Source organism: Mobula hypostoma, chromosome 8, assembly GCF_963921235.1.
Source record: "Mobula hypostoma chromosome 8, sMobHyp1.1, whole genome shotgun sequence".
In the NCBI taxonomy this organism is placed as follows: Eukaryota; Metazoa; Chordata; class Chondrichthyes; order Myliobatiformes; family Myliobatidae; genus Mobula; species Mobula hypostoma.
In genome coordinates this window covers 2,957,218-3,020,473 of record NC_086104.1, presented here as the reverse complement: position 1 = coordinate 3,020,473, position 63,256 = coordinate 2,957,218, and the positions used below count along the sequence as shown (strand labels likewise).

The 63,256-nt window shown below is 46.2% G+C and overlaps 1 protein-coding gene across 1 annotated transcript; it reads right to left on the bottom strand.

Moving 5' to 3' along the window:
* Nucleotides 1-9,277: 9,277 nt before the first annotated feature.
* On the bottom strand, nucleotides 9,278-60,541 carry LOC134350030 (uncharacterized). Its single transcript, XM_063054937.1, has 6 exons — nucleotides 60,239-60,541; nucleotides 55,339-55,496; nucleotides 37,928-38,000; nucleotides 31,215-31,272; nucleotides 13,949-14,439; nucleotides 9,278-11,114 (listed from the first exon to the last, which is right to left on the bottom strand). The coding sequence occupies exons 2-6, from the start codon at nucleotides 55,473-55,475 to the stop codon at nucleotides 11,094-11,096; spliced, it is 780 nt and encodes a 259-aa protein (XP_062911007.1). The 5' UTR covers nucleotides 55,476-55,496; nucleotides 60,239-60,541; the 3' UTR covers nucleotides 9,278-11,093.
* Between the last annotated feature and the right edge of the window lie 2,715 nt (nucleotides 60,542-63,256).

The window sequence follows — 63,256 nt, the reverse complement described above, 5'->3', positions numbered from 1 at the left end:
ATAGGCACGCGGGGAGTGAGAATGAGAGCGGGAGTGAAGGAGGGATTGGGAAGGGAGTGAATGTAAGGGGGGGACAGGGAATGGGAAGGATCGAGACTGAGGGAGAATTGGGAGTAGGGAGAGCTAGTAGGAGGAGAGAGAGAGAGGGAATGGAAAGGGAGAGCTGGAAGGATGAGAGGGTAGGAGTGCGTGGGAGAGGGTGATTGGGACAGAGATACTATGGCAATGATGTTGGGAAAGGGAGGATGGATTGGGAATGTGGGCGTTGTGGATGGAATGTGACCCGGGACACCGGCGGCGGGGGGTTATTTCGCCATAAACACTGACATGTCGGTACAGTATCGGACCGGAGCACCGCGCCCGGGACGGTTTTAGCTGTGTTGCCGGGGCTCTGTGCTCTGTGTCTAGGTTACAGCGGCCGCTGGCTGCAGCATATGCGGTTCTGGCGGCAAGCAGGCTCCGGGCTCTCTCCCTGTACGTTCCCTGGTACACGATCTCCCCGACGCCGCCCGCGGACGTGACAGAGCTCACATTCCCGAGCAGCCGCCCCGCCTCCTGTGGTCCAGCAGGGGCAGGGGTGTGTGTGTGTGTGTGTGTGTGTGTGTGTGTGTGTGTGTGTGTGTGTGTGTGTGTGTGTGTGTGTGTGTGAGAGAGAGAGAGAGAGAGATTGCGGGGCGAGGAGGGGGTGAGTGAGGAAGTCTGTGAATGTGAGTGTGTGTGTCGGTGGGGAGGGATAGAGAGACAGACAGACAGAATATCTGTGTGTACATGATCGTGTATCTCTGCACCACCTTACCGACTGAACCTGCAGGTTAACCTTTAGGGAGTCTTATAGTGCTGAATTCCCCAAAGGTTAATTTGCGGGTGGAGTCAGTGGTAAGAAAGGCAAATGCAAAGTGAACATTCATGTTGAGAGTATAAACGCCAGGATGTATTGCTGAGGCTTTATAAGACGTTGGTCAGACAGCATTTGGAGTATTGTGAGGAGTTTTATCTAATAAAACTGGCATTGGACGAGTCCAAAGGAGGTTCACGAAAATTATTCCAGGAATGAAAGAGTGACTGTTGGAGGAGCATTTGATGGCTCTGGGTCTGTACTCGCTAGAGTGTAGAAAAATGAGACAGGGTCTCATTGAAGCCCACCCAGTATTGAAAGGCCTAGACTGAGTCCATGTGGGGAGGATGTTCCCTACAGATGGGGAGTCAAGGACCAGAGGGCACAGCCTCAGAATACAAAGATGTCCCTTTAGAATAGAAGAGCATAAGGCATAGGAGCAGAATTCAGCCCAACGAGTCTGCTGCACCAATCCATCATGGCTGATCCCAGATCTCAATCCAACCCCATTCACCTGCCTTCTCACTGTATCCTTTGCCCTGACCAATCAGGAAACTATCAATTTTCGCTTTAAATATACCCACGGTATTGGCCCCCACCGCAGTCTGTGGCAGAGCATTCCACAGATTTACCTCTCTTTGGCTAAAACAATTCCTCCTTACCTCTGTTCTAAAGGGTTTCCCTCAATTTTGAGGCTGTGCCCTCTAGTTCTGGACACCCCCACCATAGGAAACATCCTCTCCACATCCACCTTGTCTAGTCCTTTCAACATTCAGTAGTTCTCGACGAGATCCCCTGCATTCTGCTAAATTCCAGTGAGTACAGGACCAAAGATGCCAAATGCTCCTCATATTTTAACTCCCTCATTCTCAGAATCATCCTCGTGAACCTCCTCTGGACTCTCTCCAACGACAACACATTCTTTCTGAGATATGGGGCCCAAAACTGTTGACAATACTCCAGGTGCCGCCTGACTAATGTCTTATAAAGGCTCAGCATTATCTCCTTGCTTTTATATTCTATCCCCTTGAAATAAATGTCAACATTGCATTTGCCTTCTTTACCACAGACTCAACCTGTAAATTAACCTTCTGTGAGTCTTCACGAGGACTCATAGGTCCCTCTGCACTTCTGGTGTTTGAATTTTCTTCTCATTTAAATAATAGTCTACACTTTTGTTCCTTTTACCAAAATGCATTATCATACATTGCCCAGTACTGTATTCCATCTTCCACCCTTTTGCCCATTCTTCCTATTTGTCTAAGTCCTTCTGCAATCACATTGTTTCCTCAGCACTGCCTACCCCTCCACCTTTCTTCGTATCATCTGCAAATTTTGACACAAAGCCATCAATTCCATTATCCAAATCATTGACAAACAATGTGAAAAGTAAGTGGTCCCAATACTGACCCCTGAGGAACACCACTAGTCACTGGCAGCCAGCCAGAAAAGGCCCCTTTATTCCCACTCGCTGCCTCCTGCCTGTCAGCCAATCTGCTATCCATGCTTTCCTGTAATACCATAGGATTTTATCTTGTTAAACAGCCTCATGTGTGGCACCTTAACAAACGTCTTCTGAAAATCCAAGTAAATGACATCCACTGTCTCTCCTTTGTCCACCCTGCTTGTTATTTCCTCAAAGAGTTCTAACAGATTTTTCAGGCAAGATTTCCCTTGACAGAAACCATGCTGACTTTGGCGTATTTTATCATTAGTCTCCAAGTACCTCAAAACCTCATCATTAATAATAGACTCCAACACTTTCCCAACCACTGAGGTTAGGCTAACTGGCCTATAATTTCCTCTTTTGCCTTCCTCCCTTCTTAAAGAATGGGGTGACAATTGCAAACTTCCAGATCTCTGGAAGCATGCCAGAAGCAAGTGATTCTTGAAAGATCAGATTCAATACATCTGCTAACTATTCAGCAAACTCTTTCAGAACTCTGGGACGTAGTCCATCTGGTCCAGGCGATTTGTCTACCTGAAGACCTTTCAGTTTCCCTAACACTTCTGGCTTTGTAATAACAATGGCACTCACTCCTACTCCCTGATACTCACAGATCTCTGGCACACTGCTTGTGTCTTCCCTGGTGAAGACTGATACAAAGCACCCATTGCATTCATGTGCCATTTCTTTGTCCTCATTAGTACCTGTAACACGCTGTAAGGTTTCACTGCTAATGTAATGGCTTCTCTGTAATGTTCCACTGCTAAGGTAATGGTTTCTCTGTAGCAGCAATGTTTGGGTTATGACTAGAGATAATGGGGCACGTTAGCCAATGAGCAGGATGTTGTTCTTTCTTGCAGGTCTGGGAGCCGGGAAATCGCGGTCCTTTTGCCGGGGGAGATGAGGAGAGAAGACGCGAATGGAGAGAGTTGGTAGGCCTTGGACGGAGTGGACTTGGAGCGAGGGTCCGAAGGTCAGTGACGATCGGAGGTCGATGGTGGACGAACGGTTTATCAGTGAGCTCCAACATTACGCAATAGACTGTTTCATGAGAATGAGCTGTTTTTCTTTTGTGTTTTTTTTTATTAACCATAGAGTCAAATTAAGAATTATAAAGCTCAATTGTTTAATTGCATATTGTGTACTGTTTGTTATCTCGTGGTACTGATTTGTAACAGGGGACACATCACGCAGTGTCCACCCAAACGAGATTTCTTAAGTTTGACTGGGTCAGGGGGCTACCATCCCCTACATTAGGCCGCAAGCCAAAGCAAGAGTTACATACCTCATCAGCATCATTTTCCAGTGGTTCAGTATCAACTCTCACATCCCTTTTGCTCTTTATATAACTGAAAAAAACTTTTAGTATCCTGCTTTATATTATTGTCTAGTTTGCCCTCATAATTCATCTTTTCCCTTCTTATGGCTTTTTAGTTGCCTTTTGCTGGATTTTAAACTTCCCAAGCATCTAACTTCTCACTCACTGTTGCTACTTTATATACCCTTTCCTTAGCTTTTAGACAGTCCTTAACTTCCTTTGTCAGCCACGGTTGCCTATCCCTGCCATTTGAGAATAATTTCTTCTGTGGGACAAATCTAGCCTTGCTGAACTATTCCCAGCAACTTCAGCCACTTCTGCTCTTCTATCATTCCCGGCAGTATCCCCCTCCATTCCACCTGAGCAAGCTCCTCTCTCATGTCTCTGTAATTCCCTTTATTCCTTGGCGATACTAATACATCTGACTTATGCTTCTCCCTCTCAAACTTCAGTATGAATTCAATTATATTATGATCACTGGCTCCTAAGAGTTCCTTTACCTTAAGCTCCCTAATAAACTCTGGATTATTACAGAACACCCAATTTAAGATAGCCTTTCTCCAAGTAGGCTCAAGCACAAGCTGCTCTAAAAAGCCATATCATAGGCATTCAACAAATTCCCTCTCTTGCGATTGGACCCTAACCTGATTTTCCCAATCCCCTTGCATATTGAAGTTCCCCATTGCAATTGTGACATTACCCTTATGACATGCCCTTTCCAGGTCCCTTTGCAATCTCAACCCCACATCTTGGCTACTACAGTGGCATGCAAAAGTTTGGGCACCCCTGGTCAAAATTTCTGTTACTGTGAATAGCTAAGCGAGTAAAAGTTGACCTGATTTCTGAAAGGCATAAAGTTAAAGATGACACATTCCTTTAATATTTTAAGCAAGAAAACGTTTTTACTTCCATCTTGTACAGTTTCAAAATAACAAAGAAAGGAAAAGGGCCCAAAGCAAAAGTCTGGGCACCCTGCATGGTCAGTACTTAGTAACACCCCCTTTGGCAAGTATCACAGCTTGTAAACACTTTCTGTAGCCAGACAAGAGTCTTTCAATTCGTGTTTGGGGGATTTTTGCCCATTCTTCCTTGCAAAAGGCTTCTAGCTCTGTGAGATTCTTGGGCCGTCTTGCATGCACTGCTCTTTTGAGGTCTATTCACAGATTTTCGATGATGTTTAGGTCGGGGGACTGTGAGGGCCATGGCAAAACCTTCAGCTTGCGCCTCTTGAGGTAGTCCATTGTGGATTTTGAGGTGTGTTTAGGATCATTATCCTGTTGTAGAAGCCATCCTTTTTTCATCTTCAGCTTTTTTACAGACGGTGTGATGTTTGCTTCCAGAATTTGCTGGTATTTAATTGAATTCATTCTTCCCTCTACCAGTGAAATGTTCCCCGTGCCACTGGCTGCAACACAAGCTCAAAGCATGATCGATCCACCCCCGTGCTTAACCGTTGGAGAGGTGTTCTTTTCATGAAATTCTGCACCCTTTTTTCTCCAAACATACCTTGCTCATTGCAGCCAAAAAGTTCTATTTTAACTTCACCAGTCCACAGGACTTGTTTCCAAAATGCATCAGGCTTGTTTAGATGTTCCTTTGCAAACTTCTGATGCTGAATTTTGTGGTGAAGACGCAGGAAAGGTTTTCTTCTGATGACTCTTCCATTAAGGTCATATTTGTGCAGGTGTTGCTGCACAGTAGAACAGTGCACCACCACTCCAGAGTCTGCTAAATCTTCCTGAAGGTCTTTTGCAGTCAAACGGGGGTTTTGATTTGCCTTTCTAGCAATCCTACGAGCAGTTCTCTCGGAAAGTTTTCTTGGTCTTCCAGACCTCAACTTGACCTCCACCATTCCTGTTAACTGTCATTTCTTAATTACATTATGTACTGAGGAAATGGCTACCTGACAACACTTTGCTGTCTTCTTATAGCTTTCCCCTGCTTTTTGGGCATCATTTATTTTAATTTTCAGAGCGCTAGGCAGCTGCTTAGAGGAGCCCATGGCTGCTGATTGTTGGGACAAGGTTTGAGGAGTCAGGGTATTTATAAAGCTTTGAAATTTGCATCACCTGGCCTTTCCTAATGATGACTGTGAATAAGCCATAGCCCTAACAGGCTAATTAAGGTCTGAGAACTTGGCAAAAGTTATCTGAGAGCTCAGATCTCTTGGGGTGCCCAAACTTTTGCATACCACTGTATTTGGAGGCCTATATATGATTCCCATAATGGTTTTTCTACCCTTGTAGTTTCTTAACTCCACCCACAAAGATTCAACATTTTCTGACTCTGTCACCTCTTTCTAAAGATGTAATTCCATCTCTTACCAACAGAACCACACCACCACCTATGTTTTCCTGCCAGTTCTTTAATTACAAAGTATATCCTTTGATATTAAGCTTCCAACTGTGACCTTCTTTCAGCCACAACTCAGTGATGCCGATAACATCATACTGACCAATCTCTAAATGCGCCACAAATTCATCCACCTTATTCCAACTGCTACGTGCATTTAAATACAGCAAATTCAGTCCTGCATTCGTCACCCTTTTGAATTTTCCCTCTGTGATACAATTAACCTCTTTGCTCTGTCTGCATTTGTACCCAATCATTGGCTTGTCCTTCCTTACATTCATGTTACACCCATCATCGACTTGTAAACCTGCTGGCTCATCCCCAGCTCTATCATCCTGGTTCCCATCCCCTTGCCATATTAAACCACTCCCAATAACTCTCGTAACACTGCCAGAAAGGACATAAGAACATAACGAATAGGACAGGAGTCGGCCATCTGGCCCGTCGAGCCTGCTCCGCCATTCAATAAGATCATGGCCGATCTGACCATGGACTCATCTCCACCTACCCGCCTTTTCCCCGTAACCCTTAATTCCCCGACTATGCAAAAATCTATCCAGCCTTGTCTTAAATATATTTACTGAGGCAGCCTCCACTGCTTCATTGGGCAGAGAATTCCACAGATTCACCACTCTCTGGGAAAAGCAGTTCCTCCTCATCTCTGTCCTAAATCTACTCCCCTGAACCTTGAGGCTACGCCCCCTAGTTCTAGTCTCACCCACCAGTGGAAACAACTTCCCTGCCTCTATCTTATCTATCCCTTTCATAATTTTATATGTTTCTATAAGATCTCCTCTGATTCTTCCGGATTCCAGTGAGTACAGTCCCAGGCGACTCAATCTCTCTTCATAGTCTAACCCCCGGTGAACCTCCTCTGCACCACCTCCAAAGCCAGTATATCTTTCTTCAAGTAAGGAGACCAGAACTGTACAGAATGCTCCTGATGTGGCCTCACCAGTACCCTGTACAATTGCAGCATAACCTCCCTGCTCTTAAATTCAATCCCCTTTGTACAGGTCACACCTGCCCCAGATTCAGATCCAGAAATCCAAATCCCTGGCCCCTGCTCCAATTCTTCAGCCACATATTTATCAGCTACCTCATTCTCATCCTGTCCTCGCTGTCGCAAGGCACAGGCAGCAATCTATGAAGAAGTGCACTCAGTTATTGCCACTGTTCCCAAAGTGGACAAGTTTATCATCTTCGGAGGCTGCAATGCAAGAGTAGGCCGTGACAACACCTCCTGGGATGGGGTCATTGGGAAATACGGAGTTTGTCACTGCAGCAGCAACAGTCTTCTCCCACTCCAGACACGCACCGAACATGAATTGTTGAAAATGTTCAATAGTGTAATCATGGGGCAATCTACAATGACCAACTGCTACTCATTGTACTGTGGGAGGAAATCAGAGCACCTGGAGGAAACCCACACATTCACAGGGAGGACATGCAGACTCTTCACGGTTAATGTTGGAATTGAACTCTGAACTCCGACCCCTGTATTAGTGTTGTGCTGACCATTCTGTTACCATGACATTTAGGGTAGTGATGGAGCAGTCTGCGCTGTCCTGGCTGTTTCAAATTCAGGCGAGTTGTGGAATCTTCTTCCCCGTTCCAACGGAGGATCCTTGTTCCAAAACACTGGTTCTGTGTCACTCCCCAGTGATGCTGCCTGACCGTGTCCAGTCGTGATAGCCCGTGTCCACCCCAACTGCTTCCCTCAAAGTTGCCATGCAAGTTGATAGGGTCGTTCAGAAGGCGTGTGGTGTGTGGGTCTTCATTAGTTGGGGAATTGAGTTCGAGAACTCTATAAAACCCCGGTGGGATCACACTTGGAATATTGTGTTCGGTTTTGGTCGTCTCATTATAGGAGAAATGTGGAAGCTTTGGAGAGGGTGCAGAGGAGATTTATAGTCCGTGAGCCAGGACCCCAAATTTGGGCCACTGGTACCGTCTGGGGGGAATAATTCTTATAGTGCTTTTTGGCAAGGTATACACCCCTAGTGCTAGACAATATGTGATAGCATTGCAGCGGTGATAGTTTGCGTGGTAACCACCATGCTTTAAGAACCATGATCCCATGGTGCTTTGCCTATGATAAGATGAATTATACCAGGTACCTGTCCCCTTACTTTGCTCAGATGATGAACCTCCCAGAAAAGAATTCTTCTGTGTATGAGGCCTTCAGGACAGGCCAATTCTCTTTGGATGAGGGGCATCTTGATAGAGGTGTACAAGATGATAAGGGGCAGAGATGGGGTGAATGGTCAGAGACAAGGGGGCTAATACAAGGAGGCGGAGTTAAGTTGGCGCTAAACGGCAACTCCTTTGCTTGCATCTTCGGAAACAGCTCGATTTCTATCTTTAATATCTTCATATTTCCCTTTCAGGGTTCTTTTGAAGACCCTGACTTGGAGTAACACGCAGACTTCGGTTCTTTGTGGGAATGGAACCCACTCTCGGGGTTTCAGAACTGCCTATTGTTCAGCATGCAAAGGGTTTGGCCTGAGAGTCCGGCTCGAATTCGGAAGCCTAAGATGGCGGGGCTCTGGAGGCGGGCGGATCGAGGGTTGGTGTCATGGCAGGAGACTCGTGTGTCGTCGGGGAGGTCGGAAAATCTTTGCGACCTTCAGGCACAGAGCTCGAAAAAGGCGACGAAACGGACTTTTTAACATCGTAAAGCAGAGGGTTGTTGTTATGTCTCCTGCTCGCTGTGAAAATGGGGGATACCTCCCGCTCCCTTATTAGGGAGAGAGAGAGCCTGTGGTTTGTCGAATGCTGGATGAAATGCGATAGTCTTCGGGGTAACTGCAAGTCTGTGTCTTTGCTATCGCCCAACTCAGGCTTGATGCTCGGTAGCGGGTGTGTTTTTTTTTGCTGGGGGAGGGGAGATCGTTACTTGCTGCCGCTTATCGTGGGAGGGGACTTTGAGGTTCTCACATTTAACTGTTGTTCATTCTTTGGGGCACTTCTCTGTTTTTGTGGATGTTTGCAAAGAAAAAGCATTTCAGGATGTATATTGTATACATTTCTCTGACACTAAATTGGACATCTGAACTTTAACTTTACGGTGATTGGAGGAAAGTGTCAGGGTGGGGGTGTCAGAGGAAAGTTCTTTACAGAGAGTGGTGGGTGTGTGGAAGGCGCTGCCGGGGGTGGTGACAGAGGCAGATACATTAGGTTATCTAAGAAACTCTTGGGGCCTGTGGATGATAGAAGAATGGAGGGCTATGTGGGAGGGAAGGGTTCGATGGATCTTAGAACAGGTTAAAAGTTCAGCACATCATGCTGGGTGTACACTGCTGTAACATTCAGTGTTTGTACAGTCCCTCGACACACCAGCATCTGCATATCTGCCTTTTATTTTAATGAATTAAAAAAAGATTACAAACACGAGATTCTGCAGATGTTGGAAATCCAGAGCAACACACACAAAATGCCGGAGGAACTTCAGTGGGCCAGGCAGCATCTCTGAAGAGGAATGAACAGTCGATGTTTTGGACTGAGACCTTGCCCTTAACAAATGGTAAATGCTTTTTACTGTTGGTACAATATTAAAAATAACACTCAGCAGCCGTGCAACCGGGTGACGCTGTTGGTACAAATCCAGGGACCCAAGTCAGGTACTGTCTATGTGGAGTGTCTGGACTGGCTTTCCCCGGGTGCTCCGGTTTCGATCCACATCCTGAGGACATGCGCATCGGTGGGGTAAATGACATGTGGGTGTACCAGAGCAAAGTGACGAGTTGGTGGAAAGGAAGAAATGGGATTGGAGTGAATGGGGCCAGAATGGATTCTGCGGGCCAAATGGCCTCCTGCGCTGTATGACACCACACAACCAGCATTCACTGCCTGGAGGATGAGGAGTCAGGGCTGCTGATTACTCCCCGTCCTGCTGCTGGGTTCCATTGCCCTCGAGCTCTGTCTCCGTGACGCTGTGTCAGCCTACCACCGACAAGCACGGGGGAAATGCTGGACAAATGGGAGGGAGCTGTGCACTCCTGGGATCACTCTGGGATAGACACATCTCCCTACCTCCAGTTTCCCTGCCCGTTATACACTGAGGCTCTGCTCTGCATCGATACACAGGCAGCGGGGTAGCATAGCGGTCAGCGTAACGCTCTCAGTGCGAGCTATCCAATCAGGGTTCAATTCCCGCTACACACATCAAAGTTGCTGGTGAACACAGCAGGCCAGTCAGCATCTCTAGGAAGAGGTACAGTCGACGTTTCAGGCCGAGACCCTTCGTCAGGACGCTGCGTCAATTCCCGCTGCTGTTTTTACGAATTTGTACGATCTCCCCATGACCATGTGGGTTTCCTCTGGGTGCTCTGGTTTCCTCCAAAGATGTACATGTTAGGGTCAGTCAGCTGTGTTGGGGCAGGAAGCGTGGCGGGCTGTCCCAGCATGTTTTTGCACACTCTTGGTCATTGATGCACATGGTACACTTCATTTAAGTTTCGAGGTACATATGAGAAGCAACCCTGATCTACAAACGTTTGTAATCTAACCCATACATAACTGCTTCAGGCCATTCTGTAACCAACAGTTACAGCACATCAGACGTTCCTCTGCCCCAGAGCGGGACTGAACAGCGCACAGGTTGCCGAGGTGACAGTTCAGGGGTAGGTTCACCCACAGAGCGGGGGGAAACCGGAGCATCTGGAGGAAATCCACACGGTCCCAGAGAGAACGTACAAACTCCTTACAGACAGCAGTGGGAATCGAACCTCGATCCCTGGCACTGGAAAGCATAACACAAGGTGCTATCCAGTGGACATTGGCGATCTCTTCCGCATGGGATTTGGCAATCTTCTCAAATGGTGCCAGCCACGCTGGTGAAGGAGCATTAAAGGGAGGGCTCCAACCCCTGCCCCCCCATCTTGCTCACCCTACCCCAATAATATGTGGGAAGGGACGTGTGTGAGCTGAAGTCTGCAGGAAGCTGTTAGCCGGGGGTGTGAGCTGGCCCAAGATGGCTGATGACAAGGAGCCCAGAGAGAGGTGCCGTCCTGCAGTGCTGGTCTCCTGTCCTCATCAGTCAGCCCTTCCGCCTGACCAGTCCAATCGCCGCACTTGTTCATCCATGGTGCCCCTCCTCCAGGGGGTCAGCATGCGCACCCTGCCCCTGGGAGGGGTTGTCAGTTGTCCGGTCCCCAGCTCTGCAAAGGAAGGACAGAGTGAGTAGCAGGGCAGGACACTGGGGGACACTCACACCCCAGCCCTGGAGAACACAACAGGAAACACAGATTCTAGTGCTTGGTACTTTAGTGGTAAGTCTCTACTTCCCACTGATAGTGTGGTCTCTAGTTCCTGGTGATAGTGTGGTAAGTCTCTAGTTCCTGGTGATGGTGTGGTAAGTCTCTAGTTCCTGGTGATAGTGTGGTAAGTCTCTAGTTCCTGGTGGTAGTGTGGTAAGTCCCTAGTTCCTGGTGATAGTGTGGTCTCTAGTTCCTGGTGATAGTGTGGTCTCTAGTTCCTGGTGATAGTGTGGTAAGTCTCTAGTTCCTGGTGGTGGTGTGGTAAGTCTCTAGTTCCTGGTGATAGTGTGGTCTCTAGTTTCTGGTGATAGTGTGGTAAGTCTCTAGTTTCTGGTGATAGTGTGGTAAGTCTCTAGTTCCTGGTGGTAGTGTGGTAAGTCTCTAGTTCCTGGTGATAGTGTGGTAAGTCTCTAGTTCCTAGTGATAGTGTGGTAAGTCTCTAGTTCCTGGTGATGGTATGGTAAGTCTCTAGTTCCTGGTGATAGTGTGGTAAGTCTCTAGTTCCTGGTGATAGTGTGGTCTCTAGTTCCTAGTGATAGTGTGGTAAGTCTCTAGTTCCTGGTGATGGTATGGTAAGTCTCTAGTTCCTGGTGATAGTGTAGTAAGTCTTTAGTTCCTAGTGATAGTGTGGTAAATCTCTAGTTCCTGGTGATAGTGTGGTAAGTCTCTAGTTGCTGGTGGTAGTGTGGTCTGTAGTTCTTGGTGATGATGTGGTAAATATCTGGCCCTTAGTAGCACAGTGATAAGAATATCAGATACATGGATGGGAGGTGTATGGAGGGATATGGTCCGTGTGCAGGTCAGTGGGACTAGGCAGAAAATGGTTCGGCACAGCCAAGAAGGGCCAAAAGGCCTGTTTCTGTGCTGTAGTTTCTATGATTCTATGGTTCTATATCCACTTGTCACGCGGGAGACCAGAGTTCAAGAACCTGCTGGGGACATTATCAGGGGCATTGGGTTAGCTATCACAGTGCCAGTGGCCTGGATTCAGTCCGTGCAGGTGTCTGTAGGAAGTCCTCCCTGTGACTGTGTAGGGTCCCTCTAACTGCTCCAGTTGCCTTTCCCTGCAAATTCACATTCCTCTCTAGAATGCCTCTGTCAAATCTGTCTCCACCACCACTCAGGCAGCAAATTCCCTCTGTGTGAAATGGCTTGCCCCTCACATCTCACCTTAAATGCATCCGTTCTAGTATTCGACATTTCAACCCTCAGAAAATGATACTGTCTGTCCCCTCTATCTTTGCCTCTCATAATCATGTACACCTCTATCAGATCTCTCCTCAGCCCCTGCCACTCCAGAGAAAACAACCCAAGTTTGTCCAGCCTCACAAGGTCTCTAAACCTGGCAGTATCCTGGTAACCCTCTTCTGCACCCTCTCAGGAGCCTCAACATCCTTCCTGTAGAGGGGCAACCAGGACTGTAAACAATACTCGCTGGTGAGATCACTCTACTAGGGAAAGGCCTGCAGCTATGCCTGGAGAATTTTACCTAGGTTTTCTGCATTTTGGATATGGACTTAGACTGTAGACTTTTTTCAGTCTTATTGTTTTTTATATTTTGTGTTTTTCACCCAATTTTTTGGTACGGGGAGGAGGGATTTGGGGGTCGTGCTGCTGTTCTTTTCTTTCTTGGTTTCGTGACTATCTGGAGAAGAAAAATTTCAGAGTTGTATACTCTGAGAATAAATGAACTTTTGCACCTTTGAAAATGCTGGAGGAACTCAGTCCTGGTGAAAGGTCTCAGCCTGAAATGTCAACCGTTTATTCTTTTCCATTGATGCTGCCTGACCTGCTGAGTTTCTTCAGCATTTTGTGTGTGTTGCTTTGGATATCCAGCATCTGCAGAATCTGTCATCTGCCAGTTTGTCCTACTCTCCCTTCTGCACCCCCCCCCCACCACTGACATTCTGTATTCCTGTCCCTTTCTTTCCCGTCCTGAAGAAGGGTCTCAGCCTGAAACGTTGACTGTTTATTCCCCTCCATTGATGCTGCCTGCCCTGCTGAGTTCCTCCAACGTATTGTGTGCGTTGTTCAGGCAGGCTGTACCCCCTTCACCGCCCTAGATCCCATGCGGCCACTTGCAGCACCAGTACCCACCCTCTGTGCCTAGTAATGTTTTTTTGTGTGTTCCTTAAGATATTGGAGCAGAATGAGGCTATTTGGCCCATTGAGTCTGCTCCACCATTCCATCATGGCTGATTTATTATCCATTCTCCTTGTAATCTTTGACACCCTGACTAATCAAGAACCTATCAACCTCTGCTTTAAACATACCCGTTGACTTGGTCTCCATATCCATCCGTGGCAATGAATTCCACAGATTTACCACCCACTGGACAAAGAATTCTTCCTCATCTCTGTTCTAAATAAATGTTCCTCTCTCTAAGGCCGTGCCCTCTGGTTGTAGACTCCCCCACTATAGGAAACATCCTCTCGACATCTACCCAATCCCGGACTTTCAATATTTAATGAGATCCTCCCTCATTCTTCTAAAGTCCAGCCCAAAGCCATCAAACACTCCTCCTACATTAACCCTTTCATTTCTGGACTCATTCTCATGAACCTCCTCTGGACTGTCTCCCAATACCAGCATATCCTTTCTAAGATAAGGAGCCAAAGTTACTCACAATACTCTGTGTAGTCTGACCACTGACTTATAAACCTTCTCCAGCTGTTCTGCATTCACCTGACCCTGGGTGTGTAGGTGTGGTCCTCTGAACCAGTTCCTGCCTCACCTGGTCACCTGGTGAACCGCCAATTTCTCCATCGCTGAAGAGCTTTTCTGGGATGGGAGGGGGCAGTTCCTCCTGCTCCAGTTCCCCAGGTGGAGGGCAAGGGGCCAAGGCCGCCACGTCCGATGGGTTCTTCACCTTCTTGCTGACTCGGGCGTAGACAGCCGTCACTTTCCCCGAGGCAGACCTACCACCCTCCTCCTCCTCCTCCACGATCAGATCTGTCATTGGCACGTCGGGAGCCGGCTGGCTGGAGGCCATGTACGGTTGCTCCTTTGGGTCCTCCTCTGCACCTTGGCTGGGGGCGTCCAACTCGCTGGCCGTCTGGTAGATGGGGTCTCCCTTCCCCTCGGTGTCTTCCTTGCCGACAGGGCCTGTGGGAATGTCCGGGAGTGCCCTGCTCTGTGGAGCAGGGGCATGAGGAAGTTCAGGGGACAGGGTCCCAGGCACCTGCACATCATTTTGCCAGCTCACCTTTCGCGAATGCAAGGAACCTATGGAGATTTGAGGAGAAAGCGTGAAGGGTGAACATAGAACAGTGCAACACAGTACAGGCCATTCAGCCCATGGTGTTCTGATGACCCTTTAACCTACTCTAGGAGCAGTCTAACCCTTCCCTCCTTGTTACATACCTCAAGGAGAGCTTGTGACTTTCTTGTGAGAATGATGTAATGGTCTTTTGGAGGTCACCTGATGTAATTTTCCTGCCGATGTGAGATCACGTGATGACATGTTCACCACGGGTATAAAAGGGAAGACCCCTGGTGACGCAGTTTAGTTTTCCAGCTAGAACATTAGCCTGAGGCTCCGCTCCGTTGCGTGTTTTTTTTATGAAGCAGTTTCATTTTTAAAACAGAGTGTTACGTTCTATTGTAAGGTACAATAGTGCTGGACTGGCAGTTTACCCATTTCTGCCAGATTTGTTGATGTACCTTTTCAGTAGTATTGGAGAGCGAAGACTTTATCGAAGTACAGGACCTGAAGGATTGAGAGAAGTTGGTATCGTTCGGCAGTTTAACGAAGGATCGACCTTATTGAGTCTTCGTTGAAGAAGTAGCGACCTGCATCGAAGATAACTCCTGCCAAAGGAGCAGGGAAGTTCATGCAAGGTTTGCTCTCTAGAAATAAAGGTCAGTTGTTTCAAGCCATTTATTTCCTTCACCATGAATCCTTTGGACAGAACCAGCAGGAAAGTCACGTCTATGAAGAAATCCTTCTCCAGAGAAGTCTCTCCCAATTGAATGTATAAATCTGTTGAACTTTCGAATTCACCATTTTAAGAACTATGTTTGACTTGACCGCTTTAAGAACTGCTTTCGCATTTATCGCTTCAAGAACCAGTACCGAGTGGCAATTTGTTGAACGGTCGCACAGCGGTTAACTTCCGGTTAAGGTTTTCGTTTTTTTTTTATTGTTTATCCGTGTTTAATAAATGCTTGGTTGTTTTTATATAACCTGACTTGGTTGATATTCACTGTTGCTGGTTATGTAACACTCCTACATAGCCCTCCATTTGTGAGACAGACATGATGAGCTATATGGCCTAATTCTGATCCTATGTCTTATGGTCTTACAGTCTTCTTTCAGCCATGTGCTCATCTAAGAACTTTATCTAAATATCCCTAATGTATCTGCCTCTATCACCACCCCAGCAGGGTATTCCACACAGCCACCACTCTTGTGTAAAATAACCCACCTCTGACATCCCACCCTCCCATACTTTCCTCTCATCTCCTTAAAATTATGTCCTCCCTCCTCCATCCTGGGAAAATGTCTCTGAATGCCCACTCAATCGATGCCTCTTATCATCTTGTACCCCCCTACCAAGTCACCTCTCATCCTCCCTCACTCCAGAGAGAAAAGCCCAGGCTCACTCAACCTATCCTCATAAGACACACTCTCTAGTTCAAGCAGCATCCTGATAAATCTCCTCTGCATCCTAGGCGCCACGAATCTACAACTGGGACATGGGCCTCTCTTGGTTCCTCAATAGACAATAGACAATAGGTGCAGGAGTAGGCCATTCGGCCCTTCGAGCCAGCACCGCCATTCACTGTGATCATGGCTGATCATCCACAATCAGTATCCAGTTCCTGCCTTATCCCCATAACCTTTGATTCCGCTATCTTTAAGAGCTCTATCCATCTCTTTCTTGAAAGCATCCAGAGACTTGGCCTCCACAGCCTTCTGGGGCAGAGCATTCCATATATCCACCACTCTCTGGGTGAAAAAGTTTTTCCTCAACTCCGTTCTAAATGGCCAACCCCTCATTCTTAAACTGTGGGCTCTGGTTCTGGACTCACCCATCAGCGGGAACATGCTTCCTACCTCCAGCGTGTCCAATCCCTTAATAATCTTTTATGTTTCAATAAGATCCCCTCTCAGCCTTCTAAATTCCAGAGTATACAAGCCCAATCGCTCCAATCTTTTGACATGTGATAGTCCCGCCATCCCAGGAATTATCCTTGTGAACCTACGCTGCACTCCCTCAATAGCAGGAATGTCCTTCCTTAAATTTGGAGACCAAAACTGCACACAGTACTCCAGGTGTGGTCTCACCAGGACCCTGTACAGCTGCAGAAGGACCTCTTTGCTCTTATACTCAATTCCCCTCATTATGAAGGCCAGCATGCCATTAGCTTTCTCGAACCTGTCTCAAGGAGGGTGTGTGGTCAGGAGGAGGCCACTCGGCCCTTCAGATTAGCCCCACACCCATTCATTCAGTCAGGACTGTACCTCTGATCCTCAGCTCTAAACAGAATTCAGCATGTCACAGAAGCCAGCCTCCCCTCCATGACTCTGTCTACACTTCTCACTCTCTCAGTAATGAGGCCAGCATCATCAAAGACCCCACCCACCCCCTATATTCTCCCTTCTCCCCTCTCCCATCAGGCAGAAGATACAAAAGCCTGAAAGCACATCCCACCAGGCTCAAGGATAGCTCTATCCCTGCAGTTATAAGACTGTTGAATGGTCCTCTAGTACAGTGGTTCTCAGCCGCCTTCTGCTCTCAGCCATCTTGTGACTTTCATTTGCCCCTGTGGAAGGGGGCTCAGCGGCAACCCTGCAGGGTGTGAACGGTGATTCGCGTGTGATCAAGGAGGGTGTGAACGGTGATTCACGTGTGAACGGTGATTTGCATGTGATCAAGGAGGGTGTGAATGGTGATTCACATGTGATCAAGGTGGGTGTGAACAGTGATTCACGTGTGGTCAAGGAGGGTGTGAACGGTGATTCGCGTGTGGTCAAGGAGGGTGTGAAAGGTGATTCACATGTGATGAAGCTGGGTGTGAACGGTGATTTTGTCAACGGTGATTCACATGTGATGAAGGAGGGTGTGAACGGTGATTCACGTGTGATCAAGGTGGGTGTGAACTGTGATTCACATGTGATCAAGGAGGGTGTGAACTGTGATTCACGTGTGATCAAGGAGGGTGTGAACGGTGATTCGCGTGTGATGAAGGTGGGTGTGAACGGTGATTCGCGTGCGATCACGGAGGGTGTGAACGGTGATTCACATGCGATCAAGGAGGGTGTCAACGGTGATTCACATGTGATGAATCTGGGTGTGAACGGTGATTTGCGTGTGATCAAGGTGGGTGTGAATGGTGATTCACGTGTGATTTAAGGTGAGTGTAAACAGTGATTCACGTGTGATCAAGGAGGGTGTGAACAGTGATTTGTGTGTGATCAAGGAGGAGAAAAGATAACGATTGATGCACCACACCCCCCAACCACACACACACATGTGTTTTGCTGCCTCACTTGCATCATCTAGCATATTTTCCCATTCATTTCAATCTGGGTTCCAAATAAATTACATATATTTGTTTCTGTTTCATTTATATATTTTAGTAATATTTCATTAAAACTGGAAACTGATGATGGTTCACTGTGCTTCTCAAGGTCCAACCCTACATCCCTGTTGTGAGAGGTGGAAACAGGGGAGGCTAGTTTACAGAGCCGTGGTGAAGCTGAAAATGCCAATCCTCTGTACAGTTGACGCAAACAATTTCAGAAGCATTGATGAACTCCAACCATGCTATTGACTTCAGGGGACGATGGAGACAGGAGGTCATGGATGGCCTATGCTCCACTGGGAGCCAAGGGCCCAAGAAAGTACGTTTTCAGAAAGTTCTGTGGCTCCCAGCTTCTTGCTTTTTACTTATGGCCTCTACAAGATCCGGTATGGCTCCCGGCAATGTTCCCTCTGATTTGTAAAGACCAGTGTGCACAAAAATCTTGTGCTGTGCAATATTTTGCCCAATGATAACAACATGTGCGTACTGAATTTTTAAATGGAAGTAAACCTGAAAGTTTTCTAAGCCCCAATCTGCTTTAAATGAAGTCGCAGTTCTTTTGAGCTTCACGTCTTTTGCTTCTTTGGAATTCAACATAATAAATCAATAATTTCTTCAATAAAAAAAAATATAAATAAGCCAGTTCTAAAATGCAATTGTGTACGATCGTGAAATATACTTAACATGCCAACGAGGTGGAGGGTGACAACCTTTTGTGCGCAATTTAAATTCCTGTGTGTGCTGGTAGCAAAAGACACACACTCACACCTTCGAGGGAACATTGATACAATCTACCTGGCTCTGGCCCTGACACTCTCTCTGACACTGTAACGCTCCTCAGTCCACTGTGTAGTGAACTGATCTGTGTGAACAATGTGCACGACAAGCTTTTCACTGTCTCTCAGTACATGTGACCGCAGTAAATCGGCTGACCAATATATCAATCGCCCGAGCAGTTTAATAGTCCCATTGGCTCTTCCAAGCTGCTCTGTTTCTTTGGAATCTGAGCCCATTCACTTGCCAGTGACAATAATAAATAGGACAGTTTAACTATTTACGATTAAAACTGGAGGCCCCGGCGAAAACCGATTAAACAGATTGATCCCTTCACCACAGCAGAGTTACCGAAAACCGAGCAGGGGAACAGAGAAATACTCAGCATCTATTGAGCTCGTGTGTTTGGTCAGAGGCTTTTCACCAGAGTGAAAATATATTACCAGACCAAAGTCTTAAATAGGCATATACTGTAGATGGTAGAAGAATGGAGGGCTGTGTAGGAAGGGAAGGGTTAGATTGATGCTGGAGTAGGGTATAAGGTCAGCACAACACTGTGGACTGAATGGCCTGTACTGTGCTGAAGTGTTCTATGTTCTGTGTTTTCTTTGTCAGTCAGAATCTCTCTCCAAGGGTAGAAATACAAATAACAGAGGGAATGCAATTGGTGAGAATGGAGAAGTTGAAATGAGATGTGTGGGATGGGTCTTTTATATAGATTTCAGGTTTTTAGATTTGTTTTATTCATCCCATGTACATTGAAATGTGTCGTTTCAGCTTGGGGTGTGTTGCAGGCGAGGCAGGGTGCCCGAATGGGTTCTTTGGGGTAGGCCGAAACGTTGACTGTTTGCTCCTTTCCGCGGATACTGCCCGGCCAGCTGAGCTCCGCCAGCATTTTGTGTGTGTTGCTCTGAAACACAGTTGTGTGTTTTAATCTGGGGTTTATTTAGAAACAGTGTGGAACAAGCCCTTCCAGCCCTGCTGCCCAGCAGCCCCCCTCTATGACCCGAGCCTCATCACAGGACAGTTTACAGTCACCATCAAACAGGACTGTGGGAGGAAAGCAGGGTACCTGGAGGAAACCCATGTGGTTGACAAAGAGGACGTACTAGCTTCTTACAGAGGATGTTCCCATGCCAGTAGAGAAACACCAATGCCCTTGAATGGAAAATCCTACAAAAACATAGTGGATGTAATGGATACAGCCAAGTCCATCATGGGTAAAGCCCTCCCCACCATTGGCACATCGATACAGAGTACTGTCGCAGAAAAGCAGCAGCCAGCAGTAACCACCAGGCCAGGCTCCCTCCTCCCTGCTGCCCTCAGGAAGGACTCAGGACTCACACCCCCAGGCTCAGGAACAGTTATTACCTCTCAACCATCAGGCTCCTGAACCAGAGGGGATAACTTCACTCAGCTTCACCTGCCCAATCACTGAACTCTCCCACAAGCTATGGACTCACTTTTAAGTACTCTTCATCTCAGCTTCTCAAGATTCATTACTTAGTTTTTTTTTAATTCCTTATTTATGCATCTTTCCTTTTTCAATTTGCACAGTTTATTGTCTTTTGTACAACGGTTGTTTGTCTGTCTTTGTTATGTATGGTTTTCCATTGATTCTTTCGCGTTCTTTGTATTTACTGTGCATGCCTGCAAGAAAACAAATCTCAGAGATGTATATGGTGATGTATATGTAATTTGATAATAAATTCACTTCGAACTTTTTTTTTAACCCTTTGACTCTCTGAGAATATAGTATTAACGGTAAAACTCTTGGCAGTGTGGAGGATCAGAGGGATCTTGGGGTCCGAGTCCATAGGACGCTCAAAGCAGCTACGCAGGTTGACTGTGTGATTAAGAAGGCATACGGTGCATTGGCCTTCATCAACCATGGATTGAGTTTTAGGAGCCGAGAGGTAATGTTGCAGCTATATCGGACCCTGGTCAGACCCCACTTGGAGTACTATGCTCATTTCTGGTTGCCTCACTACAGGAAGGATGTGGAAACCATAGAAAGGGTGCAGAGGAGATTTACAAGGATGTTGCCTGTATTGGGGAGCGTGCCTTATGAAAACAGGTTAAGTGAACTCGGCCTTTTCTCCTTGGAGCAACGGAGGATGAGAGGTGACCTGCTAGAGGTGTACAAGATGATGAGAGGCGTTGTTCGTGTGGATAGTCAGAGGCTTTTTCCCAGGGCTGAAATGGCTAACACGAGAGGGCACAGTTTTAAGGTGCTGGGGAGTCGATACAGAGGAGATGTCAGGGATAAGTTTTTTACGCAGAGAGTAGTGAGTGCGTGGAATGGGCTGTCAGTGAAGATGGTGGTGGTGGATACGATAGGGTCTTTTAAGAGACTCCTGGATAGGTACATGGAGCTTAGAAAAATAGAGGGCTATGGGTCACCCTAGGTAATTTCTAAAGTAAGTCCATGTCCGGCACAGTATTGTGGGCTGAAGGGCCTGTATTGTGCTGCAGGTTTTCTATTTTCTGAGGTCTACAAATTAAAACGGGAGATAGAAAATGTATGCCAAAAGGGTAATGTTACAATAGTTATGGGGGATTTCAATATGCAGATAGATTGGGAAAATCAGATTGGTTCTGGATTCCAAGGCGGGGAATTTCTAGAATGTCTACAAAATGGCTTTTCAGAGCAGTTTGTGGTTGAGTCAACTACAGTATCAGCTATTCTAGATTGTGTGTTATGCAATGAACTGAAAGTGATTAGCAAGCTTAAGCTAAAAGAACCCAGAGGGGCAAGTGATCATAATATGATTGAATTCACCCTGAAACTTCAGAAGGAGAAGCTAGAGCAAAAATTAGTGGGAAGTTAGAGGTTTGGGAGGCTTTTAAAAACCAACAGAAGGCCACTGAAAAGTCATAAAAAAGGAAAAGATAGAATCCATAAGAACATAAGAACAAGGAGCAGGAGTAGGTCATCCGGCCCATCGAGCCTGCCCCGCCATTGAATAAGATCATGGCTGATCTGTCCGTACACTCAGCTCCATCTAGCTCCCTTTTCCCCATAACCCTTAATTCCCTTACAATGTAAAAACCTATCCAATTGTATCTTAAATATATTTAGTGAAGAAGCCTCAACTGCTTCCCCAGGCAGAGAATTCCACAGATTCACCACTCTCTGAGAAAAACATTTTCTCCTCATCTCCGTCCTAAATCTTCTCCCCTGAATCTTGAGGCAATGTCCCCTAGTTCTAGTCTCACCTACCAATGGAAACAACTTTCCTACTTCTATCCCTTTCAAAACTTTGTATGTTTCTATAAGATCCCCTCTTATTCTCCTGAATTCGACTCAATCTCTCCTCATAGGTTAACCCCTTCATCCCTGGAATCAACCTGGTGAACCTTCGCTGCACTGTAATACAAAGCCAGTATATCCTCCCTCAAGTATGGAGACCAGAACTGCACACAGTACTCCAGGTGCGGCCTCACCAGTACCCTGTATAGTTGCAGCATGACCTCCCTGCTCTTGAATTCAATCCCTGTAGCAATGAAGGCCAACATTCCATTTGCCTTTTCAATAACTTGTTGTATCTGCAAGCCAACTTTTTGCAATTCATGAATAAGCACTCCCAAGTCCCTCTGCACAACAGCATGCTGCAATCTTTCACCATTTAAATAATAATCTGCTCCTCTATTATTCCTTCCAAAGTGGATGATCTCGCATTTACCAATGTTGTATTCCATCTGCCAGACCTTGGCCCACTCAATTCTATATCCCTCTGCAGACTCTCCACATCCTCTGTATAATTTGCTTTTCCACTCAGTTTAGTGTCATCAGCAAATTTTGCTACGCTACACTCGGTCCCCTCTTCCAAATCATCAATGTAAATGGTAAACAGCTGCGGGCCCAGCACCGACCTCTGCGGCACCCAACTCACCACCGACTGCCAACCAGAGTAACACCCATTTATACCAACTCTCTGCCTTCTATCGGTTAACCAATCCACTATCCATGCCAATACACTTCCTCTGACTCCACGCATCCGTATCTTATTTATAAGTCTCTTGTGTGGCACCTTATCAAATGCCTTCTGGAAATCCAAGTATACGACATCCACCTGTTCCCCACTATCCACTCCACTCATTATCTCCTCAAAGAACTCCAGTAAGTTTGTCAAACAGGACCTGCCCTTTCTGAAACCATGTTGTGTCTGTCTAATGGAACCACTCCTTTCTAAATGTTTTGCTATTTCTTCCTTAATGACGACTTCAAGCATTTTCCCAACTACAGATGTTAAGCTAACTGGTCTGGCGTTGCCCATCTTTTGCCTACATCCTTTTTTAAAAAGTGGCGTGATATTTGCTGTCTTCCAATCCGCCGGGATCTACCCAGAGTCTAGAGAGTTTTGATAAATGATTACCAGCACGTCTACTATAACCTCCGCCAATTCCCTCAGCACCCTGGGACGCATCCCATCAGGATCAGGGGAATTATCTACCTTCAGGCCTTCTAGTTTGTTCATCACTATCTCTTTAATGACAGTGATTTTATCGAGGTCCTCACCTCCCATTTTGTCCATAACATCATTCTTTGTCCTCTACCGTGAAGACCGACACAAACAGTCGTTCAATGCCTCAGCCATTTTCTTATCACCCAATATCAATTTCGCCTTCTCGTCTTCCAAGGGACCTACATTGACTTTAGCCACCCTCTTCCGCTTTATATATTTAGAAACATAGAAACATAGAAAATAGGTGCAGGAGTAGGCCATTCGGCCCTTCAAACCTGCACCGCCATTCAGTATGATCATGGCTGATCATCCAACTCAGAACCCTGTACCTGCCTTCTCTCCATACCCCCTGATCCCTTTAGCCACAAGGACAATATCTAACTCCCTCTTAAATATAGCCAATGAACTGGCCTCAACTGTTTCCTGTGACAGAGAATTCCACAGATTCACCACTCTCTGTGTGAAGAAGTTTTTCCTCATCTCGGTCCTAAAAGGCTTCCCCTTTATCCTCAAACTGTGACTCCTCGTTCTGGACTTCCCTCGTCTAAATCATTAATATATATTGTAAACAACTGGGGTCCCAGCACTGAGCCTTGCGGTAGCCCACCAGTCACCGCCTGCCGTTCTGAAAAGGTCCTGTTTATTCCCACTCTTTGCTTCCTGTCTGCCAACCAATTCTCTGTCCACATCAATACCTTACCCCCAATACCGTGTGCTTTAAGTTTGCACACTAATCTCCTGTGTGGGACCTAGTCAAAAGCCTTTTGAAAATCCAAATATACCACATCCACTGGTTCTCCCCTATCCACTCTACTAGTTACATCCTCAAAAAATTCTATTAGATTCGTCAGACACGATTTTCCTTTCACAAATCCATGCTGACTTTGTCCGATGATTTCACTGCTTTCCAAATGTGCTGTTATCACATCTTTGATAACTGACTCTAGCATTTTCCCCACCACCGATGTCAGGCTAACCGGTCTATAATTCCCCGGTTTCTCTCTCCTTCCTTTTTTGAAAAGCAGGGTTACATTAGCCACCCTCCAATCCTCAGGAACTAGTCCAGAATCTAACGAGTTTTGAAAAATTATCACTAATGCATCCACTATTTTCTTGGGCTACTTCCTTAAGCACTCTGGGATGCAGACCATCTGGCCCTGGGGATTTATCTGCCTTCAATCCCTTCAATTTACCTAACACCACTTCCCTACTAACATGTATTTTGCTCAGTTCCTCCATCTCACTGGACCCTCTGTCCCCTACTATTTCTGGAAGATTATTTATGTCCTCCTTAGTGAAGAAAGAACCAAAGTAGTTATTCAATTGGTCTGCCATGTCCTTGCTCCCCATAATCAATTCACCTGTTTCTGTTTGCAGGGGACCTACATTTGTCTTTACCAGTCTTTTCCTTTTTACATATCTATAAAAGCTTTTACAGTCCGTTTTTATGTTCCCTGCCAGTTTTCTCTCATAATCTTTTTTCCCTTTCCTAATTAAACCCTTTGTCCTCTTCTGCTGGACTCTGAATTTCTCCCTGTCCTCAGGTGAACTGCTTTTTTGGCTAATTTGTATGCTTCTTCTTTGGAATTGATACTATCCCTCATTTCTCTTGTCAGCCACGGGTGCACTACCTTCCTTGATTTATTCTTTTTCCAAACTGGGATGAACAATTGTTGTAGTTCATCCATGCGATCTTTAAGTGCTTGCCATTGCATATCCACCGTCAATCCTTTAAGTGTCATTTGCCAGTCTATCTTAGTTAATTCACGTCTCATACCTTCAAAGTTACCCCTCTTTAAGTTCAGAACCTTTGTTTCTGAATTAACTATATCACTCTCCATCTTAATGAAGAATTCCACCATATTATGGTCACTCTTACCCAAGGGGCCTCTCACGACAAGATTGCTAATTAACCCTTCCTCATTGCTCAAAACCCAGTCCAGAATAGCCTGCTCTCTAGTTGGTTCCTCGACATGTTGGTTCAAAAAACCATCCCGCATACATTCCAAGAAATCCTCTTCCTCAGCACCCTTACCAATTTGGTTCACCCAATCTACATGTAGATTGAAGTCACCCATTATAACTGCTGTTCCTTTACTGCACACATTTCTAATTTCCTGTTTAATACCATCCCCAACCTCACTACTACTGTTAGGTGGCCTGTACACAACTCCCACCAGCGTTTTCTGCCCCTTAGTGTTACGCAGCTCTACCCATATCGATTCCACATCTTCCCAGCTTATGTCCTTCCTTTCTATTGCGTTAATCTCCTCTCTAACCAGCAATGCGACCCCACCTCCTTTTCTTTCATGTCTATCCCTCCTGAATATTGAATATCCCTGAATGTTGAGCTCCCATCCCATCCTTGGTCACCCTGGAGCCATGTCTCTGTGATCCCAACTATATCATATTCATTAATAACAATCTGCACTTTTAATTCATCCACCTTGTTACGAATGCTCCTTGCATTGACACACAAAGCCTTCAGGCGCGCTTTTACAACTCTCTTAGCCCTTATACAATTATGTTGAAAAGTGGCCCTTTTTGATTTTTGCCCTGGATTTGTCAGCCTGCCACTTCTATTTTTCACCTTACTACTTTTTGCTTCTACCCTCATTTTACACCCCTTTGTCTCTCTGCACTGGTTCCCATCCCCCTGCCACATTAGTTTAAATCCTCCTGAACAACAGTAGCAAACGCTCCCCCAGGACATTATAAAAACTTTTGCTATCTGTCTTTATACTTTCATACTCTATCTTCCCTTTCCTTATTTCTTCTTCAGTTGTTCTCTGTTGCTTTTTAAAGTTTTACCAATCCTCCAGTCTCCCACTACTCTATGCGACTTTGTACACATGAGCTTTTAATACAAAGGCAAGCTAGCCAGTAATATTAAAGAAGATACCAAAAGTTTCTTCATTTATATAAAAAGTAAAAGAGAGGTGAGAGTGGATATTGGATCACTGGAAAATGAAGCTGGAGAAGTATTAATGGGGGACAAGGAAACGGCGGATGAACTGAATGAGTGTTTTGCCTCAGTCTTCTGTATGGGAGACCCCAGCAGTACGTTGGAAGTTCAAGAGTGTCAAAGGGCAGAAGTGTGTGAAATTGCCATAACTATGGAGAGGGTTCTTGGGAAACTGAAAGGTCTGAGGGTAGATAAGTCACCTGGACCAGATAGTGTACACCCCAGCGTTCTGAAAGAGGTGAATGAAGAGATTGTGAAGGCATTCGTAGTGAACTTTCAAGAATCACTAGATTCTGGAATGGTTCTGGAAGACTGGAAAATTGCAAATGTCACTTCACTCTTCAGGAAGGGAGAGAGCCAGAAGAAAGGAAGTCTGTTAGGTCAGTCAGTCTGACCTCAGTGGTTGGGAAGACGTTTGAGTTGATTATTAAAGGTGAAGTGTTAGGGTACTTGGAGGCACAAGATAAAACTGGCCATTATCAGCATGGTTTTCTCCAGGGAAAATCTTGCCTGACAAATCTGTGGGAATTTTTTGAAGAAGTAACAAGCAGGATAGACAAAGGAGAATCAGTAGATGTTGCATACTTGAATTTTCAGAAGGCCTTTGACAAGGTGCCACACATGAGGCTGCTTAACAAGCTATGAGCCCATGGAATTACAGGAAAGATTCTAGCATGGATAAAGCAGTGGCTGATTGGCAGGAGGCAAAGAAGGGACCCTTTTCTGACTGTCTGCTGGTGACTAGTGGTGTTCCACAGCAGTCTGTTTTAGGACCAATACTTCTTACCTACGATGACACTGATCTGGAAAATTGAACTGATGGCTTTATTGAAAAGTTTGAAGATGTTAAGAGATAGCTGGAGGGGCAGGTAGTTTTGAGGAAATAGGCTACAGAACGACAGACAGATTAGGAGAATGGACAAAGAAACGGCAGATGAAATCCAGTGTCGGGAAGTGTACGGTCATGCACTTGGGAGTCCTCGTGTAGGGTTCCCTGTAGATTAATTTGCAGGTCCAGTCTGTGGTGAGGAAGGCAAATGTGACGTTAGCATTCATTTCAAGAGGACTGGAATATAAAAGCAAAGCTGTCATGTTGAAACTTTATAAAGTTCTGGTGAGGCCTCACTTGGAGTACTGTGAGCAGGTTTGGGCCCCTTATCTTAGAAACGATGTGTTGAAACTGGAGAGGGTTCAAAGGAGTTTCATGAAAATGATTCCAGGATTGAATGGTTTGGCATATGAAGAGTGTTTAATGGCTCTGGGTCTGTATTCACTAGAATTCAGAAGAATGAAGGGCGTCCTCATTGAAACTTATCAAATGGGAAAGACCTTGATACGGTGAATGTGAAGAGGATGTTTCCTGTGGTGGGAACAGTCTGAGACCAGAGGACACAGCCTCAGAATAGAGTGGCATCCTTTCAGAATGGAGATGAGGTAGATATTCTTGAGCCAGAGGATGGTGAATCTGTGGAATTTCTGCTGTGGAGGCCAAAATTTTATGTATATTTAAGGCAGAGCTTGATAGATTTTTGAATGGTCAGGGCATGAAGGTGTAGGGGGAGAAGGCAGGAGATTGGGGCTAATCAGCCATGGCTCAATGGGACAAATGGCCTAATTCTGGTCCTGTATCTTATAGTCTAAATGGGGGAGGCTCCCAGGCCTTCCAGACAGTTACTCATAAACGAAATGAATGAGTCAGAGACAGCTAAAAGATCAGATGATGAAACAAGTCATGAGTGTCAAACGTTTTGGAAAACAGTGACAAATTCTCAGTGAGTCAGCCAGACTGTGATGCAACGGTGGTTAACCACACTCTCTCTGTAGTCCTGTTGGAGATATGGACTGGGTTAACCACAGTCCCTCTGCAATCCGGTTGGAGATACGGACTGGGTTAACCACAGTCCCTCTGCAGCCCGGTTGGGAGATACGGACTGGGTTAACCACACTCTCTCTGCAGCCCTGTTGGAGATATGGACTGGGTTAACCACACTCTCTCTGCAGCCCTGTTGGAGATATGGACTGGGTTAACCACAGTCCCTCTGCAGTCTGGTTGGAGATACACACTAGGTTAACCACAGTCCCTCTGCAGCACGGTTGGGAGATATGGACTGGGTTGACCACAGTCCCTCTCAGACCTGTTGAAGATATGGACTGGGTTAACCACACTCCCTCTGCAGCCTGGTTGGGAGATATGGACTGGGTTAACCACACTCCCTCTGCAGCCCGGTTGGGAGACACGGACTGGGTTAACCACACTCCCTCTGCAGCCCGGTTGGAGACACGGACTGGGTTAACCACAAACCCTCTGCAGCCCCGTTGAGAGATACGGACTGGGTTAACCACAGTCCCTCTGCAGCACGGTTATAGATATGGACTGGTTTAACCACAGTCCCTCTGCAGCCCGGTTATAGATATGGACTGGGTTAACCACAGTCCCTCTGCAGCCCGGTTGGGAGATATGGACTGGGTTAACCACACTCCCTCTGCAGCCCGGTTGGGAGATACGGACTGGGTTAACCACACTCCCTCTGCAGCCCGGTTGGGAGACACATTAATACACACACTCACAAACATGAATACACAAACTCACTGTCACACGCGGACACACACACAGACACACACATGCGTACACACAAACACTCATACACATGTACACACAGAGACACACATATGAACTCACATACTCACACGCAAAATCACAGGTGAACTCATACTCACACACAAAATCACAGGCACACTCACAGACACACACACACTCACGCACATTAATACAATAATACATACACACACACTCACGCACACACCCGCATGCCTGCACAGAGACAGCTATCTGTGAGCTGACAGTTGACATCAGCAGGAGAGAGGAAGTGATTTATCTGATGCTGACAGTTAAAACCCACAGAACAAAGCAGTGAACCGGGTTCCAGTTCACCGTGTCCCCTCCCCACGCCCGGCACTGCATCTGCTGACTCTGCACTCTCCGTGCCTTGACAGTGCTGACATTCCAGGACTGGGCTGGTTCACTGAGTTCAGATCTCTCTGCAGCCCCAGCTGAGCACTGCACTCACATCGTGTCACTGCCATCTTCAGCAGAGACCCCGAAAACCTGGGCTCCCCATCACCAGATACTGTTGGACTGGCCTCGTGACTACAAGAGTTGGGGATCCTCTGGCGAGGAGCTCACCTCCTGACCCCCCAAAACCCTTTACCCCGTCTACGCGGCACAGGCCTGGGCCACTCCCAGTGTCCCACAAGCCAGGATAATTACAGCTCCAACAACTCTCAGGGTGTCCAACACAATCCAGGACAGAGCAACCTGCTCGAACAGCTCCCCCCTTCATAACACCATAACATTGGGGCAAATTAGGCCATTCAGCCCATCGAGTCTGCTCCTCCATTCATTCATAGCTGATTTAGCCCTTTGCCTCCCTGACTAACCAAGAGCCTATCGACCTCCACTTTAAGTATGTCCAGTGACTTGTCCTCCACTGCTGTCTGTGGCAATAAATTCCACAGATTCACCACCCTCTCACCCTTATCTCTGTTCTAAATGGACATCCCACTATAGGAAACGGAGTCAAGTTAGGAAAAGGGGAAGCACAACGAGATCTAGGTGTTCTTGTACATCAGTCACTGAAAGCAAGCATGCAAGTACAGCAGGCAGTGAAGAAAGCTAATGGCATGTTGGCCTTCATAACAAGGGGAATTGAGTATAAGAGCAAAGAGGTCCTTCTGCAGCTGTACAGGGCCCTGGTGAGACCACACCTGGAGTACTGTGTTCAGTTTTGGTCTCCAAATTTGAGGAAGGACATTCTTGCTATTGACGGAGTGTAGCATAGGTTCACAAGGTTAATTCCCGGGATGGCGGGACTGTCATATGTCAAAAGATTGGAGCGACTGGGCTTGTATACTCTGGAATTTAGAAGGGTGAGAGGGGATCTGATTGAAACATGTAAGATTATTAAGGGATTGGACACGCTGGAGGCAGGACGCATGTTCCCGCTGATGGGTGAGTCCAGAACCAGAGCCCACAGTTTAAGAATAAGGGGTAGGCCATTTAGGACGGAGTTGAGGAAAAACTTTTTCACCCAGAGAGTGGTGGATATATGGAATGCTCTGCCCCAGAAGGCAGTGGAGGCCAAGTCTCTGGATGCTTTCAAGGAAGAGATGGATAGAGCTCTTAAAGACAGCGGAATCAAAGGTTATGGGGATAAGGCAGGAACTGGATACTGATTGTGGATGATCAGCCATGATCACAGTAAATGGCGGTGCTGGCTCGAAGGGCCGAATGGCCTACTCCTGCACCTATTGTCTATTGTCTATTGAAACATCTTCTCCACATCTGCTCTATCTAGGCCTTTCAATATTCAATGAAATCCCTCCCCCCCTCCCCCCCATTCTTCTAAACTCCAGTAAGTACAGGCCCTGGGCCATTAAATGTTCCTCATATGTTAACCCTTTCATTCCTGGGATCACGTTTGCGAACCTCCTCTGGACCCTTTCCAATGCTTGCACATCTTTTCTTAGATAAAGGGTCGAAAACACTTTCAATACTCCAATTGCAGTCTGACCTCAGTATTACATCCTTGCTTCCCCCCCTTAAACACTCCCTCCTTCCACTTGAACGCAACGTGCGCCATCTACAGAAACACACCACGATCACTCCAGCAGTCCCTCCAAACCAACCACCTCTCCCACCCAGGAGACCACCACCGCCCACAGTTCCCCTCCTAGCTGCGTCCTGTCCCTGAATGGGTGTCCTGCGACTGGTTCTTCAGGAGTACCTTCACCACTTGGATACTGGGACTGAAAAAAGCACCTCGTGAGCCAAGAGGGTGAGACACAAACCCGCCATGTCGGGGTTGGCCACATTGGATTGAACACCCCAGTCTTGTACTTCCTCTTAATGTCCGCTATATGCTGGTGCCACAGTCAAATAGCTATCAGCACGAGGTTATTTCAACCCGGAGTGTCAGAGCTAGGAGTCTAATCTCAGCTACACCTACACGGATCTTGGACAGCCTCCTCATGGAATGTGTGGGTTTCCTCCAGGTGCTCCGGTTTCCTCCCACACTCCAAAATTCTACTGGTTAGCAGGTTAATTGGTCATTGTAAATTGTACCATGGTTAGCCTAGCGTTAAATCTGCAGCTAGGTAACACAGCTCGAAGGCCTGGAAGGGCCTGTTCCACATTGTATATCTAAATAAATAGAATAATTATAAGTACAAACCAGAAATACCCACATCTCACCAGAGTGTACCTTCTGTTAACGTCGGTTTGCAGGTGATCTTTGTCTGTTCATCGTCATCTAGCTTCACCTGCAAAGAGGACAGAGCATCTAATTATGGCTTGGCCATGGTCTGATTCCCCATATCCCCCCAACCACCCTGTCCCAACAGAAAATAAGCTCCCACACTCCCAGATGTGAGTCTGCTCCTCGGGTTGGCTGGTGCTCCAGGGTCCACACCCTCGCTGTTATACCCTTCCTCAGGAGGCTCAAGAAATTCAGTATGTCCCCGTTGCCCCTCAGCAACTTTTATCGATTCACCATAGAAAGCATCCTATCCGGATACATCTCAGCTTGCGCAGCCACTCCGGTGAATAATATCTGTAATCTGTCAAGTAGGGTGCCGTGCACAATCCTGATTTGCTGGAGACAGACGTGAGAGCACGGAGGAACATCTGGTGAAACTTCTGAAATGCCTGTTTCGCTGCCGCTGCTACTGTGTGATCCAGAATCTCCGGAGGGGAAGGCCCTGAATCCTCAGCTTTGCTTGTTGCTCGGCGGCCGGGACGGGGTCGAAGCACTTGGCATAGCTGGTGCTCAGTGCTCGATGTCGAAGGGCTGGTCGGAGGCTTGAAGTTTTCGGACAGACTCAGAGTCCACTGTGGTTGGGTGCTTCCAATGCATCGACAAGTTGTCGGTGCCTGGTGGTTTATGGCAGAGAGAGTTTCTCCCTTCTGCCGCCTGCTATCGGGGACTATCGGGAGTCGATGGGAACTTTGAGACTTCTTTTTTACCGTTCCCATGGTCTGCTCTTGACCAAATTCTGGTACTGCTTTGCACTGTTGTAACTATATGTTATAATTATGTGGTCTTGTCAGTGTTAGTCTTTGGTTTGTCTTTTTTTTTGTGATATCACTCTGGAGGAACATTGTATCATTTCTCAATGCATGCATGCATTTCTAAATGACAATAAGCGAGGACTGAGTGTCCTCATAATCTAAAAACTGCTCTGCTCGTGACCGCATGTAACTCTGGACACAGCTCAGCACTTCACAGGAACCAGTCTCTCCTCCAAGTCTACACTTCTCACTGGCTCAGTAAAACAGCCAGCATCATCAAAGACCCCATCCACCCCTGATATTCTCTCTTCTCCCCTCTCCCATCAGGCAGAAGATACAACAGCTGGGAACCACATCCCAGCAGGCTCAGAATATGGAATGGTCTCCCTGTCCTCACAATCTACCACATAGTGACCCTGCAGCTTATCATCTGCCTGCACTGCACTTTCTCTGTAACTGTGGCATTTTATTCTGCATGATTTCATAGTTTTCCCCTGTACAACCTCAACGTTCAAAATAATTCTGAGCGTAGCACATAGGATCAGGTTTAGTATCACCAGCAAGTGTCATGAAATTTGTAACTTAGCCGCAGCAGTACATGATAATGTAGACAAAAATAAGTGGAACAATTATGGCAAGTATATATATAGTTAAATTAAAAATAGAGCAGAAATCCTCTGCACCCTCGCGTCTCCATCTGAGATTCTACCAACGATGACAATTCTGATTTGATGGAGAATGGATGTGAAAGCACAGAGGGACATCTGGAGAAATTTCTGAAACGCCAGTTCGCTGCTCTCGTTACTGCGTGGTCGGGAATCTTTCGGAGGGTAGGCCTCAAAATCCTCGGCTTTGCCTGCTGTTGGTGACCGAGGTTGAGGTCGAATCGTTCGGACAGAGATGGTGCTCAGTACTCGGTGTCGGAGAGCTGATCAGAGCTCGAAGTTTTCGGATGACTCAGAGTCGGATTGTGGTCGGCATGGCAAGGAGAGTCTTTCTTCCTTCTCCCATCTGTGTGAGATGTGGGACATTTGAGAGACTTTGAACTTTTACTGTGCTTATGGACTTCTTCATCAAGTTATGGTATTGTTGCACTGTTGTAACTATATGTTATAATTATGTGGTTTTGTCAGTTTTTTCAGTCTTGGTCTGTCCTGTGTTTTGTGATATCACACCGGGGAAAATATTGCATCATATCTTAATGCATGCACTACTAAATGACAATAAAAGAGAACTACGTGTCTTCATAGTCTAAACAATGGTTGTATCATCAGCAAATTTACGGATGGCATTTGTGCTATGCCTAGCCACACAGTCATGGGTGTAGAGAGAGTCAAGTAGTGGGCCAGTGTTGATCATCAGTGAGGAGGATATGTGGTCCACACAGACTGTGGTCTCCAGGTTAGGAAGCCGAGGATCCAGTTGCAGAGGGAGGTACAGAGGCCCAGGTTCTGCAACTTCTCAATCAGGATTGTGGGAATGATGGTGTTAAACACTGAGCTATAGTCAATAAACAGCATCGTGACATAAGTGTTTGTATTGTCCGGGTGATCTAGGGCCACATGAAGACCCACTGAGATTGCATCTGCCGTAGACCTATTGCAGTGGGTCCAGGTCCTTGTCGAGACAGGAATTTATTCTAGCCATGAACAACCTCTCAAAGCATTTCTTCACTGCAGATGTGAGTGCTACCGGACAATATAAGATGTATAAGATGATGAGAGGCATTGATCGTGTGGATAGTCAGAGGCTTTTTCCCAGGGCTGAAATGGCTAGCATGAGAGGGCATAGTTTTAAGCTGCTTGGAAGTAGGTACAGAGGAGATGTCAGGGGTCTCTTTTACACGGAGAGTGGTGAGTGCGTGGAATGGGCTGCCGGCGACAGTGGTGGAGGCAGATATGAAAGGATCTTTTAAGAGACTCCTGGATAGATACATGGAGCTCAGAAAAATAAAGGGCAATGGGTAACCCTAGGTCATTTCTCAGGTAAGGGCATGTTCGGCACAGCTTTGTGGGCTAAAGAGCTTGTATTGTGCTGTAGGTTTTCTATGTTTCTATGTTTAATAGTCATCAGAAGGCAGGGCGAAGTTAAGATGACGCTAAACAGCGACTCCTTTCCTTGCATCTTCGGAAACAGCTCTATTTCTATCTTAGATATCTCTTTTTCCCTTTTCAGGGTGTGGGGGGTTCTTTTGAAGACCCTGACCTGGAGTTACACTCTGACGTTGGTTCTTTGCAGGAATGGGACCCGTTCTCAGGGCCTCATGACCGGCTGCTTTTTGGTATCCCAAGGGCGCAGACTGGAAGACGAGCATGCCTTGAGGGTCCTGGGATTTTGTGGCTCTGAGGGCATGCTGATGATAGGCCGGTGCCGCTGACCAAAGCATTGTGGGAGAACACGGAACATCAGGAGCGGTGGGTTAGCTGCAGGGGTTGTGTGTCCAGAGACCTGAGCCTTTCTGGGGCCGAATCTCCGGGCACAGAGCTCGGAGAAAGCGACGCAACAGACTTTTAACATTGTAAACCAGCGAGTTGTTTGTTATGTCTCCCTTATTAGGGAGAGAGCAAGCCTGTGGTATGTCGAATTACCGGGTGAACGAGTCGTCTTTGGGTTACTGTAAGTCTGTGTCTTCACAGATGCTTTGCAGCTCAGTGGGAGGTGCCAATGCCGTTTTGCTGGTGGGGGAGGGGAGATCGTTGCCTTGCTGCTGCTTGTGTGTGTGAGGGGGGGAGCTGGGAGGGCTTTGGCGTTCTGACGTTTAATTGTCGTTCATTCTTTGGGGAACTCCTCTGTTTTCGTGGATGTTTGCGAAGTAAAAGAATTTCAGGATGTATATTGTATACATTTCTCTGACATTAAATGTACCTATTGAAACCAATTGAAGGCAACTCACTCTACTCTGCTAGGGCAGTGGTATAATTGTTGCACTTTTGAAGGAAGTGGGAACTTCCAACCGTAGCAGCAAATGGTTGAATCTGTCCTTGAATACTCCCGCTGGTTGGTAGGCACAAGTTTTCAGAGGCTTACCAGGTACTCCATCGGGTCCTGCCGCCTTGCGAGGGTTAACCCTCCTGAAAGACAGCCTGCTCGGCCTCCAAGACAGAGACCACAGGTGCAGCAAGGACCTTCACAGCTGGAGCTGTATTCTTCCTCTCAAAGCGGGCATAAAAGGCATTGAGTTCGTTGGGTAGTGAAGCGTCGCTGCCAGTCATGCTATTGGGTTTCGCTTTGTAGGTCTTGCAAACCCTGCCAGAGTTGCCGTGCATCCGACATCACCTCCAATCTCGTTTGAAATTGTCTCTTTGACCTTGAGATAGCCCTCCGCACATCATACCTGGCGTTCTGGTGCAGACCTGGGTCGCCAGACTTAAATACCACAGATCTGGCCTTCAGCAGACGACATACCTCCTGGTTCATCTATGGGTTTTGGTTCGGGAATGTACAGTAAGTAGGCACACACTCATCCACACAGGTTTTAATGAAATCGGTGACAACTGCAGCATACTCATCCAGGTTTGAAGATGAATCCTTGAATACAGTCCAGTCCACCAATTCAAAGCAGTCCTGAAAGTGCTCTTGTGCTTCCCTTGTCCAAACCTTCTTGGTCCTCATAACCAGTGCTGCAGTCTTCAGTCTCTGCCTATACTCAGGTGATCAGAATTTCTTAAGCGAGGGCATGGAAGAGCACGGTAGGAATTTCAGACCTTAGTGGTCCAGTGTGTTGTTTCCTCTGGTATGACAAGTGATTTATTGATGGGACACAAGGAAATCTGCAGATGCTGCAAATTCAAGCAACACACACAAAAAATACTGGTGGAGGGTCCCGGCCCGAAACATCGACTGTACTTCTTCCTATAGATGCTGCCTGGCCTGCTGCGTTCACCAGCATTTTTCGTGTGTGTTATTTATTGATGGGAATTATTTAGTAATTTTTCTCAAGCTGGCCTGGTTAAAATCCCCCAGAATGATGGTGAAGACAACAGTGTGGCCTTTTTGGTGCATTTGAATGCATACCTTATACTTTATACTTTATTGTCGCCAAACATTTGGTACTACAACGTACAATCATCACAGCAATATTTGATTCTTCACTTCACACTCCCTGGATTATAAATATTAAATATTAAAAATAGTTAAATTCGTAAATATTAAAAATTTAAATTATAAATCATAAATAGAAAATAGAAAAATGAGAAGTAAGGAAGTGCAAAAAACCAAGAGGCAGGTTCGGATATTTGGAGGGTACGGCCCAGATCCGGGTCAGGATCCGTTCAGCAGTCTTATCACAGTTGGAAAGAAGCTGTTCCCAAATCTGACCGTACAAGTCTTCAAGCTCCTGAACCTTCTCCCGGAGGGAAGAGGGACGAAACGTTTGTTGGCTGGGTGGGTCGTGTCCTTGATTATCCTGGCAGCACTGCTCCGACAGCGTGCGGTGTAAAGTGAGTCCAAGGATGGAAGATTGGTTTGTGTGATGTGCTGCGCCGTGTTCACAATCTTCTGCAGCTTCTTTCGGTCTTGGACAGGACAACTTCCATACCAGGTTGTGATGCACCCTAGAAGAATGCTTTTTACGGTGCATCTATAAAAATTAGTGAGAGTTTTAGGGGACAGGCCAAATTTCTTTAGCTTTCTCAGGAAGTAAAGGTGCTGGTGGGCCTTCTTGGCAGTGGACTCTGCTTGGTTGGACCAAGTCAAGTCATTTGTGATATTGACCCCAAGGAATTTAAAGTTTTTGACCTGTTCCACTTGCGCACCACCGATGTAAATTGGGTCGTGCGGCCCGCTACTCCTTCTGAAGTCAACAACCAATTCCTTTGTCTTGCTGACGTTGAGGGATAGGTTATTGTCTTCGCACCATGCCACCAGGTTCTTAATTTCCTCTCTGTACTCAAACTCATCATTACCCGAGATACAGCCTACAATTGTTGTGTCATCAGCAAACTTATATATTGAGTTTGATGGAAACTTGGCTACACGATCATGGGTGTACAGTGAGTACAGCAGGGGCTGAGTACACAGCCTTGTGGGGCACCGGTGCTCAGAGTGATCGTGGAGGAGAGCTTGTCCCCTATTTTTACAGCCTGGGTCCTGTCTGTGAGGAAGTTGAAGATCCAGCTGCAGATCTGAGTGCTAAGGCCCAGGTTCCGGAGCTTAGGAATCCGTTTATTTGGAATGATGGTATTGCTCAGACTGCTGAGCATTGCTCAGATCATCCAAAGCCTGTTTGACACTGGCCTGAGGTGGAATTTATACCGCTACCAAAATGATCATTGAAATCTCCTGCATCAGGTAAATTGGCCAACACTTCATTACGAGATATTCCAGGTCTGGTTTCCAGAATTGGGACATCACTGACACATTTGTGCACCACAGAACATAGAACAGTACAGGCCCTTCGACCCATCATGTTGTGCTGACCTTTAACCTACTGCAGATCAATCTAACCCTTTCCTCCCATAGAGACCTCCATTTTTCTATCATCCATGGCCTAGCTAAGAAACTTTTAATGTAGCTGCCTCTACCCTCCTCCCCCACCCCCCGACAGTGCATTCCACGTACCTTGTGTAAAACAAACACCTGTAACCTCTGACATAGGAGCAATTTTACGCTATTCAGCCCATTAAGTCTGGCTGATTTACTATCCCTCTCAACCCCAATTTCCTGCCTTCTCCCTGTAACCTGTAACGCCCTGAGTAACCAAGAATCTATCAACGTCAGCCTTATCTCGGTAGCTGTGTGAGAGTAAACCAATTAGCCCCACCTCATTGTCCGACCCTTAGCTCCCACCCACTGGTTTCTCAGCCAGAGGTCCACTGAACCAGCTGGAGACGGAGGCAGCAGGAACATATCCCCTCCTCCTTCCACCCCCAAAACTATGACATCCATGTCCCTCCTTTTAACACTCACCACCCGGATCAGCTGTGATTTGCCCTCTGTATATTCCGTGTAGTTCCTGTCCGTTGAGAACTGAGATGAATTCCTACAAGAGGGAGGAACAGCAGATGTTAGAAAACTCCCATGTCTGCGTGGGATTTCTGTCCTGCAGATCTTCCCAGGACCAGTACAGGATTCCACGCTCAGAGCCATGCAGCCATTGTCCTAATACAGCTCACCTCATCCACCATTCCACTGTGCACAAGTATAAGGCCATTCAGCCCATTGAGTCTGCTGCACCATTACATCATGGCTGGCTTATTACCTCTCTCAACCCCATTCTCCTGCTTTTTCGTATAACCTCTGACACCCTTACTAATCAAGAATCTATCAACCTCCTCTTTGAAAATACCCAATGACTTGGCCTCCACAGCTGTTTTTAGCAGTGAATTCCACAGATTCACCACGCTCTGGCTAAAGAAATTCCTCCTCATCTCTGTTCTAAGTGAATGTCCTTCTGTTCTGAGGCTGTGCCCAATGGACAATAGACAATAGACAATAGGTGCAGAAGTAGACCATTCGGCCCTTCGAGCCTGCACCGCCATTCTGAGATCATGGCTGATCATCTACTATCAATACCCGGTTCCTGCCTTGTCCCCAAGCTCCTTCTTGAAAGCATCCAGAGAATTGGCCTCCACTGCCTTCTGAGAAAGCACGTTCCACACCTCCACAACTCTCTGGGAGAAGAAGTTCCTCCTCAACTCTGTCCTAAATGACCTACCCCTTATTCTTAAACCATGCCCTCTGGTACTGGACTCTCCCAGCATCTGGAACATATCTCCTGCCTCTATCTTGTCCAATCCCTTAATAATCTTATATGTCTCAATCAGATCCCCCCTCAATCTCCTTAATTCCAGCGTGTACAAGCCCAGTCTCTCTAACCTCTCTGCGTAAGACAGTCCAGACATCCCAGGAATTAACCTAGTGAACCTACCCTGCACCTCCTCCACAGCCAGGATGTCCTTCCTTAACCCTGGAGACCAAAACTGCACACAATACTCCAGGGTGTGGTCTCACCAGGGCCCTGTACAAATGACCTAGACTTAGTCATAGTCATAGTCATACTTTATTGATGCGGGGGAAATTGGTTTTCGTTACAGTTGCACCATAAATAATAAATAGTAATAGAACCATAAATAGTTAAATAGTAATATGTAAATTATGCCAGTAAATTATGAAGTAAGTCCAGGACCAGCCTATTGGCTCAGGGTGTCTGACCCTCCAAGGGAGGAGTTGTAAAGTTTGATGGCCACAGGCAGGAATGACTTCCTATGACGCTCTGTACTGCATCTTGGAGGAATGAATCTCTGGCTGAATGTACTCCTGTGCCCAACCAGTACATTATGTAGTGGATGGGAGACATTGACCAAGATGGCATGCAACTTAGACAGCATCCTCTTTTCAGACACCACCGTGAGAGAATCCAGTTCCATCCCCACAACATCACTGGCCTTACGGATGAGTTTGTTGATTCTGTTGATGTCTGCTACCCTCAGCCTGCTGCCCCAGCACACAACAGCAAATATGATAGCACTGGCCACCACAGACTCGTAGAACATCCTTAGCATCGTCCGGCAGATGCTAAAGGACCTCAGTCTCCTCAGGAAATAGAGATGGCTCTGAACCTTCTTGTAGACAGCCTCAGTGTTCTTTGACCAGTCCAGTTTATTGTCAATTCGTATCCCCAGGTATTTGTAATCCTCCACCATGTCCACACTGACCCCCTGGATGGAAACAGGGGTCACCAGTGCCTTAGCTCTCCTCAGGTCTACCACCAGCTCCTTAGTCTTTTTCACATTAAGCTGCAGATAATTCCGTGCAGTAATTGTTATGTGGTTATATATTCTATTCCATTTACCTTCCTCACCACCAACTCAACCTGCAATTTAACCTTTAGGGAATCCTGCATGAGAACTACCAAGCCCTATGTACCTCTAATTTTTGAATGTTTAGAAAATAGTCTTTACATTTATTCCCTCTACCAAAATGCATGACCATATACGTCACAACACTATCTTCTATCTGCCACTTCTTTGCCCATTCTCCCAATTTGTCTCAGTCCTTCTGCAGACTCCCTGCCCCTCCACTTATCTTTGTGACATCTGTGCAACTCCCAACAGAGTATGTCCTTCCTACAAAATCGTCAGGAGATAAATGGCTCAAACCTCTGAGATATTTACCAGAGCTCCATGACGCTACACCTGGTCTAATGCTGCCTTTGCGTCCCTCTTGGCTCTGTCAGTCACAAACAGGAGAAAATCTACAGATGCTGAAAATCCAAAGCAACACACACAAAATGTCGGATGAAGGGACTGGGTCCGAAACATTGACTGTTTACTCTCTTCTGTAGACGTTGCCTGATCTACTGAGTTCCTCCAGCATTTTGTGTTTATTGCGCTGGCTCTGTCAATGATGTGTCTGAGAGTGGACTGACTGGTTGGACGGTGTTTGTGATGTCCAGTGTGTACTGAGCGTATGTGGTTAATTCTCCACATTCTCCAGGGGAGACCATCATTGTACCTGGCCTTAAAACATCTTGGCCAGAGACACAACCAGTTCTATGGACAGGGCTCCAGTACCGCACTCTGGTCCCTTCTAGATATGTTTCTCCATTTCCACAGGAGGGACATTGTCTGATCCCATGACCTTTCTTGTATCCTGGGCTCTTAGCCTGTTCCTCACATCTTGTGAATGGAATCAGTTGGAGACCACTCCTGTAATGATGAGGATCTCAAAGGGAGCCAGTGTGGATCACCCACTCCACAGTTGTGACTGGGAACCATGTTAGCGTCCTTAGCCTGTCACTATTACCCACATCCTCGACCCTGATATCAGATTCGGATCTATTCGTATACATTGAAACATGCGGCAGTGCATCGACTGCATTAACATCCAACTCAACCTTCACTCACCCTATCATTGAACTGAACTGGACTCACTTTCAAGGATTCTTCATCTCATGTTCTTGATATTTATTGCTGATTTATTTATTGTTTTCATTCACTTCAAAATACTATTCAATCAGCTCAGTGTACATGATCTAGTTATCTCATAGAATCAAAAGTGCCAATCCTTCCAACATAGCCAACCATTTCTGCTCTTTTTTATGATTATTGTCAGCCAGTACTCATTCTTTATGAAACTGTGAATTCTTCCGTTTTCTGACATTTTTAAAAAACTTGATTGTGTCTTCCCTTCCAAAGAACACGAGCGGTGCTGCTTTTGTTTTCACTCGACTGCCCTGCACGTGCTGGACCATGTTTTTTACTCACTGTTCCTAGCTGCATTTTTTTTTAGTTCGAACATCTTGTTGCGCTTCAACAGGCCAATAGCCATTTCGGGTTCATTTTGAAATTGCCTCATCGCCAATACCTTCAAAACATTAAAGTAATTCAAAGGAAGAAATGTGAGTCTAACTTGGTGTTTACGTTAAGTGAGGTGCACACATATCATATGATAGCGCAATGACGTATGCAATTGACGTATTTTTACATATAACCTCTAATGACTTATTTAAATGAACAAGAATGCTTAATCAAACAATGCACTGTATATACAAGATTACTCAAATGCTACTGAAATATTAAATACACAACACTCCTCCCTGCTTAGCTATAAACTCCAACTCAATAGAGAATACATTGCAACGATATCGTTGGGGATTTTACCATGAATGTGAATTAGGAAAACCACGCCAGTACTGGACATCAGGAGAGAGAATTTGTAGAATGTATAAGGGAAGGATTTTTAGAACAGCTTGTTATTGAGCCCACTAAGGGATCAGCTGTGCTGGATTGGGTGTTGTGCAATGATCCAGAGATGATAAGAGAGCTTAAGGTTAAGGAACCCTTAGGGAACAATGATCATAATATGATTGAGTTCACATAAATAAAATCCAATGTGTCAGTATTTCAGTGGAATAAAGGAAATTACAATGACATGAGAGGGGAACTGGCCATTGTTGACCAGAAAGGGACATTTGCAGGAAGGACAGTAGAGCAGCAATTGCTGGACTTACTGCGAAAAATGAGGGAAGTGTAAGAGAGATATATTCCAAATAAGAGGTTGTTTTCAAAGGGAAGAAGGACACTACCATGGCTGACAAGTGAAGTCAGAGCCAAAGTAAAAGTAAAAGAGAGGGTATACAAGGAAGCCAGCGTTAGCGGGAAGATAGAGGATTGGGGAGCTTTTAAAAACTTGCAGAAGAAAACTAAGAAGGTCATTCGGAAGGAAAAGATGAATTATGAGAGGAAGCTTGTGACTTATATCAAAGGTTTTTTAAGTATATAAAGGGTAAAAGAGAGTCAAGGGTAGATATGGGACCAATACAAAATGATGCTGGAGATATCGTAATGAGAGATGCAGAGATGACAGAGGATGTGTATTTCACATCAGTCTTCACAATGGAAGACATCTGCAGTATACTGGACATTCAAGAGTGTCAGGGAAGTGAAGTTCGTGCAATAAAAATTACGACCGAGAACGTACTCAGAAAGCTTAATGGTCTAAGGGTGGATAAATTTCCTGGATGTGATGGAATGCACCCTCAGGTTCTGAAGGAAGTAGCTGGAGAGATTGCTGAGGCATTAACGATGATCTTTCAAGAATCAATAGATTCTGGCATTGTAACGGGCGATTTGGATTACGGCATTAATGGATTTGTGGGTAAACTTGCCGATGACACAAAGATAGGTGGAGGAGCGGGTAGTGTTGGGGAAACAGAGAGCCTGCAGAGAAATGTAGATAGTTTAGGGGAATGGGCAAAGAAGTGGCAAATGAAATACTGGGTGGTACAGAGTCAGTGGTTATATGTTCCAGTCCATTCATTTTGAGGAATGACTGAAACTGGTCTGCAACAAACCGTGGTCCATTATTACCAGCTAAGTGTTCTGGAATATCAGTCCTTGTGAATAGACTTCTCAACTGATCAACAGTGTGTGTGGCTGTAGTGGAGGCTTTTGGGAGCATTTCTGACCATTTTGTAGCTGCATCCACTACTACCCAGAAATATGTGCCATGAATAGTCCAACAAAATCAATTTGATTCCTCTGCCAGGGCAATGCAGGCTATTCCCATGGATGGAGAGGCACTACTCTTGGCATCTTCTGGATGTGTTGGCATCCCAAACAGTGCATGAATCCTCTGCCAGGGCAATGCAGGGATGGAGAGGCATCTTCTGGATGTGTTGGCATCTCAAACAATGCTTGGCAAGCTGATGATCTATCCCAGACCATCAGACAAAGATTCAAGCCAGCTTTCATTTTAACGATGCCTAGATCGGCATCAGCATTGGTAAAAATGCGGCAACTGGGCATTCTGTTGCATATTCCAGCCATTCTGGGTGGTGATGGAGACCTGAGATAGTGTAGGGTATTTTCTGGTTTCCCTTTGGGTCATCTCTGCTGTAATCGGAAGACTTCCGATTTGCGTTAGGGAGAATACGTCAAAAGCAGTGTCGTTTTTTGTAAATGTTTCCAGTATTTCCTTTTCCAAGAATAAACGGGATAATCCATCAGCATTTGCATGATTAGTTGTCCTCTTGAATTCAATCTTGTAATTGTGTCCTCCGAGAAACAGAGCCCATCTCTGAATTTGTGCTGTTGTGGGTGGAACACCTGTCTGTGGATTGAAAACTGACACTAGTGGCTGATGATCAGTAATGAGGGTAAACTGTCTCCCAGATAAATACTATTTTAAGTATCTTACATCACAAGTGAGACTTGAAGCCTCTCTGTCAATGTGGGCATAATTTTTCTCTGCTGTGGTAAGGGAACATGATGCAAGGACTATGTTCACTTCCATCACTCACAAAATGTGACATGACTGAACCTGTACCATAAAGCCAGGTGTCACTCGACAATGTTGATCACAATGTGTTAGGACAGCGCCTGACATCATCTTTTCACTTCTCTTTATCCATTGCCGTTTCTTCCCAATCTGCAGTAATGAAGCATAGTAGGAACTGGTTGTAATAATTGACAAATCCAAAAAGAGCTGCAACTGTGACATATCCACTAGCCTTGGGGCATCCAACACTGGCTGAATGTTCTCAGTGCACTTGTGTAATCCTTGTGCGTTAATCGCGTGACCACAGTAGGTGATGCTTGCTTGAAAGAATTCACACCTGTCGCGTCATGCTCTGATCCCATAATTTAACCTTTCTAACACTGTCTGGAGGTTTTGGATAGGTTCCTTGTTATCCTTGCCGGTTACAATGATGTCATCCAGGTAATACTGAGTGCCTCAGCAGCCTTGCAACACCTGGTCCATGGCCTTCCGCCAGAGTGCAGGTGCAGATGCTACTCCAAAAATAAGCCTGTTACAGTGAGAAAGTAATTATGAGTGTTTACGATGAGAAATACTTTGTGTTGCAATCTCACTGAACTGTCAACCAATCACATCCATTGGGCAGGAGGTACAAAAACCTGAAGTCTCACATCATCTGAGCAGAGGTGGCTGACGTTTCTGGGAATAGTTCACAAGGCACAGGATAGATATGTCCCACAGAGGAAGGAGTTCTCAAATGGGGTAGGCAGCTGCAGCTGACAAGGGAAGTTAAGGATGGCATAAAAGCCAAGGAAAGGGCATATAATGTAGTAAAAGTGAGTGGGAAGTTGGTTGATTGGAAAGTTTTTAAAATCCAACAAAAGGCAACTAAAAAAGCCATAAGAAGGGGAAAGATGAAATATGAGGAACTACCGGATGGTAGTTTGCCTCCCTGGTGCCAGGGTCCGGGATATTTCTGATCGTGTCCAAGATATCCTGAAGTGGGAGGGTGAAGAGCCAGAGGTCCTGGTACATATAGGTACCAATGACATAGGTAGGAAAAGGGATGAGGTCCTGAAAGGAGAATATAGGGAGCTAGGAAGGGAGTTGAGAAAAAGGACCGCAAAGGTAGTGATCTCGGGATTACTGCCTGTGCCACGCGACAGTGAGAGTAGGAATGTGATGAGGTGGAGGATAAATGCGTGGCTGAGGGATTGGAGCAGGAGGCAGGGATTCAAGTTTTTGGATCATTGGGACCTCTTTTGGAGCAGGCGTGACCTGTACAAAAAGGACGGGTTACACTTGAATCCTAGGGGGACCAATATCCTGGCGGGGAGATTAGCGGGGGCTACTGAGGTGACTTTAAACTAGAATGGTTGGGGGGTGGGAATCAAATTAAAGAGGCTAGGCGTGAGGAGGTTAGTTCACAACAGAGGGATGGGAACCAGTGCAGAGAGACAGAGGGGTGTAAAGTGAGGGTAGAAGCAAAAAGTACAAAGGAGAAAAGTAAAAGTGGCAGGCCGACAAATCCAGGGCAAGCATTAAAAAGGGCCACTTTTCAACATAATTGTACAAGGGCTAAGAGAGTTGTAAAAGAGCGCCTGAAGGCTTTATGTGTCAATGCAAGGAGCATTCGTAATAAGGTGGATGAATTGAAAGTGCAGATTGTTATTAATGATTATGATATAGTTGGGATCACAGAGACATGGCTCCAGGGTGACCAGGGATGGGAGCTCAACGTTCAGGGATATTCAATATTCAGGAGGGATAGACATGAAGGAAGGGGAGGTGGGGTGGCGTTGCTGGTTAAAGAAGAGATTAACGCAATAGAAAGGAAGGACATAAGCCGGGAAGATGTGGAATCGATATGGGTAGAGCTGCGTAACACTAAGGGGCAGAAGACGCTGGTGGGAGTTGTGTACAGGCCACCTAACAGTAGTAGTGAGGTCGGAGATGGTATTAAACAGGAAATTAGAAATGTGTGCAATAAAGGAACAGCAGTTATAATGGGTGACTTCAATCTACATGTAGACTGGGTGAACCAAATTGGTAAAGGTGCTGAGGAAGAGGATTTCTTGGAATGTATGCGGGATGGTTTTTTGAACCAACATGTCGAGGAACCAACTAGAGAGCAGGCTATTCTGGACTGGATTTTGAGCAATGAGGAAGGGTTAATTAGCAATCTTGTCGTGAGAGGCCCCTTGGGTAAGAGTGACCATAATATGGTGGAATTCTTCATTAATATGGAGAGTGACATAGTTAATTCAGAAACAAAGGTTCTGAACTTAAAGAGGGGTAACTTTGAAGGTATGAGACGTGAATTAGCTAAGATAGACTGGCAAATGACACTTAAAGGATTGACGGTGGATATGCAATGGCAAGCATTTATAGGTTGCATGGATGAACTACAACAATTGTTCATCCCAGTTTGGCAAAAGAATAAATCAAGGAAGGTAGTGCACCCGTGGCTGACAAGAGAAATTAGGGATAGTATCAATTCCAAAGAAGTAGCATACAAATTAGCCAGAGAAAGTGGCTCACCTGAGGACTGGGAGAAATTCAGAGTTCAGCAGAGGAGGACAAAGGGCTTAATTTGGAAGGGGAAAAAAGATTATGAGAGAAAACTGGCAGAGAACATAAAAACGGACTGTAAAAGCTTTTATAGATATGTAAAAAGGAAAAGACTGGTAAAGACAAATGTAGGTCCCCTACAGACAGAAACAGGTGAATTGATTATGGGGAGCAAGGACATGGCAGACCAATTGAATAATTACTTTGGTTCTGTCTTCACTAAGGAGGACATAAATAATCTTCCAGAAATAGTAAGGGACAGAGGGTCCAGTGAGATGGAGGAACTGAGTGAAATACATATTAGTAGGGAAGTGGTGTTAGGTAAATTGAAGGGATTGAAGGCAGATAAATCCCCCGGGCCAGATGGTCTGCATCCTAGAGTGCTTAAGGAAGTAGCCCAAGAAATAGTGGATGCATTAGTGATAATTTTTCAAAACTCGTTAGATTCTGGACTAGTTCCTGAGGATTGGAGGGTGGCTAATGTAACCCCAATTTTTAAAAAAGGATGGAGAGAGAAACCGGGGAATTATAGACCAACACACATCAAAGTTGCTGGTGAACGCAGCAGGCCAGGCAGCATCTATAGGAAGAGGCGCAGTCGACATTTCAGGCCGAGACCCTTCGTCAGGACTAACTGAAGGAAGAGTGAGTAAGGGATTTGAAAGCTGGAGGGGGAGGGGGAGATGCAAAATGATAGGAGAAGACAGGAGGGGGAGGGATGGAGCCGAGAGCTGGACAGGTGATAGGCAGAAGGGGATACGAGAGGATCATGGGACAGGAGGTCCGGGAAGAAAGACGGGGGGGTGGTGACCCACAGGATGGGCAAGAGGTATATTCAGAGGGACAGAGGGAGAAAAAGGAGAGTGAGAGAAAGAATGTGTGCATAAAAAGGAGTAACAGATGGGGTACGAGGGGGAGGTGGGGCCTAGCGGAAGTTAGAGAAGTCAATGTTCATGCCATCAGGTTGGAGGCTACCCATACGGAATATAAGGTGTTGTTCCTCCAACCTGAGTGTGGCTTCATCTTTACAGTAGAGGAGGCCGTGGATAGACATGTCAGAATGGGAATGGGATGTGGAATTAAAATGTGTGGCCACTGGGAGATCCTGCTTTCTCTGGCGGACAGAGCGTAGATGTTCAGCGAAGCGGTCTCCCAGTCTGTGTCGGGTCTCACCAATATATAAAAGGCCACATCGGGAGCACCGGACGCAGTATATCACCCCAGTCGACTCACAGGTGAAGTGATGCCTCACCTGGAAGGACTGTTTGGGGCCCTGAATGGTGGTAAGGGAGGAAGTGTAAGGGCATGTGTAGCACTTGTTCCGCTTACACGACCAGTTAGCCTAACGTCGGTGGTGGGGAAGCTGCTGGAGTCAGTTATCAAGGATGTGATAACAGCACATTTGGAAAGCGGAGAAATGATCGGACAAAGTCAGCATGGATTTGTGAAAGGAAAATCATGTCTGACGAATCTCATAGAATTTTTTGAGGATGTAACTAGTAGAGTGGATAGGGGAGAACCAGTGGATGTGGTATATTTGGATTTTCAAAAGGCTTTTGACAAGGTCCCACACAGGAGATTAGTGTGCAAACTTAAAGCACACAGTATTGGGGGTAAGGTATTGGTGTGGGTGGAGAATTGGTTAGCAGACAGGAAGCAAAGAGTGGGAATAAACGGGACCTTTTCAGAATGGCAGGCGGTGACTAGTGGGGTACCGCAAGGCTCAGTGCTGGGACCCCAGTTGTTTACAATATATATTAATGACTTGGATGAGGGAATTAAATGCAGCATCTCCAAGTTTGCGGATGACACGAAGCTGGGCGGCAGTGTTAGCAGTGAGGAGGATGCTAAGAGGATGCAGGGTGACTTGGATAGGTTGGGTGAGTGGGCAAACTCATGGCAGATGCAATTTAATGTGGATAAATGTGAAGTTATCCACTTTGGTGGCAAAAATAGGAAAACAGATTATTATCTGAATGGTGGCCGATTAGGAAAAGGGGAGGTGCAACGAGACCTGGGTGTCATTATACACCAGTCATTGAAAGTGGGCATGCAGGTACAGCAGGCGGTGAAAAAGGCGAATGGTATGCTGGCATTTATAGCGAGAGGATTCGAGTACAGGAGCAGGGAGGTACTACTGCAGTTGTACAAGGCCTTGCTGAGACCACACCTGGAGTATTGTGTGCAGTTTTGGTCCCCTAATCTGAGGAAAGACATCTTTGCCATAGAGGGAGTACAAAGAAGGTTCACCAGATTGATTCCTGGGATGGCAGGACTTTCATATGAAGAAAGACTGGATGAACTGGGCTTGTACATCCACTACTCCTGCACCTATTTTCTATGTTTCTATGTTTCTATGAGGGAAAACATAATCCATTGCACCGGGCATAAAAGGGGAACGTCGACTCAGACTATGAGAGGCCTGCATCGGGTATTTTCATGCCTTCCAAGGCGCAGATTGGAAGTCTGTGTGGGGCTTCACTCCTCGCACAGACTAGAGCAATGTGTGATTAAGTGCCAAAAAACGTATGGCAATAAACTCAATGTTGACTTTGACTGCCTGCTACTGCCCCCACCATGTGCTCCTGCCCCACCCCTTATCTGACCCAGGGTTGGCCACCTGACTGGCAGTAATGGAGGTCACAGGTTAAGGGGGTGCGTTTCTGCTGGTGATGATAGTCCACGGAGACCCCAGTGTCATCTGTCCGATCCACTCTGAGTCTGTCCCATTCAGCACAACTGCAGAGCCTCACAACATAATTCCTTGAAAGTGGTGTCACAGGTAGATCAGGTCATAAAGAAACCAGGGTAGGTCTTACACACTGAACGGTGGGGCAGCGAGGAATGGCATTGTACAAGGGGATCTTGAAATACAGGTCTGTAATTCATTGAAAGTTGCAGCACAGGTTAGATAGATAGATATACTTTATTGATCCCGAGGGAAACTGGGTTTCGTTACAGCCGCACCAACCAAGAATAGACCATAAATATAGCAATACAAAAACCGCAAACAATCAAACAACAAAATGCAAACTATGCCAGATGGAAATAAGTCCAGGACCAGCCTATTGGCTCAGGGTGTCTGACCCTCCACGGGAGGAGCTGCAAAGTTCGATGGCCACAGGCAGGAACGACCTCCCGTGCTGCCCAGTGTTGTATCTCGGTGGAATATGGCCTGAGTCCTACAGCAAAAAGTTCAATATCTGGTCTACAAACACGTTCCTCGATTGTAATATGATCCGGATTGCACCAGAACAGTAAGCATCCAACTCCTTTACGCTTACTGCTCTCAGTGCACTTCCGGTCAGCCCAAACGGTCTGGAAGCCGTCCATGGAAAAGATTTGATCGGGTATGTCCTCGTGCAGCCCTGTTCCAGTAAAACACATCACACTGCACTCCCGAAATGTTCTCTGACGCCTGGCTAGCGCCGTGAACTCGCCAATTTTATTACCCAAACCTACCCAGGTTGATAGGGTCTTAAAGAAAGCTAGTTTTCATAAATCAAAGTATTGAGTACAGGAGATGAGATGCTATGTTGGAATTGTGTAAGACATTGGTGAGGCCTAATTTGGAGTGTTGTGTCCGGTCCTGGTCACCTACCTACTAAAAAGATATCAATAAGATTGAAAGAGTGCAGAGAAAATTGACAAGGATTTTGCTGGGACTTGAGGACCTGATTTATAGAGAAAAGTTCGGACTTTACTCCCTGGAGGGTAGGAGAATGAGAGATTTGATAGAGATATACAAAATGTTGAGGGATATTGACGGGGTAAATGTAATCAGGCCTTTTTCCACTGAGGTTGGATGAGACTAGAACCAGGAGCCATGGGTTAAGGGTGAAAGGTGAACTGTTTAAGGAGAACATGAGGTGGAACTTCTTCATTCAGAGGGCGGTGAGAGTGTGGAATGAGCTGATGCTCGATTTCAACATTTAAGAAAAATTTGGATCAGTACATGAATGGGAGGGGTATGTAGGGTTATGATACGAATACGGGTCGATGGGACTGGGTAGGTTAACAGTTTGGCATAGACTAGATGGGCCAAAGAGCCTGTTTTTGTATTGTACAACACGAGGAAGGGCACTATCAATGCGGAGATAGGATATTGACTCCAGCAGGGTGCTTAGCTGGCCACCTCTACCATTGTGTCACCAACAGAGGCACCAGTCACCAGGAGACAGTTCCACATCAGGTCCAGTTGGTGTTCAGCCCGGCCTGGCAGAGCAGACCTACAGGAGACAACTAGCAGGTTAGTGGTAGGGCTACCAAACCTCCTGGGAATGGACAGTGACACCCCTACACCGAGGACGTCCTGTGTCTTTGCTGTTGCTGTCCCAGCTCAGGAAACAGGACACGTGGGAATGGGGTGTCCACAGGAAATCCTCTAAGTGCAGTGGGATTAGAGTCGGAATCAGAATCGACTTTACTATCTGTGGCATGGTGTACGTCGTGATATTTGCAGCTTTGTGGTAACAAAATATACAATAAGTGGGGCAAAAAGAGAACAAAAATAGTGAGGTAGTGTTCTTGGGTTCATGGAGCATTCAGAAAGGTGGAGGGTTGAATCATTCCCAGGGGTTTCAGGACTGGCCGTTGTTTGGCACACCAAGTGTTCGGCTGGAGAGTCCGGCTCGTATTTGGAAGCATAGGATCTCTGGGCTCTGGAGACGGGTGGATCGCGAGCCGGTGTCACGGCAGGAGACCCGTGTGTCATCGGGGGAGCCGGAAAATCTACTTCTTTGAGATCTTCAGGCACAGAGCTTGAACAAAGTGACGAAACAGATTTTTAACATCATAAACCAGTGAGTTGTTTATTATATCTCCCTGCTCGCTGGGAAAATGGAGACAGCTCCCTCTCCCTTATTAGGGAGAGAGAGAACCTGTGGTACGTTGAATGCCGGGTGAAACGCGAAGTCTTTGGGGCAACCGCCAGTCTGTGTCTTTGCCATTGCTTTGCTCAGCTTGAGTGCTCGGTGGAGGGTGCAGATGCTTGTTTTTTTTGCCAGTGGGGGGAGGGGGGATTGTTGCTTGCTGCCGTACACACACGGGAGGGAGGGGAGCTGGAGGGACTTTGGGGTTTTAACATTTAACTGTCGTTCATTCTTTGGGGTACTCCTCTGTGTTCGTGGATGATTGTGAAGAAAAAGCATTTCAGGATGTGTATTGTATACATTTCTCTGATATTAAATTGGACCTTCGAACCTTTGGAGTACAGACCCAGAGGCATCAAACGCTCCTCACACAATAACCCTTTCTTTCCTGAAACCATTCTCGTGAACCTCCTCTGAAGGTTCTCCAACATGAGCACATCTTTTCTTTGATAAAAGGCCCAAACTTGCTCACAATACTCCAAGAGAGGCCTCGCAGTGCTTTTTAAAGCCTCAGCATCATATCCTTGCTTTTATATTCCACCTCAGGCCAATGTCAATCAGACTTTAGATGATCTGAGCAATGGGATCAACATGCACGAAACAGCGCACACCAACGCCTTCACCATCGTTTTGGGGGATTCCAGACAAGTCGGAAAAAAAAAATCCACTCAGCAATTACCATCAATGGATCACTTGCAACACCAGAGGAAACAACACACTGGGCCATTGCTACACCACCATCAAGAATGCCTACTATGCTATTCCATGGCCTCACTTCGGGAAGTCTGATCACCTGGCTGTACTTCTACTCCCTGAGTATAGGCAGAGACTGCAGCACCAGCAGTGAGGACCAAGAAAGTACGGACAAGGGAAGCACAGGAGCACCTACGGGACTGCTTTGAATCAGCGGACTGGACTGTATTCAGGGATTCATCTTCAAACCTGGATGAGTATGCTGCAGTTGTTACTGACTTCATTAAAACCTGTGTGGATGAGTGTGTGCCTACAAAGACTTACTGTACATTCTCAAACCAAAAACCGTGGATAAACCAGGAGGTACATCATCTGTTGAAGGCTAGATCTGTGGCATTCAAGGCTGGCAACCCAGATCTGTACCAGAAAACCAGGTATAACTTGCGGAGAGAAATTACAGGGGCGAAGGGACAATTTTGGACAAGGTTGGAGGTGACATCAGATGCACAACAGCTCTGGCAGGGTTTGCAAGACATTACTTCCCACAAAGCAAAACCCAATAGCATGAATGTCAGCAATGCTTCACTACCAGAACATCTCACTGCCTTCGATTTCCACTTTGAAAGGAAGAATATAACTACAGCTGTGAATATAACTACCTGCTGCACCTGGTGAACCTGTGATCTCTGTCTCAGAGGCCAATGTTAGGCTGTCTTTAGAGAGTGAACCCTCACAAGGTAGAAGGTCCCGATGGAGTACCTGGTAAGGCTCTGAAAACTTGTGCCAACCAACTGGTGGGAGTATCCAAGGACAATCTCAACCCCTCACTGCTATGGGCAGAAGTTCCCACTTGCTTCAAAAAGGCAACAATTATACCAGTGCCTAAGCAGAATAACATGAGCTGCCTTAATGACTATCGCCCGGTAGAACTCACATCAACAGTGATGAAATGCTTTGAGAGGTTGATCATGACTAGACTGAACTCCTGCCTCAGCAATGACCTGGACCCATTGCAATTTGCCTATCACCACAATAGGTCAACGGCAGACACAATCTCAATGGCTCTCCACACAGCTTTAGACCACTTGGACAACACAAACACCTATGTCAGGATGCTGTTCATCGATTATACCTCAGCATTTAATACCATCATTCTCAGAATCCTGATTGAGAAGTTACTGAACCTGGGCCTCTGTACCTCCCTCTGCAATTGGAACCTTGACTTTCTAACCGGAAGCCTGCAATCTGTGTGGATTGGTGATAACATATCCTCCTCGCTGGCAATCAACAGTGGCGCACCTCAGGGGTGTGTGCTTCGTCCACTGCTCTACTCTGTATATATACATGACTGTGTGGCTAGGCATAGCTCAAATACCATCGATAAATTTGCTGATGATACAACCATTGTTGGTAGAGTTTCTGATGGATACAAGAGGGCGTACAGGAGCGAGATATGCCAACTAGTGGAGTGGTGTCACACCAACAACCTTGCACTCAATGTCAGTAAGATACTTTATACCTTATTGTCGCCAAACAATTGATACTGGAACATACAATCATCACAGCGATATTTGATTCTACGCTTCCCGCTCCCTGGTTACAAATATTAAATATTAAAAATAGTAAAAATTAGTAAATATAAAAATTTAAATTATAAGTCATAAATAGAAAATAGAAAAATGGAAAATAAGGTAATGCAAAAAAAAACCGAGAGGCAGGTCTGGATATTTGAAGGGTACGGCCCAGATCTGGGTCAAGATCCGTTCAGCAGTCTTATCACAGTGGGAAAGAAGCTGTTCCCAAATCTGGCCATACGAGTCTTCAAGCTCCTGAGCCTTCTCCCGGAGGGAAGAGGGATGAAAAGTGTGTTGGCTTGTTGGGTCGTGTCCTTGATTATCCTGGCAGCACTGCTCCGACAGCGTACAGTTTAAGGTGAGTCCACGGACAGAAGATTGGTTTGTGTGATGTGCTGCACTGCGTTCACAACCTTCTGCAGCTTCTTCCGGTCTTGGACAGGACAACTTCCATACCAGATTGAGATGCACCCTAGAAGAATGCTTGCTACGGTGCATCTATAAAAATTAGTGAGGGTTTTAGGGGACAGGCTAAATTTCTTTAGTTTTCTCAGGAAGTAAAGGCACTGGTGGGCCTTCTTGGCAGTGAACTCTGCTTGGTTGGACCAAGTCAGGTCATTTGTGATATTGACCCCAAGGAACTTAAAGCTTTTGACCTGTTCCACTTACGCACCACCGATGTAAATTGGGTTGTATGGTCCACTACTCCTTCTGAAGCCAACAACCAATTCCTTCGTCTTGCTGACATTGAGGGATAGGTTATTGTCTTCACACCATGACACCAGGTTCTTAATTTCCTCTCTGTACTCAAACTCATCATTACCCAAGATACGACCTACAATTGTTGTGTCAATTGTCAGATGAAAAAGTTGATTGTGAACTTCAGGAAGGGTAAGTCAAAGGAACACATACCAATCCTCACATAGGGATCAGAAGTGGAGAGAGTGAACGTTTCAAGCTCCTGGGTGTCAAGACCTCTGAGGATCTAACCTGGTCCCAGCATATCGATGCAGTTATAAAGAAGGCAAGACAGTAACTATACTTCAGTAGGAGCTGCAAGAGATTTAGTATGTCAACAAGTATACTCAAAAACTTCTATAGATGTACCATGGACAGCATTCTGACAGGCTGCATCACTGTCTGGTATGGGGGCAGGAGGCTACTGCACAGGACCAAAAGAAGCTGCAGAAGGTTGTAAATCTAGTCAGCTCCATCTTGGGTACTAGCTTACAAAGTACCCAGGACACCTTCAGGAAGCAATGTCTCAGAAAGGCAGCGTCCATTATTAAGGACCTCCAGCACCCAGAGCATGCCCTTTTCTCACTGTCACCATCAGGTAGGAGATACAGAAGCCTGAAGACACACACTCAGTGATTCAGGAACAGCTTCTTCCCCTCTGCCATCCGATTCCTAAATGGAGATTGAACCCTTAGACACTACCTCACTTTTTATAATATATAGTATTTCTGTTTTTGCACATTTTTTAACCTATTCAATATATGTATACAGTAATTGATTCGTTTATTATTATTTCATTTTGGGTTTTTTTCTGTTTTTTTTTTCTGTGTTATGTATTGCATTGAACTGCTGCCGCTAAGTTAACAAATTTCACAACACATGCCAGTGATAATAACCCTGATTCTGATATTGTAGTTGTCTCGAAATGAATGCTAACACTGCATTTGCCTTCCTCAACACTAACTCAACCTGCAAGTTAACACTTTAGGAATCCTGCACAAGGACTCCCACGCCCCTTCCCAGGGTCGTTGTCTAGAACCCCTTCTGCACCCTCTCCAACACCAGCACATCCTTTCTTAGATAAAAGACCAAAAACCGCTGATATTATACACAGCCTGAGAACCATGCCCTGTGTAATGTTACCCTGTCCCAGCCATCGCCCCCGTCTTACCTCATGCAGTTTCCACAGGAGATCACAAGCAGGATGAGAAGCAGGAGACTCAGGGCACAGATCACGTCCAGGGTCACCACGCAAGCCCCAGCACTCGCGGCCCAGGTCTCTGCGCCCAGAACTGAAGGTGGAGCCATCAGGTGGTGTCCTTAGCGCATCTGAAACGCAAGGCCAGGCAAGCGCTGATGTTAGTGTGTGGAAAATAGCGAGCTGAGGAACAGGCCCATCCAGTAACCTGAACAGTAGTGATCGGCAGCAAGTACAATCGGGCAGGCCGGTGTCCTTCATACCCCATTTCCACACTGTGGGATACACCACGGAAACAAGCCCATCAGTCCAGCTCATCCATGCCTGTCTAATCTAGTCCCGCTTGGCCAATATCCCTCTAAGCACCTTTTATGTACGTATTTCACTTCAAAGTTCAAAGTGAATTTATTACCAAAGTACATATACAATCCTTGCATGCACTCACAGTAAATACCATTGAATCAATGAAAGAGCACACCCAACAGGGCAAACGACCGCTGTTCCAAAAGCAACAAGCAGTGCAAATACAACAAGAAAATTACAATAATAATAAACACAAAATACTCTGCAGATGCTGGGATCAAAGCAACACTCACAACACGCTGGAGGAACTCAGCAGGTCGGGCAGCACCCGTGGTAAAGATCGGTTGACGTTTCGGGCCGGAACCCTTCGTCAGGACTGTAAAGGGAAGGGGCAGAGGCCCTATAAAGAAGGTGGGGGGAGGGTGGGAAGGAGATGGCTGGTAGGTTCCAGGTGAAAAACCAGTAAGGGGAAAGATAAAGGGCTGGGGGAAGGGAGGCAGGGAGGTGATAGGCAGGAAAGGTGAAGAAGGAATAGGGGAAAACACAATGGGTAGTAGAAGGAGGCGGAACCATGAGGGAGGTGATAGGCAGCTGGGGGAGGGGGCAGAGTGACATAGGGATAGGGGAAGGGAGGGGGAGGGAATTACCAGAAGTTGGAGAATTCTATGTTCATACCAAAGGGCTGGAGACTTCCTAGATGGTATATGAGGTGTTGCTCCTCCAACCTGAGTTTAGCCTCATCATGGCAGTAGAGGAGGCCATGTATGGACATATCCGAATGGGAATGGGAAGCAGAGTTGAAGTGGGCGGCTACCGGGAGATCCTGTCTGTTGTGGTGGACGGAGCGGAGGTGCTCAACGAAGCAGTCCCCCAATCTGCGTCGTGTTTGTCTTTCCCCTTACTGGTTTTTCACCTGAACCTACCAGCCTTCTCCTTTCAACCCTCCCCCACCTTCTTTATAGGGCCTCTGCCCCTTCCCCCTACAGTCCTGACGAAGGGTTCCTGCCCGAAATGTCAGCTCATCATTTCCACGGATGCTGCCTGACCTACTGAGTTCCTCCAGCGTGTTGTGAGTGTAACAATAATAATAATGGTGAAAGAATAATCAGTGCTCCATGCAAGCGTATGCAATTCTGATCAGAAGTACAGAAAGCACAACCCAGAAAAATGAAGAAATTATCACTATAGAAGAGAAAGTTAACCAATGGAGAGGCAATGGATGACCCTCTATGGAAGACGGCCCCACGATCTGAGCAGACTAGATGCAGACAAGGAAGCATCAAACACCTGGGACAGAGTTGGAGAACTCTTCCCACACACAGAGGGGTTCCTTGTGGTAATACAGGAGCAGGCACTTAACACAAAAATTATTTAAAATAATCATAAAAGATCAACAAATTCCAAATGATAAATGTAGAAAATACCAAAAAAAACCCCAGAAACAATCCAACACATTACAGGAACCTGTAGCAGGTTAACAATCTGATTGCATTATTCATTGTCCCAATAGAAATATTTACAACTGGTATGATCCCAAAGTGACTACACAATAGCATTAAACAATTGGGACTACACAGTAATATTTATGTAGATCTTCAGAAAATACTAAACACCACTAGAATAGTCCAAAAGTTCCTAGCTACTGACAAATGAGCGTGCTTGGCTTGAGAACATGAAGAGTATTGAAAGTGAGTCCATTGGTTGTGGGAACATTTCAGTGATGGGGCAAGTTAAGTTGAGTCTTGTCAGTACCTCCAGTTGAACTCTGTCTTTTTGTGTGTTTTCCTCCTAGCTGTCAGTCTGTGGTTCTGTATTGCTATGTGCTCCTGTCCCCACTCCTGCTCTACTCCGGCCCCTGTATTACTGAGTACTCCGTCTCTCACCTGTTTCTCATTATTACCTGTATTGTGTCTCATTGTGCTCCACCTATCATCTGCCTGTCTGTTTATTGCTCGGTGTATTTCCTTCCTGTGTTTTCACCTGTTTGTTGCCAGATTATGCCAGTGAGTTTTCCTGAGCCTTTCCAGCATTTGTAACTGTACTCTGTCTGTCTGAATATCAACTCTGCCCGTTTCCTGAATCTGGTTTTTGAATTTCTCTGGATGTTTTGATCTCTGCCTGAACTTTGATGCTGACTTTGTTTGCACCTCGGGATTTGTTACTCAATTAATGTCACTGTGTGCATAGTACTGGGTCTGTGATTGGATCCCTGCTCCAGCGGGTTATCCCCACTGGTGCAACAGCCTGAAGGTTGAGGGGTAATAATGGTTTCTGAACCTGGCAGTGCAAGTCCTGAGGCTCCTGTATCTTTTTCCTGATGGCAACAGTGAGAAGGGTGCATAACCTGGGTGGCGGGTGTCCCTGACAATGGATGCAGCATTCCTGCGATACTGCTCTGTGCAGGTGTGTTCAATGGTGGGAAGGGCTTTACACATGATGGACTGAGCTGTATCCATTACTTTTTGTAGGATTTTTCCATTCAAGGGCGTTGGTGTTCCCATACCAGGCTGTGATACAGCCACTCAGTATACTCTCCACTGTGCCTTAGATGACATTTCCGCAAACTTCCAAGAAAGTAGATGTGCTGCCATACTTCCTATTTGCACTTGCACACTGGGCCTATGAGCCATCCTCTGAAATGATAACATGGAGAAATGTAAAGTTCCCTCTCCACCTCATATCCCCTGGTGAGGACTGACTCATGGGCCTCTGGGTCCCTCCTCTTGAAGTCTATAATCAGTTCCTTGGTCGCCTGGCAAGAGGTTTGTGTTGTGACACCACTCAGCCAGATTTTCAATCTTCCCTCTGATATGCTGATTCATCACCAGCTTTGATTTGGCCAATGGCTGTAGTGTGGTCAGCAAGTGTGACTATGGTGTTGGAGCTGTGCTGGGCCACACAGTCATCAGTAGAGCAGAGAACGAAGCACACAAGCTTGGGGCACGCCCGAGCTGATGGTGCACAATCTAAATGTCTTTTCATGTTGTTTATTTATTGGGATATGGCCTTTCTGAACCTGTGAGCTGTGCCGCCGAGCAATCCCCGAACTCACGCTAGCTTAATCACAGGACAATCTGCAATGTAAAATTAACCTACCACCTGGACTGTGGGAGGAACCCCAGGCAGTCTCGGGGGTGGGGGGGTATACAAACTCCTTATTGAACCCCAGTCATCTGCACTGTATAGCATTGCCACCCCAGGTAGTGCCAGGGCATTACTGTACCTGCCTCTTGGCATCTCATTCCACATTGCGAGGAGGAGGGGAAGGATCCCGAGGACACACACTCAACATTTCAGGAACAGCTTCTTCCCCTCTGCCTTCAGATTTCTGAATGGACAGTGAACGCATGAACACCTGGTTAATCTCGTTTGCATGATTTATCTTGTAACCTGTAGAGATTTTTAAATATTGCACTGTACTGCTGCCACAAAACAACAAATTTCTCACCATATGTCAGTGATTATAAATCCGATTCTGATATGCCCCATGAAGTTGCCACTCACATTCTTATTAAATCTTTCCCCATTGACCTTAACTCTCTAGCTCTTAATTCTCCGACTAATGACAACGTTTCTACAGCAGGTTAACCAAAACAACACACAAATCACTGGAGCAATTCAGCAGGTTAGGCAGTGTCCATGGAGGGAAATAATCAAAGTTGAGAGTAAATTTATTATCAAAGTACATATATGTCACTATACACAAGCCTGGTGTTTATTTTCTTGCAGGCATTCACAGTAAATACAAAGAAACACAAAAGAATGAATGAAAAACCACACACAACAAGATGGATAAACAACCATCAACGTCCACCCAAACCCTTGCCCCTCACTTGGTCTCACCAACCACCTACTAGCTTGTACCCCTCCCCTTCCCCCACCTTATTCCAGCTTCTGGCCCCTTCCTTTCCAGTTTTAATGAAGATTCTTGGCCCCAGATGTCAACTGTTTACTCATATCCATAGATGCTGCCTGACCTGCTGAGTTCTTCTAGGGTTTTGCATGATGTGAAGTGAAGTTTGTTGTTTTGTGGCAGCAGGACAACGTAAGGACATTAAATCACTCCAAATTACAAAGTTTAAAAATGTCCAAAAGAGGAATAGTGAGGTAGTGTTCATGGGTTCATTTTCCATTCAAAAATCTGATGGCAGAGGGGAAGAAGATGTTCCTAAAACAGTAAGTGTGTGCCTTCAGGCTCTGATACCTCCTCCTTGATGGTAACAATGAGAGAGGGCATGTCCTGGGTGATGAGGGTCGTTAATGATGGGTGCTGCCTTTTGAACATAGTCTCGATGGTGGGGAGGGGAGGCGAGGGTAATGCCCACAATGGATCTGGTTGAGCCTACAACCCTCTGCGGCATTTGTTAATCCTGTGCACGGCCTCCATACCAGACAGTGATACGAGCAGTTGGAATGCTCCACCAGACATCTGTAGGAATTTGCTTGAGTCTTGCTGACATACCAAGTCCCCTCAACGTCATTCCCTAGCCCCTCCCAGCCTCTCTCCGGCTTTTGCTCCCCCAGGTCCTGCCACCAACCCACTGAGAGACCCCAATCTGCACTCACTGACCAGGATGGGAGGGGGTAACTGAGTCCGAAACTCCTCCTCAGGGGTGGGCAGCCGAAGTCGCTGGCAGGGAAGGACATGGGCGAAGATGATGCCTCCACATCTCACAGCTCCGGGCAGAGTTTATCACCAGCTGTGCACAGACTTGCTGCAACTTCAGCACACCAACCTTTGGTCGACAAACCAGCCGATCTCTCACTTCCTCCTTCCCTCCAAGTGTAAAGATTAACCAGCCTCAGCAAGCAGCCAGCTTGGCAAAAGGCAGCCAATGGAATAAGATTGCTTGTAGGGGAGTCCACCGCCTACGCAGAACGCTCTGACCCTGAGACACCACAGCTCATCACTTTGACAGTATTAACTCTTTCACAGCCCGAACCCTCCAGACTTCACAACTTCTGGTAAAACAGGAAACACTCGACCAATCAGGCAGCTTCTGTGGAGAGAGGAGCAGGGTTAACCTTTGTTTTCTCACTGATTAAATATCTTTCATCTGATACATTAAGTGAAACTTCGGGAACCTCTCTGGTTCCCAACCCAAGTTTATTCAACCTCTCATCATCATTACACGCCGTGTTGTATGACGTGAGTGATCATTGTCTTTCCATGACCATGATTGTTCCTGGCAAATTATTCTTCAGAAGTGCCTTGCCATTGCCTTCTTCTGGCCAGTGTCTTTACAAGACAGGTGACCCCAGCCATTATCAATACTCTTCAGGGATTGTCTGCCTGGTGTCAGTGGTCACATAACCAGGGCTTGTGATATGCATCAGCTTCTCATAAGACCATCCACCACCTACTCCCATGGCTTCATGTGACCCCGATCAGGGACTGAGCAGGTGCTACTCCCTGCCCAGAGGTGACCTGCAGACTAGTGGATGGAAGAAGCACCTTACAGCTCCTTTAGCAGAGATGTACCTCCACACCGCCACCCAAGTTCATGCTGAACTCTGACACGATCTCAAGCCCGGCTGCGAATGGAGGGGTTTGGACATGGGACCAGCAACCTCATCCCCTAAAAGCCCAGAGCTACAGAAACGCCAGCAGAAGCTCCAAAGACCACATCCCTGGGAGAGGAAGGATACACCTGGGAACAACATGAAATACTGGCCCAGGAGAGAGGTCCATGGGGAGCTGCTGTCGGAAGCCTATGCCCCAGTAGGGGTGATGGGACTTAACTAACTCACCAGCTAGACACACCAGAATGTGTGGCCCAGAAAGCTGATTCTGCCTGTCCAGAGGATAGAGGTTGGAGTCTCAACGGTTGCAAGTTTGCGAGTCCGGGGCCAAGAACTAGAGGCCCAAAGGTGGCCGATCCTGGGGTTGGGTGGCCTGTGTGTGTGTGTATGTGTGTGTGTGTGTGTGTGTGTGTGTGTGTGTGTGTGTGTGTGTAGGAGAGTGGGAATCTTGAATCTTGAGTCAATCCCATAATCATTCCGTACAGACAGCTGACTTCACCCTAAGGGGTATCTATACGATGACCACTGTGTGGGGGAAAACCCCCTCACCTCGCCCAGAGGGGTATCTGTGTAATGATTTGTGGCCATCACTGAATCGTGGCTGAAAGATGGTTGTGGTTGGGAGCTGAATGTCCAAGGTTACACGTTATATTGAAGGTAGGCAGAGGGGGTGGTTTGGCTCTACAGGTAAAGAATGGCATCAAATCAGTAGAAAGATGTGACATAGGATCAGAAGATGTTGAATCCTTGTGGGTTGAGTTAAGAAACTCCAAGGGTAAAAGGACAGCTATATGGACAGGAAAGGAATGGAGGGTTATGGGCTGAGTTGCAGGTCGGTGGGACTAGGTGAGAGTAAGAATTCGGCATGGACTAGAAGGGCCGAGATGGCCTGTTTCCATGCTGTAATTGTTATATGGTTATATGGTTATATGACATTGATGGCAGTAATATACAGGCCTCCCAACAGTGGCTGGGAGGTGGATCACAGGTTACAACAGGAAATAGAAAAGGCGAGTCAAAGGGGCAATATTATGATAATCATGGGAGATTTTAAAATGCAGGTCAATTGGGAAAATCAGGTTGTTAATGGTTCTCAAGAGAGTGAGTTTGTTGAAAGCCTAAGAAATGGCTTTTTAGAGTAGCTTGTCGTTGAGCCTACTAGGGGATCAGCTATACTGGATTGGGTGTTACGCAATGAACCAGGGGTAATTAGGGAGCTTAAGGTAAAAGAACCCTTAGGAACCTGTGATCACAATAGATTGTGTTCAACTTGAAATTTGACAGGGAGAAAGTAAAGTCTGATGTAGCAGTATTTCAGTGGAGTAAAGAAAATTACAGTGGTATGAAAGAAGAATTAGCCAAAGTAAATTGGAAGGAGCTGCTGGCAGGCATGTCAGCACAGCAGCAATGGCATGCATTTCTGGGAAAAATGAGGAAGGTGCAGAACATGTGTATTCCAAAAATGAAGAAATACTCAAATGGTAAAATAGTACAACCATGGCTGACAAGGGAAAAGCAAAAGAAAGGGCATACAACAAAGCAAAAATTAGTGGGAAGATAGAGGACTGGGAAGTTTTTAAAAATGTACAGACAGCAACTAAAAAAAATCATTAGAAGGGAAAAGATGAAATATGAAAGCAAGCTAGCAAATAATATCAAAGTGGATAGTAAAAGTTTTTTTCTAGTAGGCAGGTTCAATAGAGCTGTTCGGGAGGGTTTAAACTCATTTGTCAGGGGGGTGGGAACTGGAGTGATCGGGCTGAGGAAGGGGAAAACAGAAATAAATCAAAGATAGTGTGCAACAGAGATTATAGAAAGGACAGGCAGGAGATGGGGTTTAATCACAGCTAGTACAATGAGTTACAGGGCAATAGAGGTGTGGTGCAGTTAAAACAGAAAGCAACAAATACTGGACTGACAGTGTTGTATTTGAATGCACGCAGTACAAGAAATAAACGATCTTGAAATTCAGCTACAGATTGGCAAGTATGACATTGTGGCCATCTCTGAAACTTAGCTAAAGGAAGGCTCCCATTCGGAGCTGAATGTCCAAAGATATATGGTG

Coding starts and splice junctions, on each gene's coding strand:
- LOC134350030 (XM_063054937.1), bottom strand. CDS start 55,475: ATGGCTCCACCTTCAGTTCTGGGCGCAGAGACCTGGGCCGCGAGTGCT. Junction 38,001..55,338: donor TCCTGTGGAAACTGCATGAG/GTAAGACGGGGG, acceptor TCCCTCTTGTAG/GAATTCATCTCAGTTCTCAA. Junction 31,273..37,927: donor AATCACAGCTGATCCGGGTG/GTGAGTGTTAAA, acceptor TCCTCTTTGCAG/GTGAAGCTAGATGACGATGA.